Source organism: Mus musculus, chromosome 1, assembly GCF_000001635.26.
Source record: "Mus musculus strain C57BL/6J chromosome 1, GRCm38.p6 C57BL/6J".
NCBI classification, from domain to species: Eukaryota; Metazoa; Chordata; class Mammalia; order Rodentia; family Muridae; genus Mus; species Mus musculus.
Window position 1 is genome coordinate 95,964,529 of NC_000067.6, and position 72,089 is coordinate 96,036,617.

At 36.0% G+C, this 72,089-nt stretch overlaps 1 long non-coding RNA gene across 1 annotated transcript; it reads right to left on the minus strand.

Annotated features, from left to right (window-relative positions):
* Nucleotides 1-26,130: 26,130 nt before the first annotated feature.
* 1700063A18Rik (RIKEN cDNA 1700063A18 gene) lies at nucleotides 26,131-57,230 on the minus strand. Its single transcript, NR_040467.1, has 3 exons — nucleotides 57,199-57,230; nucleotides 30,886-30,964; nucleotides 26,131-26,375 (listed from the first exon to the last, which is right to left on the minus strand). It is a non-coding gene; the product is annotated as an RIKEN cDNA 1700063A18 gene (long non-coding RNA).
* Between the last annotated feature and the right edge of the window lie 14,859 nt (nucleotides 57,231-72,089).

Sequence of the window (72,089 nt, forward strand, 5' to 3'; positions counted from 1 at the left end):
GAAGCTTTGGACTTCCTTTCGGCCCCAGAAACACCAATTTTTACCACTTTTACCACGTGTAAACAAATGTTCTTAATTAGAAAGCTTTAGCAAATTAAGACACTGCTTGTCATCAGGAGAACTTGAAATGGCTCAGACTGAAGCTGTTATCATTTTGGGACACTCATCCATTATCTCATTCAATTGCCATTCCTCTTTAATATTTTTATCTTTCTTTTGTGTACCAGCATTTGAATCATTGGCTCAGACATAACATAGAAGCATTTTATCACTGATCAACATTCCTATCTCCTGACCTTTAAAGGTTGCCTCATCATCATCCTGCCTCCACCTGGCATAAATCTTTTGAAAATTATTATTTAATAATTACTCTTATTAGTAGTGAATTAATAAATATTAATATGGTAACTTTATTAGTAAATTAGATAATTTACTAACTAGTTAATTTGATAAATAGTCAAATTAAAAATGTAAATTATTAAATTAAATCATTAATAGAATAGTAAATTAAATAATTAAGTAATATCACTAAATATTATTTAATTAATACTATTTTCTTCTTTATTGAATGTAGATTAATTTCTCATACAATACATACCAATGACAGTTTCCCTCCCTTCCAGTGGTCCTAGATCCCCCCTATCTCCACTCTTCTCAAAATACACTCCCTTTCCTTCCTTGTTTCTTCTTCCAAAAATAGCAGGCATCCAACACACAAAAGACAACAGTAGAGATGACAGGCTGAGGGTCAGGCATCTCAGAAAAGCCACCTTGCACCTAAAGACAGAATAAATTGCATGTACATTATTCTAACTATTCAAAAGAATATTTGAGTAACAGCTTTTTCTATCACTCAAAGCATTAATGAGGCCTGGTACAATTTAGAAAACTAGTATTCTTCAAAATCAAAGGAGAATTGAACAGCTTGTAACATGTCAAGAGAAACTATAACTATGACAAAAGACACCAGAGTGATTAAAGTTTATATTCTTTAAAATATTTTCTTGTAATTTGGTTTAAAACTAGAAGTTCAAAGGAGATCCATCCGTGGAGCAAGTTGCAGGATTCCTCTGATTACTGAGCCAGGGCGGTTATCGAAACAGCTTTAGAAAGAAAAGAAGCCTGTCAGTAGTCGTGGCTGTGTGTTTAAATATGCAGAGGAAAGATGAAAGAAGAAAGAATTAATAAAACAACATGTGGGAAAAAGAACAAATGAATTGGAACTGACCAGTCCAAAATAAAATAAAAAAAAAATCAAACTGTTATTACAAAGATCATATGCCCCAGTACAGGGGAATGCCAGGGCCAGGAAGCGGGAGTGGGTAGGTTGGGAAGCAGGGTTGGGGGAGGTTATAGGTATATATGAATGCTCAGAAATCCCAGGAAAAGAAGATATGAGTAAAGTGAAAATATTAACTAAAATATAAGAATCATACTTTAAATGACTTGAGGAGGGAAATTCTTCTTCTATTTCTTTCTTTTATCTTACTTTACTTTATTGCTCTTCTTCCTGTTTGTTTTTGTCTTGTTTTATTTTTATTCTGTATCTTTATTTTCTAATGTGGTGCAAAAAGGGTATGGATTTGGTTAAGAGGCAAGGTGAGGAGGATCATGAAGGAGTTGGTGGAAGACAAATGGTAATCAGAATATAATTAAGAAATCTATTTCCAATAAAAGAAAAATAGAAAGTCATAAATTTATGTTTAAATTTTATTTTTCTATATGTGTGTATTTGTGCATGCATTCATATTCACACAGGGAGTTATGGAGGCAAAAAGAACGTGTCAGGTCCTGTGAAGCTAGTATAGTGAACAGGCCAATGTTGGTGAGGGAAGCCAACCTCTGCTCCTCTAAAAGAGATTTAACTGCCCTTAACCACTGAGCTGTCTCTCCAGTGCTAGGAAAACACATTTAAAAACTGGAATCAAATAAAACTTTTGTGAATGAAAACTTTATTAAATTATTATAAGCTTAATATATTGTTAAGAGAGTTTAAATAGTTTATTGATCAAGAAAACTAGATCAATTTTCAATTAGATATGATATGGATATTTGATATTATCTAGTCACAAGAGCTGAAAGAAAGAAATATATGAAGAAATTGAAAAAAAATATAGTGGGAGACTCTCAAATAGAACACTGTAATTGTAGATGAAGATAGAGCCCTGTGAATAATAATGAACATTCTCAAATATGCATAAAGAAATGGCAGATTCAATAAGGCAAAAAGACAGGTCGAAGATGCTGAAGAATACTACAGTAATGACAGGTAAATTTTAAAACTCAAAAAAATGGAGATTGTAACTGCAACAAGTAACTCTGTACAGGGAGCTAATAAGACTATTAGTTGATTTGTTAGAAGAACCCTTAATGTTCAGGAGGGAATAAAATGGTTACCCTTCCTTGGAAAGAAAAATGAATAAATATACTTCCAAATTGCTTTTGAGGTAAAACTATCACTAAATAAAAACAGAATGGTGTGTTGCTAGCTAAGAGCATTTAAAATCTGAGCTGGAACCAAAAGAAAATGGATAGCAGGTCAAAGCATATTACCTTTCAAAGCTCATTAGTAAAGGAAATGTGTAGATAAATGAAAATAGTTTAGTAATATAGCAGTAGTTAGTCACAGCTATGTAGAGGATGTTAAAATATAAAATCCACCAACAGTTATAAGTGTGAGGGTCCCTGAAAGGTCACAACCTGCAGAGAAATAATCCACATGAGGTAAGGAAGGGTACCTGGGTCACCACCACTTTAGCAGGTGCTTGATCAAAAATTTCCAGAGTCTGCTACAGTCCTTCGTTTCGCTCTACCAACTGAGCTATGCTTTGGTCCTTCTTAGAAAGGGGAACAAACTATTCACAGGAGGAAATATGGAGACAAAGTGTGGAACAGAGACTGAAGGAAAGGCCATTCAGACACTGCCCCATCTGGGGATGCATCCCTTAAACAGTCACCAAACCCAGGCACTATTGTGAATACCAAGAAGTGCTTGCTGACAGGAGCCTACCAGAGTCTGACAAATACAGAGGCTGATGCTCTCAGCCAACCATTGAACTGATCATGGGGTCCCCAATGGAGGAGTTAGAGAAAGAACTGAAGGAGTTGAAGAGGTTTGCAACCCATAGGAAGAACAACATCAACCAACCAGAAAACCCAGAGCTACAGGGACTAAACCACCAACCAAAGAGTACACATGGAAGGACCCATGGCTCCATATAACAGAGGGTGGCCTTGTCGGGCATCACTGGGAGAAGCCCTTGATCCTGTGAAGGCTTGATGCCCCAATGTAGGGGAATAATGCCAGGATGGGGAGGCAGGAGTAGGTGAATGGGTGGCAGAGCACCCTCACAGAAGCAGGGGGTTGGGTGGGATAGGAGGTTTCAGGGGTGGGAAACCAGAAAAGGGGATAACATTGGAAATGTAAATAAAGAAAATATCCAATAAAAAAAAGGAAAGAAAAAAATTTCCAAAGTCTGACCTTACCTTTTATTATTCTTAAATACTTGAATGCAGCAAAATGTTGGGGGACAGTCTTCACAGATAATTGTCACAACAAAGCAATGGAGATAAATGCAATGAAACTCCTTTGCAAAAGTACAAAAGTATCTCTATGTAGTGAAACATCTGTGACCCTTACAATATGAATGAATTTTATTGACAGATAAACATGGCTCAGGGTAAGGATCTAGGGAAAATGCATTTGTTTTTGTTTGTTTATTTTATTTTTTATTTTTGGATATTTTATTTATTTACATTTCTATTGTTATCCCCTTTCCAGATTTCTGCCCCCAGAAACCCTCTATCCCATCCCTTCTCCTCCTGCTTCTATGAGTGTGTGCCCCCCACCCACCCACCAACTCCTGCCTCCCTGACCTTGCATTCCCCTACATTGGGGCATCTAGCCTTCGTGGTACCAAGGGTCTCTTCTCCTATTGATGCTCTACAAGGCCATCCTCTGCTACATATATGGCTGGAGTCATGGGTCCAAATATGTGTACTCCTTGGTTGGTGGTTTAGACCCTGGGAGCACTGGTTGGTTGATATTATTTATCTTCCTACAGGGTTGCAAATGCCTTCAGCTCTTTCAGTCCTTTCTCTAACTCTTCCATGGGGGGCCCCTTGATAAGTTCAATGGTTGGCTGCAAGCATCCACCTCTGTATATGTCAGATTCTGGCAAAGCCTCTCATTAGACAGCTATATCAGGCTCCTGTCATCATGCACTTCTTGGCATTCACAAAAGTATCTGTGTTTGATGACAGTATATAGGATGGATATCCAGGTGGGGGCAGTCTCTTTATGGTCTTTCCTTCAGTTTCTGATCCAGATGTTGTCTCTATATTTGCTCCCTTGATTATTTTGTTCCTCCTCATAAGAAGGACCAAAGAACCCACACTTTGGTCTTCTTTCTTCTTGAGCTTCATGTGGTCTGGGAATTGTATCTTGGGTATTCCAAGCATTTGGGCTAATATCCACTTCTCAGTGAGTACATACCATGTGTGTTCTTTTGTGTCTGCGCTACCTCAGTCAGGATGATATCCTCCAGATCCACCCATTTACCTAAGAATTTCATGAAGTCACCGTTTGTAATAGCTGAATAGTACTCCATTGTGTAAATGTGCCCACATTTTCTGTATCCATTCCTCTGTTAAGGAACATCTGGGTTCTTTATAGCGTCTGGCTATTATAAGTAAGGTTGCTATGAACATAGTATTTTTAATGAACAGAAGGATGGATTGTCTTGATGGAGTACATGAAGTGAGATCTCTTTCATAAGGATGGATTCTATTGATTGGGAAACAAAAACCTGGCTCAGGAATTAAACAATGCTCAGAATTGTGGGGGATTCAGAAAGTTTGGCTCCACAGTGTCGCAGGTCCTTTGAGTAGGAGAGACATGAACGACATGGACACCAAGGCGGGTTCACGAAACAACTTCTTTACTTGTGGCTTTTTCCTTTACAGCTCTCTTCCCCAGCAACTTCTACTACCTCTTGCAGCAAGGGCTAAAAACTCCTATTGCAAAAGCTTCTCTTACTACTACTTCTACTCACGGCAAGGGCTAAAACAACTTCTATTACAACAGCTTCTTCTTCTACTACTAAGGGCTAAAACAAAACTCCTCTACTTGAGCAGACTGACTTCATCTAGCTCCACCCCACCTCATCCAATCAGAATTCACACACACTCCAGGCACAAGCTCAGGTTGGTCACCAATAGGCTGACAGGTCCGGATCACGAGGAACAGTCCAGCCTGGCAGGCAGCCCACGCATGCAGTCTCACTGCCCATGCTGGGGCAAGGCAGTAAACAAGTGGCTTTCACAGGCCTGCGGCCGAACCTGCTTCCCACACCACAGAACAACAAAAATTCACCAGATTGCTAGACAGCTTCTACTCCAGTTCCAAGTACCTGGATTCACTTAGGTATCAATTAATGTCTTCCCTTGAAGTAAAAAAGCCTGAGAGTAACAATTCTGGTTCTTCTAATGCTTTTTGTAAGCTGTGGCTTCCACATGTACATATAAAATGATATTATTTCAATAAGGATAACTATAAAATAGTTACACAATACAGTGAGATGATTTATTATTCTCCAAACAAACTATGCAGAGGTAGAAACAAAGATAGTTTGTTTATAATTGAAGGTCATTCACTATCAACTTGAAATAGACTCTTGCAACATGCCCTTTATAACTCTCTTGGTAAGTACAAAGGAAATAATTATAAGAGATAAATCTAACAATATGAAAAGAGAACAAATTATGTCACTATAAAACATTAAACAATGAAAGTGGAAAGGGGGAAGATAGAAAGGGCAACAGAAAACCTAACAAAACAGCAAGAATATATCTGCTTCTAGGTATTATGCTACATTTGTTTGTTTTTCCTATGCTCAGCCTTGATGAACCTATTTCTAAGCATTTAACATTTTTAATCTATTCACACTGTTAGTATAAAACACTACAGAAGGCTCATAAGTCTTTTTATCCAAGTCAGAGTACATTCTATATTTTCATATTTATTTAACTCTTTTTGCTTCATCTTGCTTTCAGCATTTTTTACTTGCTTATAGGTCTTTGTGTTGGGTTGAGTCCTCATGGCCTTTACCTCATCCATTAGAGTTTGTTTATCAGTATTGTCCTTATTCAGCTCATATTTAAGCAATATTAGTGAGATTTTGCATGTGTAGCTTCTGACATCCCTAGGGTGTACAGTAAGCTTCCTCTTCCACTGGCTTTTACAATCTGTCTATTCCTCTTTTCTTGATAATCCCTAACCCTCATGTTCAGTAATTATGTTGTAGATCTGTCAGTTGGTATTGTGAGAAAATTTTCCATGATGAGGTGTAGGGTTAGATATTTCAAAAACCTACATCAATGAGGGTTCTCAAAATCTTCAGCCCCTCTTTCTAGCCCAACATCAAAAGATAGGGGAAAAAAGTTAATGAATACTGTGAGGGGATATGAACTTTTTTAGAAGTAGTTCTTTGGGGTGATTCCAATCTCCATTTGTTAGAATATCAGCAGTCTAGTTCAGTAGTGCCAGGATACCAACAATCCAGTTCAAAAGTGTCACCAAACACAAATCAGCAGTGCCAACACAAGAGTACAACCCAGCAAAAACAGTCAGGCTTCTGCCAAATTGGCACAAGTCAGAGAGGGTGACCAGAATGAGCTGGAAAGCTAGGAGTTTTCTGCTATGCCTCTCTCAACAAAGTGAAGATCACCAAAGACAGGAGACCAAAGAAGTGTTGCACAGCATGCAATTCAAGCACCCATCACTGTCTCTTGGGTACTACTTATACTCTCTAAATTAATCACACAACCTCTCATGGGTATGGCCTCAGCAAAATACTACATGAGTCTGCTTCAGCAAAATATCACATGATACAACCAGAAAATTCCACTTCAATAACAGGTGAGGAATACATTTATGTGTAGGTTTAAGGACAAACATTTTGTATATAGTAGAGTCTCTTCCAGTATCTACAACTTACCTAGCCTTGGATAATTGTCTAGGACTCAGTATCAGGCATGCTTTGCAAGATGTTGAGAGGCTTAAACCCAACTAGGGAGCTGTTGGTTACCTTCAAAGCATATGTATCACTACTGCATTTATATTAGCAGTTACTGACTTAATAATAAAAATTTCACCAAAAGTATATTATATTAATGCATCATTGTTCTGACATTGAAAACAAGAAGAAATTACAGAAAAATACAGTAACATTAGTATGTGTATAATTTGAGAAATTAGGAATCCTGGTATATCAAAATATCCATACTTTAGAAGAGAGATCATGAAAATACTAGTAATAGATCAAAAGTGGTTAATTAGAAAGTTTGATGACAATATTTTAATTTTTGTTACGTATTCATGTAAGGTAGAAATATGATTAAGTGAGAAAAAATTAAATGTACACTAGTAAATAATTCCTTTATCTTCTCAATGAGTGTAAAAATTCCCAGGAGAAACTAAACATAATTGAAATAACAGCATAAATTTGAAATAAACTGGGTTTCATGAAGCAGACTTTTTAATTTTTTACTAAATGAAGCAAGAATCCTACCTTTGAAGGTAAAGCCTTTGTTTTAGCTAAATTATACTCACCAAAATTCGTATCCTGAGGTTCAATCACTTTACTTAAGAACACACATTCCTAAATGGATAAAGTTTTTGAAGGAGTGAATAGGATAAAATGAGACATGTAGAACAAACTCTTGTCCAAGTGACTGGTGTTCTTGGGAAACTAAAACCAGAGGTATCAAAAGGGCAGTACACTTGAAAACCCCTAGAGGGACATAGTGGTCCCAGAGGAAGCAAAATCTGTCAATATCATGACTTTAGACTTCTAAGCCTCTGGAAGTGCAAGAGTTAATTTCTTTTGTTTATGCCACTGTCAAGATTTATACTTAAACAAAATATGAAATCAGAGCTTTTTCAATTACACAAGGAAGAACATAATTATTATGTTGCTAATAGTCTCTTGTGCCTTAAAATCCGTTTTTGTTCTTGAAATGGACATCTTAAAAGGTTCTTGTTCACTAGGTGACCTCAATCTTAGGTTTAAATTGGACATAGAATTTAACTCTGCACCAGCACAGTATTTGTTGTTGTAACAGTTATATTAAAAAAAATGGAACAATTATAAAGGAAATGGTAATTCGTTGACTAGTTTGTATTTTCAAATATTATGATACATTGATGTTTTTGTTATCTTTATACTTACATGCTATTATCCAAATTTGTTTTATTTCCTATGTGTTACTGGATTTGCAAAGTGAATCTCTTGCTGAAAGTGAGTATCTGCCAAATAATCAACATTGAAGGGAAGAAGGCTCCTTAATCTCCCTACATGCAGTTACACACCAAATAAACAGTCATTGCAGCCCAATATTTTCCATAGAGATTCAGAAAATTCAGATACCTATTTCCAGTTGCATCACCATGCAACTTACAATTTACATGCAATGATATATTAGAAAATGCTGAGGTGTGCTTGGGCATTGGCCTTGTCTAAGCACTATGTGTAGAGTCAGGAAGTAATTTCACCTTGAACCATTCTGGACTGCCTCAAAAGAGCTAAGAGGCTGAGGGTTAGCATCTGATGAGAACCTACTTCCTGCATCACTCCATAACAGAAGAGAGAATGGTAAAGGAGAATAAAAAAGAGAGAAAAGGGGGAGAAAGCTTCATGAGAAAACTGCTTCCATAACAAGTCCTCTCAGGTGAAAAGAACACCAATCTTTTCACAGCAAGAGAAATCAAATCATCCTTCAAATCTCACACCTAGCTCCTAATTCTTCAGATCTGGGAGAAGAATCCACGAGTCTTTCTACACCACAGAAATAAGAGTGATTTCTATATAGATGTGCCGCTAAGTCTTCTCAGAGACTCCATTCTGCAAAAGCATGAGCAGAAGTAGTGAGATTGGAGCTGTTCCTTCCCATGGGAGTTTATATTTTACTCTGACAATCCTATCTGCTACAAATTCAGAGACTCATCCTAATCATACTGGCCCTGTTTTTCTAAATGACGAGTTTTTCTATAGCAAAAATAAATATCACTAACAGCAACAACTACAACAAAATAGTTTTAAATTTGTGTGAAAGGACTTCCAGGTGTCTCATAATTTTACAAAGAAGTGGTTAACATGAACAGTTCCCATTTACTCTCAAAAGAGGCTCCTGTGCAAGGGTACCCAATGGCTATTCTCTAATGATCTTGTGTTTTACGGTGGATAGTACAGACAGACAGTCATTATCTAGTGAAGCTTTTCCTCTGGATTGCTCCAACGATGACTCCAGATCTACTATTGTTCCTGAATGGGGTTAGTTATACATACAATGCCACAACATATGAAGGTCAAACCATGGAACAGGCTGTGTCTTCAACAAACTACCTTTAGAAGCTAATAGGGGTTTGGGTTTGGTTTGGATTGGTTTAGTTTATTATTGTTGTTGTTATGTGATTGGTATAAACAAAAGAAAACTGAAAAAAAATAGAATATAATCTCCTTCACACCACCCTCTCCTCAATGAAAATGCACTCCTCAGAAGCAAGCAAAGAACATATCAAAATTTCTCCTCTTCTGAAAGAGAGGGAGAGAGAGAGAGAAGAAGAAGAAGAAGAAGAAGAAGAAGAAGAAGAAGAAGAAGAAGAGGAGGAGGAGGAGGAGGAGGAGGAGGAGGAGGAGGAGGAGGAGGAGGAGGAGGAGGAGGAGGAGGAGGAAGAAGAGGAAGAAGAAGAAGAGGAAGAAGAAGAAGAAGAAGAAGAAGAAGAAGAAGAAGAAGAAGAAGAAGAAGAAGAAGAAGAAGAAGAGGAGGAGGAGGAGGAGGAGGAAGAAGAAGAGGAAGAAGAAGAAGAAGAAGAAGAAGAAGAAGAAGAAGAAGAAGAAGAAGAAGAAAAAGAAGAAGAAGAAGAAGAAGAAGAAGAAGAAGAAGAAGAAGAAGAAGAAGAAGAAGAAGAAGAAGAAGAAGAAGAAGAAGAAGAAGAAGAAGAAGAGGAGGAGGAGGAGGAAGAAGAAGAGGAAGAAGAAGAAGAAGAAGAAGAAGAAGAAGAAGAAGAAGAAGAAGAAGAAGAAGAAGAAGAAGAAGAAGAAGAAGAAAAAGAAGAAGAAGAAGAAGAAGAAGAAGAGGAGGAGGAGGAGGAAGAAGAAGAGGAAGAAGAAGAAGAAGAAGAAGAAGAAGAAGAAGAAGAAGAAGAAGAAGAAGAAGAAGAAGAAGAAGAAGAAGAAGAAAAAGAAGAAGAAGAAGAAGAAGAAGAAGAGGAGGAGGAGGAGGAAGAAGAAGAGGAAGAAGAAGAAGAAGAAGAAGAAGAAGAAGAAGAAGAAGAAGAAGAAGAAGAAGAAGAAGAAGAAGAAGAAGAAGAAGAAGAAGAAGAAGAAGAAAGGAGCAACTGGAATTCATATCAGACATTCTCAGCTTTTCCGCTGCAAAAGACTGAACTCTCTATGACTAGCCACAAATTACTGTGAGATTCATCTACTACAAAAAGTCAATTTAATACAGCTGAATGATGAAGATATCCTATATATTCATAGAAAACTAATATAGGAAAATGGTTAAATGGAAAATACATATTCATATAGAAAAACCAGGTGAGTTTCTAGAAGACCTCATTTATGTTCAGTAGAGAAATTCGGATATCTACATAAAGATATTCACTGAGATCAGGACAACAAACTGCTAACAAACTAGAATGTAGAAAGGAGGAAAAGTGTAACATTTTGGGACACAAAATTATAGGCATTTTTCCAATAAGATGTTTGAGATAAAGAAGTTTGAGTCTTGCCCATGGATAAATAATGTGAAGACACAGGAACAAGCATAATATTTAAAAAACATTTCCCCATTTACTATGAGGTTTTCAAAGTACATAGAGTATGCTAGTTTAATTAATCTAACCCGTATTAATATGCCATTATTTAGCTTCTGTCTTACGTTTAAATATCTTAGTCTAAAAGCTCCTAGATGACCTTATTGAATAATAGTATGCTTACAGATGTAGTTCAGTTAGGATAATCTCTAATTTAAAAGACAGATTTCCATAAGAAAAGTTGGAGCTACACAGAAGAACAGAAAGACCAAGGCAATGTGAAGAAGGTAGAGATGAGAAAGACACATCTAATAATTGTTGAGAAGCAGCAGCAACTAGAAAGGGGAGAAGGCATTATTCGCCACAGCCTTCAGAGGGATTTTATGGCTGCATATACATTACATTCATTGTTTTCCCCAGAAATATAAAACTAAGTATTTTTAATTGCCTTAAAGCAAGCAGTTAGAGGTATGTCTTAACAGTAATACTGAGAAATTAATGGTGACTCTTAAGTCTTTTGCCAATAAACTTGTAACTTTAAAACTCTTCCAGTCTACTGACTTTCATGTTTTTTTAAAGGTTACAAACAAAATTTTAACATTCACAACCACTATCAGAAAAACAAACAATAAATACAAAACCAGCCCCATTGGTCAGTTTACTGAACTCCTTGTGACATCCAAGAGGTCCTAGGACTTCTTTGTGCACAGCTGTGGATACTAATTCCTTTTAATGTGCTCGTTTTATTGTTGTGGAGAATGAATTGTACAGGACTTTCTTTTCTCCTCTCTTGTGTAAATCCCTTGAATAGATGGTGGTACAACCCTCCCACTCTAGCAAACAAACATTATAGCTTTATTACTTTATGAATTTTCTTACCGTAATGGTATTTAATTTATTGCCTCTAAAAGATTCATGCACTAACTTACCATATTTGTAAAAATATACATTGTATTTAGTGAAATTTTATTAAGCCAAAACATTAACATGTAAAATAAAGATCCATAATTAACACTCAATATAATAATCCTAAACACATAACCACTTAATTATCATATTAAACCCTATGATCTCTGTTTCTGAGTAAGAAAGCTAATCCCCTGGTAAAACAATAGAACCAAGACAATTGCTCAGACTTAATAGTATGTGTCTTCTTTTATCTCTCATGAGCCACAGTACTTTGATAACTCTCTTCCTTAGTTCTTCTCAATATAAAGTGTACTCACATCCTGCAGCCACCCATCTTTTTATTCTTTATTCTTAGCAACTCATGCATTTCCACTCTCCGGAAATGTCCATGCCTCTCCCTTTAAGTCTATTGAAAGGATATACTTATTGAAAGGAGATATTTTAGTAGTCCTTCTCATAAAATCTAAGAGACATTCTCAAAGGAAAAAAAAAAGATACTGAATATGGAAATAAATTAGGCTGATACATTTTATTTAGCCCTGTCACTAAGACAGTTACATACAAATTAGTAATAATCAAACTATAATGAGAAATATTATTGTGTCTTCATTGTGTTCCCTTTAAAAGTTTGTTCAATTAACCCTTTTATATTATGTTTTCTTCTTTCAATATTCAGAAATACCACACATTTCTATACTTTGTATAAAGAAATTGAGCAGAAAAAAAAATTTATGTACTTGTTCAAAATGTGACCAAACTATTTAAATCAATAAATATCATATACAATATTGTTAAAATGTTAAGCCTTTCAAAAGTTGGTAGATGAACTTTTGGTTGTAATTATGGATGTCAATAAATCACAGGTGTACCATTCTCATATTTTCAATAAAAAATTGAACATCCTAACATTCAAGACTAGTTTGAATAAAGTTTAGTTAAAAGAGCAAATGGTTGCCCTAAAATTCAATCCAACAATAACTAACCATGAGGAGAAAAGGAATTCCTGCTGAGAGGAAGGAGTGGTGGTCCTTGGCTCAGTTGAAGTAGAGGTAATGAGAGTTGGCAAAGGAAATTCATCATAAAAGATCTTGAGAGTGTTAATGGACACATTTTGATTGTTCAAATATTGAAAATTGATAATAGCACAGTAACAATATATCTCACCCAACCCAATTGATAAATTGCATCAACTTGCATTTCTTCCTTACATGAGTAGAAAAGGAAAGTTATCAACATCTTCAGGTATAAGAAAATACATATTAGGTTCAATTTATTTTCCTACACATAGTGAAGCTTTACTGAAAACTAGAGGAAATACTTTATGAGACAGATATTGAATAGTGGTAGGTAATATATTGAAAGATAACACACATGGCTGTGATAACAATTAAGGCAAAAGAGGCCATCAATTTGGAAGAGAGCAATTAGATTTATATGGGTAGTTTTAGAAGAAGAACAGGAGAGAGAGAGTAATGAAGAAATTATAATTTCAAAATCAAGAAAAATAAAAATTAAAAAGAAGCCTGAAAGTGAATTAGACATCTCTTGAATACAGGCAAGTTGAAATGCTGAGTTGATTGTAGGCAAATTCCAAATTAAAGATCAAAGTCGGTATTAGTGATTATGTTTGGTAGATGATTCAATCACTTCCTTTGAAGCTATAGATAACTTAAAAAGTAAAGTTATTAACAATCACCCACAGGATTATTACTACCATTTTGGAATCATCCTGTTCTATTTTTTACCAATTATATCAATAGCATTACAATTTAATCTCAGACAGGTGATGTTGCTTCCATTACCTCTCTGAACTGAATTCTGGGATGGCATTTCTGTACTTCAGAATAATCCTTTTCTCTGACCTACTGCCAAACTGTTGAATACTCCTATTCTGCCAGGTTCTTTTAAGTTGCTTCTAACAGTAGGGAGATTTTTTTTTTTTAATAATCCTTTACTTCATTTGAGCAAGTTTTCTGGGAAACTTTATTGATTTCATTTCTTTTGATGAGAAATACAAGGTTCTGTATCCAAGTCAGTATCATGCTGCCTGTTTCACACCAGAGCAAAATATTTATTTCTGAGATAAATGCAGTATTATATACTGTTTATTAGTGTTGGTTTATAACAAATCTTAGACACGTTTTATGGTTTCTAATTGTATCAAGCTAAGGGATAAAAGAACCGAGGTGACTGCATTATATTTTTGCCTTATTACTGGTTTACTATGAACAATTAGTTAGAAATTTCTTCCCGAAAGCCTGTGAAAAACATGTAGTATGTGCATGTCTTTAATTATTCTGCTTGTGGTGTTTGATACATACATACTATATTAGAAGTGTCTAATACTGACAAGGTTAGGATGTAATTTCAACTCAAAATGTTAAAGGAGAAATAGACCCAAATGAAGTTGGGAATGAAAAACCATAGCAAATGACTTATAAAAGTAATTGAAAAGAACTATTAATTGGGAGTATCATTTATTTGATATTTCAGTTTTGAGGATCAGACTCAGAGCCTGGGCATTTTAAGCATTCCCCTCTGTGGCTTATTAATATTCACAATAACATACATTTATAATACTTTTTTTTTCTTGTCTTTAACCTACCTTCTGACATCACCAATTGCACCGGAAGGGAATAAAGAATGATTAAGTAGTGGTTTCAGGAAACACTACTAAATTTTCCTGTAACAAAGTGCATGTCTCATGTATGTACTCACATCAAAGATGAATTAGAATAAGAATCATATTTCTTAAGATCACCATTATCTCCATGACCTCAAATAATATTACTGAATCAGATGCTTGCTAAGGCTCTGTACATATCTGCATACATCATTCAATTATTTCACATACTCTTGGCTATTTTATTTGTTTTGTTAAATTTTAATATGAAGCGATGTGAATATCCTTGATAGACTGAACTGCAAATATAATGAAGTCATTATTTCCAACAAATTGTGCTACTAAAATTTCAAGTACTAAACCAATGAATATATCTAAAATTATGTGAAATATCAAAACTTCACAATTAATGATGTGAAATACAAAGCTACTATAAAATTGTTTTAACTTGATTTTAATCAACTGTGAGTTTATCACTGTTAGGGTTCAAGACACAGTGGTATGAACCCATCATAGAAACAGAAACTAAACAGAGACACAGTGAAACTAACAGAAGTTATGAAACAAATGGATTTAACAGATATCTATAGAACATTTTATCCTAAAACAAAAAGATATACCTTCTTCTCAGCACCTCATGGTACCTTCTACAAAATTGACCATATAATTGGTCACAAAACAGGCCTCAACAGATACAAAAATATTGAAATTGTCCCATACATCCTATCAGACCACCATGAACTAAGGCTGATCTTCAATAACAACATAAATATTAGAAAGCCCACATATATGTGGAAGCTGAACAGCACTCTACTCAATGAAAACTTGGTCAAGGAAGAAATAAAGAAAGAAATTATAGACTTTTTAGAGTTTAATGAAAATGAAGTCACAACATATCCAAATTTATGGGACAAAATGAAAGCAGTCCTAAGAGGAAAACTCATAGCTCTGAGTGTCTCTAAAAAGGAACTGGAGAGAGCATACACTAGCACCTTGATAGCACACCTAAAAGCTTTAGAACAAAAGGAAGCAAATTCACTCAAGTGGAGTAGATGGCAGGCAGGAAATAATCAAATCAGGGCTGAAATCAATCAAGAGGAAACGAAAAGAATTATACAAAGAATCAACAAAACCAGGAGCTGGTTCTTTGAGAAAATCAACAAAATAGATAAACCCTTAGCCAGACTAACTAGAGGGCACAGAGACAGGATACTAATTTACAAAATCAGAAATGAAAAGGAAGATATAACAACAGAATCTGAGGAAATCCAAAGAAAATATCAGGTCCTACTACAAAATCCTATACTCAACAAAACTGGAAAACCTCGATGAAATGGACAATTTTCTAGACAGATACCAGGTACCAAAGTTAAATCAGGATCAGATTAACAATCTAACCAGTCCCATATCCCCTAAAGAAATAGAAACAGTCATTAATAGTCTCCCAACCAAAAAAAAAAAAAAAAAAAAAAAAAAAAAAAAAAAAAAAAAAAAGAAAAGAAAAGAAAAGAAAAGAAAAAAGCCCATGACCAGATGGGTTTAGTGCAGAGTTCTATCAGGCCTTCAAAGAAGATCAAATGTCATTACATAAATAAATACATAGTGATATGAATGAATATTCATTATATGTTATAGTGTTTTGAATGAGATGTCCTTTAATAAGTCCTGAGCATTTGCATACTTCGTCCCTAATTGTTGGATTTTTGGGGGGAGAACTAGAAGATATGTCCTTGCTAAAGGAAATATGTCCATGAGAGCCATCTTTGTATTTCAAAAGACTCATGCCATAGAGAGTAGTACTTGACTTCCTGTTTGTGCCTCAAAATATGAACTCTCAGCCGCTGCTTCAACTGCCATGTCTGCCTGACACATTGCCTACATTCAGTCACCATGGACTTTAAATCTCTGGAAACATGAATCCAAAACAAATCTTTTACATGATGCCTTGGTCCTGGTGATTTACCGGAACAACAAAAAATGATTAATGCATGTTTTGAGTGTGAAAAAATTATCCTTCAAATCTATAATCAATTGTATCTTTCCACACAACAAGGCTGGCATGGCATTAGAATATGTACTCCAATGTTGGAAAACTAGAAAGATGCACAAAATTTATGCAAGAGCAGTGTTTAGATAATGAACCATAGGCAGCAAATAACCGTGATATCTGAGAGAAATGTTAACTAGAAAATTTGTAGAAAAACCTTTACGAAGTCTACTATCTAAGTTGCCACATCTTCATTTCTAGTGTTGAAAATTAATTTATTTGCTGTTGGGGTCCCATGTTTTAGTAGATAGTCCTATGCCCAAGTGCATAGGAAGACTTTTATGGGGAAAATAGCATAAATATGATTATATTTTATTGTTCACATGTATATGACGCAGTGGAACAATATTGCTAGTATAAATGTTTTATCATATTTGAATATATTATAAAAATTAAACTCATATCAAACATATAATACATGCAACTGATAGCACAAAGAGCAGTTCTTATAAGTAAAAGGTAATACTTTGCAATATTTGTTCCTGTGCTGTGTACCACTATCACAGACACACAAAGCTCAATTTGATACTTTCTTTTAATTGGTTACATTTATATTGATAGAAGGAGGTCCAGGGACAGGCCTAAAGTGGGATCCAGCTCAAGGGGAGTTACCAAGGCCTGACACTATTACTGAGGCTGTGGAACACTCACAAGAAGGGATCTATCATGACTGCCCTCCAAAAAACCCAATAAGCAGCTGAAAGACTCAAATGCAGATATTTGCACCCAACCAATGGACAGACGCAGATGACTCCTGTTGTTGAATTAGGGAAGGCTGAAAGAAGCTGAGGAGAAAGGTGATTCTGTAAAAGGACCAACAGTCTTAGTTAATCTGGACCCCCGAGATCTTTCAAACACTGGACCATCAAACAGGCTGCATACACTAGATGATATGAGGCCCCCAACACACATATAGTAGAAGATTTCTGGGTCTGTGTTCATTCAGAGATGATGCACCTAGCCCTCAAGAGACTGGAGGCCCCAGGAAGTTTAAAGGTCAGGTGGGATGGGAGATGAGGTCATCCACAAGGAGACTGGGTGGGGTGGGGAGGAGGTATGTGATGTGGAGCAGTTGGAGGGTGTATGGGGAGGGGCGGGGAATGGAATATGGAGTGAACAATATCAATTAAAAATAAAATTAAATTTAAAAAAAGGAATCATAGGCCTGGGGTCATGGGATGATGATTCATAAGATAATCAAAAGAAAACCAGGAGTAAATGACTGGATTGATATGTAAAACAAAGGACTGGACTTCCATTTTATAGGAGATGAGCTATCCAGAGAAGCTTGTTAGGACAGAAAAAGAATAGACAAACATAAACATAAAGCTGGACATCCTCCCCAAGCTGACTAAATCCGAACAAAGGTCACCAACGGACTGTTCCAGTTGTACCTCCTCCCCAGGCTGACACCAAACTGCTAGGAGACATGTGGTACCACATCCTGAATTCAATTGTTCAGCCCAAGGATATCCACTAGAGTCCCACTGCACCAGGATCATTGAGGTTAGAACCTCCCAATACTTACTAGAACAGAGATATCCAAGGACAGCTAGATGCCTAAATGGATTTTAAATGAATACAATCAACAGAAGCCAGGGCAATATGATGCCTTTAGAGTACAGCTTCCCTACTAAAGCAAGCTCTAGATATCCTAACACAACCAAAGCACAAGAAAATGACCATAAGTCTGATCATATAAAGATGTTAGAGGTCTTTAAAGAGGAAACAAATAAATCCATTAAATAAATACAAGAAAATACAATTAAATAGGGGAAAGAAACAAAACTGTTCAAGATTTGAAAATGGAAATAGAAGCTATAAAGAAAACACAAAGTGAGAGAATCCTGGAGGTGAAAAACCTAGGCAGGAGAACTGGACAACTCAGGCAAGATTCCCAACAAAACACAAGAGATGAAAGAGAAAAATCTCAGGCATAGAGTACATGATAGAATAAATTAATAAATCAGTCAAAGAAAATGTTAAATCTAAAAATTTTTGAGACAAAACATCCCTGAAAACTGGGATATCATGAAAAGACCTAACCTATTAATATAATAGGATTGGAAGAAAGTGAAGGGTCCCAGCTCTAAGGACCAGAAAATATCTTCAACAAAATCATAGAAGAAAAATTTCCCAACCTAATGAAGGAGATGCTTATAAACATACAAGAAGCTTACAGAACACCAATTAGATTGGAGCATAAAAGAAAATCTTCCTACCATATAACAACTAAAACACTAAATCTATAGAACAGAAAAGAGAGAAAAGGCCAGGAAAACCATAAAGGCAGAGCTATCATAATTACACTGGAATTTTCAAGAGAGTCTCTAAAACCTAGAAGGGCATAGTCTTATAGATCCCATGAGACCAAAGACACCATCCTAAACTAATATTGCCAGAAAAACTCTCAATAATCATCCATGGAAAAAATAGATATTTCAGAATAAAACCATATTTAAAGAATATCCTTCTATAAATTCAGCCTTACCAAAAATATTAGAAGGAAAACTCCAAACCAAGGAGGATAACTACACCCAAGAAAATCCAGAAAATAAATAAATCAATACAAACAAAGACAAAATAAGTGTATAATAAAATACACACACACACACACACACACACACACACACACACACACACACACACTACTAACAATAAACTCCAGGAATTAACAAATACTGGTCACTAGTACTTGTCAACACCAGTGGACTCAATTCTTCAATTACAAAACACAGGCAAACAAAATGGATGCAAAACAGTATTTATTATTCATTTGCATAGTAAGAGTCATACCACTGCAATAGAGATAGACATTACCTCAGAGAAAAAGGCTAGAATGTTTTTCCAAAAAAAAAAAAAGACCCAAGAAGGAACCTGAAGTATCCATGCTTTTATTTAATAAAATAGACTTTGAAACAAAATTAATCAAAAGATAATCTACACACTGATATTTTAATTCTGAACAATTATGCCCCAAACATAAAGGAATTCACATTTGTAAAAGAAAAATTGCTAAAGCTTAAATTGCTCATTGAACCCCAGATATTAAGAGTAAGAGACTTCAATATTCCATTCTTACCAACTGATAGGCCATTCAAACAAAAACTAAACAGAGAAGTAATGATACTAACAGACATTGTGAATCAAATGATCCTAACAGACATCTGTAGAATATTTTCCCAAAACACAAAAGAGTATACCTTCTTCTCAGCACATCATAGATCCTTTTCCATAATTGACCACATAATTGGTTACAAAGCAAGCCTCTACATTTTCACGAAAATTGAAAAAGCTCTGTGTATCTTATCAGATCACCAAGTATTAAAGCTGGACTATAACAACAGAAGCAACAGAAAGACTATTCACTCATGTAAAGTAAACAACTCTCGACTCAACCATCTCTGGTTCAGGGGGAAAAAATAAAGAAATTAAAGACTTTCTAGAATTCAATATAAATGATGGCATAGTATATCCAAAATTATAGGACACAATGAAAGCAGTGTTAAGAGGAAAGTTCATAGTGCTAAGTGCTTTCATGAAGAAATTAGAAGTGGCATATGTAGCAAAGGATGGCCTACTTGGCCATCAATGGGAGGAGAGACCATTGTTCTTGTGAAAATCATATGCCCCAGTACAGGGGAATGCCAGGGCTAGGAAGTAGGAGTGGGTGGGTTGGGGAGCAGGGTGGGGAGGTATAGGGGACTTTGGGGATAGCATTTAAAATGTAAAGGAAGAAAACAATAATAAGAAAAAGAAAAAAAGAAATTAGAAAGTTCTCCTAAATAAACAATTTAAAAGTGTATATGAAATCTCTAGAAAAAAAAAAAAAAGAAGAAGAAGAAAGCCCACCAAAGAGGAGTAGAAGGCAGGAAATAATTAAAATCAGGGTTAAAATCAATCAATTAGAAACAAGGAAAAATAAACAGAATCAAGAAAACCAAGAGCTGTTTCTTTGAGAAAATTAACAAGATAGATAAACTTGTAGCCAAACAAACTAAAAGTCAGAGAGACAGAATCCAAATAAGCAAATCACAAATGAAAAGAGAGTCATAACAACAGACAATGAGGAAATTCAAAGAATTATTATTAAGTGTTACTACACAAGCCTGTGTTCCACAAAATAAGAAAATCTTAATGAAATCGATGATTTTCTAGAAATATACTACTTACCAAAGTTAAATAAAGATCAGGTAAATTATTTCAACAGTTCAATAACCTTTGAGGAAATAGAAGCAGTCATCAAAAGTCTTCCCACCAGGAAAGCCCACTATCAGATGTTTTCAGCACAAAATTCTACCAGACTTTCTAATACCAAACAAAACTCCTCAAACTATTCCACAAAATAAAAACAGAAGGAACACTACCAAACTCATTCTATGAGACCACAATAACCCTAATACATAATCCACTCAGAGACTCAACAAAGAAAGAGAATTTCAGACTGATATCTCTTATCAACATTGACTCAAAAATGCTCAATAAAATACTTTCAAGATGAATCCAAACACTGAAAAAATATCATCCACCATGGTCTCAAAGATGAAGGTATAATTCAATATATAAAAATCCATCATAATTATCCACCATGTAAACAAACTTTAAAAATAAATCCTGATCATCTCATTAGATGGTGAAAAAGGCTTAGACAAAATCCAACAAAACTTTATGTTAAAAGTCTTAAAGCCATCAGGGATACAAGGCACATACCTAAGTATAATAAAAACAACATACAGCAAGCTAACAGCCAGCATCAAATTAAATGGATCCAAACTTACAGCAATTCCACTAAAACCTGGGGTAATAAAAGGCTGCCCACTCTTTCCCTAAGTATTCAATATAGTAGTTGAAGTCCTCGATAGAGAAATCAATATCCTAGCTAAGACAACTAAAGGGGATCAAGGGGATCTCCCTGGAAATTGGAAAGGAGGAAGTTGTGAATGATATGATAGTATATATAAGTGATCAAAAATCACTCATACGGCTAAAAGAAACACCTTCAGCAAACTGGCTGGATTCAAATTAGCTCAAAAATTCAGTAGCAATCTTTTATACAAATGATAAATGGGCCAAGAGAGAAATTAGGGAAACAACACCCTTTATGATAGTCACAAATAATATAAAATAAATTGGTGTAGCTGTAACTAAACAAATGAAGGATGTCTATGACAAAAACTTCAAATCACTGAAGAAAGGAGTTCAGGATTATATGGGAAGATAAAATGTTCTCCCATGCACAAGGATGAGTAGGATTAACATAGTGAAAATGCCACTTTACCGAAAGGAATCTATAGCTTCAATGCAATTTCCATCAAAATTTCCAAACAATATATTACAGACCTTGAAAGAGCAATGCTCAACTTCATATGCAAAAACAAAAGGCCCAGAATAACTAAAACAATACTAAACAATAAAGGAACTTCTGGAGGTATCACCATCCCTGACCTCAATACAGATTGCAGAGCAATAGTAATAAAAACTATATGATACTGGTATAGGACTAGACAGGTTGATCAATGTTTTCAAATAGAAGTCCCTAAGACAGACCCTCACCATATCTGACAGATAACTAGTATCTAAAATTTTTTTTGTTTTGTTTTTTTTTGTTGTTGTTGTTTTCTTTTTTTTTAATTTTTTATTAGGTATTTAGCTCATTTACATTTCCAATGCTATACCAAAAGTCCCCCATACCCACCCACCCCCACTCCCCTACCCACCCACTCCCCCTATTTGGCCCTGTCATTCCCCTGTACTGGGGCATATAAAGTTTGCGTGTCCAATGGGCCTCTCTTTCCAGTGATGGCCGACTAGGCCATCTTTTGATACATATGCAGCTAGAGTCAAGAGCTCCGGGGTACTGGCTAGTTCATAATGTTGTTCCACCTATAGGGTTGCAGATCCCTTTAGCTCCTTGGGTACTTTCTCTAGCTCCTCCATTGGGAGCCCTGTGATCCATCCCTTAGCTGACTGTGAGCATCCACTTCTGTGTTTGCTAGGCCCCGGCATAGTCTCACAAGAGACAGCTACATCTGGGTCCTTTCGAGAAAATCTTGCTAGTGTATGCAATGGTGTCAGCGTTTGGATGCTGATTATGGGGTGGATCCCTGGATATGGCAGTCTCTAGATGGTCCATCCTTTCATCTCAGCTCCAAACTTTGTCTCTGTAACTCCTTCCAAGGGTGTTTTGTTCCCACTTCTAAGGAGGGGCATAGTGTCCACACTTCAGTCTTCATTTTTTCTTGAGTTTCATGTGTTTAGGAAATTGTATCTTATATCTTGGGTATCCTAGGTTTTGGGCTAATGTCCACTTATCAGTGAGTACATATTGTGTGAGTTCCTTTGTGAATGTGTTACCTCACTCAGGATGATGCCCTCCAGGTCCATCCGTTTGGCTAGGAATTTCATAAATTCATTCTTTTTAATAGCTGAGTAGTACTCCATTGTGTAGATGTACCACATTTTCTGTATCCATTCCTCTGTTTAGGGGCATCTGGGTTCTTTCCAGCTTCTGGCTATTATAAATAAGGCTGCTATGAACATAGTGGAGCATGTGTCCTTCTTACCAGTTGGGGCATCTTCTGGATATATTCCCAGGAGAGGTATTGCTGGATCCTCCGGTAATACTATGTCCAATTTTCTGAGGAACTGCCAGACTGATTTCCAGAGTGATTGTACAAGCCTGCAATCCCACCAACAATGGAGGACTGTTCCTCTTTCTCCACATCCATGCCAGCATCTGCTGTCACCTGAATTTTTGATCTTAGCCATTCTGACTGGTGTGAGGTGGAATCTCAGGGTTCAAAATTAGACACTAACCACCCAAAATATCCCATCAAAAGTGGAATACAAGGGGCTTGAGAGATGGTTCAGTGGTAGGAGCACTGACTGCTCTTCCAGAGGTCCTGAGATCAATTCCCAGCAACCACACAGTGGCTCATGACCATCTTTAATGGGATCCAATTCCCTATTTTCGTATGTCTGAAGAGAACAACTGTGTACTCACATACATTAAACAAATGAACAAACAAACAAACAAACATATCTTTAAAAACCAAACACTAGGGTACAGAGATAAACAGGAGTCTCAGTAGAAGAATCTTCAACAGCTGAGAAACACCAAAAGAATGTTCTACATCCTTAGTCGTCAGGGAAATGCAAATCAAAATGACTGAGATTCCATCTTAGAGCAATCAGAAAGGCTAAGATCAAAAACTCAAGTGATATCACATGCTGGCAAGCATGTGCAGGACGGGGTTCAACCTTCCATTGCATAGTGGGAGTGCATTTGAAAGTACAACTACTTTCAAATCAATTTGGCAGCTTCTCAGACAACTAAGAATAGTACTACCTCAAGATCCAGCTAAGCCACTCAAGAGCATATACCCAAAAGATGCCCCATTATACCACAGAGACATTGCTCAACTATGTTCACAGAAGTTTTACTAGCCATGAACTTGAAACAACCTCAGTGTTCTTCAACAGGACAATAGATACAGAAAATGGATAAAGATAATTCCATCTACACAATGGAATACTATTCATCCAATGAAAAACAAATGCATCATGATTTCTGGAGGCAAAGGGATGGAAATTGAGAATATCATTGTGAGTGAGATAATCCAGACCCAAAAGGATACTCTTGGTATGTACTCACTTATAAGAGGATATTAGCCATAAAGTACAGGATAACCTCGCTACAGTCCACAGACAAAAATAATGTAAAGAGGAAAGAGTCTTGATACAAAAAGGAATTAGTCATGAGAAATGACATATTAAAATCACAAGGAAGATTATAAACAAGGAGAATTTTAATTTCCATTGATTTATTAACTTTCATTCTTGTAAACTCCAAATCTATTGAGCAGTTTCAAATATATCTTAGTTTGGTATATGACAAATATTTGATATTTTATTAATCTAGCTAAATAATGACAGTGTTAGGGTTATTATTGCTGCGAAGGAACACCATGGCTACAGTAACTCTTATAATGTTAAACATTTAATTGGGGTTGACTTACAGGTCAGAGGTTTATCATGGTGGGAAGCATGGTGGAACTTAGGCAGCCAAGTTTCTGGAGAAATCTTAGAGGAGACAGACTTACAACGAGCCTACACCTTCTATGAGCCTCTGGGGCCATTTTCATTCAAAACACTACAATAACTAGATTCAAATCTATCAAATGCATGTGGGTTTAGAATCCAGGATGCCAGATGTAAATTCAAATTATTAAGTCTCAAAGAGAAGAGACATTTTATATAAACTATAAGAATACAATGGAGAAACGGCTTTATAGTCAGAGTATAATATGCATTTTGGAATAGGCTGAAGGTGTTCAATATGTATGATGCACATCCAACCTTCTCTATGAGAGGATAGACATCAAAACTATAGGGGAGAGTTGATGAGAAAATTAGCCATATGTGTGTGTATATATATGAAAATTTATGTGTTATATATATATAACACATAACTAGATGATAACTCAATGAAAACCACAGACCACAAAGATGCAGAAGAATATGAGCAGAGATGACAGTAATACTCAGGGAAATAAATAGCAAACATCTTCCATGAAGAATACTCAAGAGTTTGTAAGCCACTCATAAACATGTATTTAAATTAATGTATATACAATATATACATAATTTATATACCTATAATAATATAATCACATAATTTTATTTATGTACATTTGCAAAAAGTGAGCATTTTCAATTTTTCATTTTGATGCTGTTTGATCATGTTTCATGTTCGATGGTGAAATAGGCTCTAACCAGGTTGTCTCATATAATATTGCCCACAATGGTGACAGATATTTATGTCACAAATGACAGCTGGAAAAATGCTATAATTGAAGGTATTTTTAAGGTAATGCTAATAATTCTGCAATATTATATCTGATTGGATAAAAGTTTGAGTGAAATTCTTGATGGACCACCTGACCAGTATATATATTCTGAGAAAATAGTCTTTGTTACGACAAAGTGTTATACTGTTTTAGGGTTGACATGATGAAAAAAGATTCTGAGAAAGGTTCTATGTGGGGTGCCCAAAGTTCTGCTGTTAGCCCAACTTCTAAGTAGTATGCAATCACAAGCAGTAAGTCACTATTAATACTAGACAGAGGCTTATACCTTATATAAGGTATGAAGTGAAAATCGTTTCTCAAAAGGAGCATAATGGAACAGTGTGTTGTCAAGGTAAAAACCCCATGGCAGTAAGAAATAGAAAAGACCTAATTAGAATGTGCTCTTGAACTCTTTACTAACTTAAGATGCACTTCCCAGGGAGGGGACTTAATCCCTAATTTTAGTCAAAGGGCAAATGTACAATTAAGCTAACATAAATGTCTCAACCAATCAGTTAGGAGAATTCTATTAGGCCTGGACTCCCTAACCTGCCAGAGTTTAATAAGAAGTTCCAACTGCACCAAATTGCTGTTTGTCAGGCTGAAAAGAGCACAGGCAACTGCACTGCTCCGTACCAAAGGATACTTCGGTCTTAACATAATGTGAGTATAAAATAAAGTGCAGCAATGCCTGGGTGCTGGATTGAAAACAAATTGGCTTTGCACATATAAAATACCTCATTTATTTCTAGTTCTAAAGTATTCTTGCCAAGCACTGCTGGAATACACACATGTAGAGAGGTTGACCACAAAAGTACTCAGAAGTAAAAAATGTAAAACAAAAGAAGAAAGAAGAAGGAAAACGAAGTGATTTTGTTGTTTTGGTTTGATTTCCTGAACTTTACTGGAAAAGGCTGATTATCTAAGGAGATTCAGAGTTACGGTTACAAGAGTGCTTGCAGCAGTATCCCAACTCTGTGTTGAGAGAGGCAGGCATGTTTCCAGTCAGCAGCACTGGGGCTGTCTTGAGGACTGTGGGATCCAATTGTTCGATTCCCTGAATGAATTTTCTTCCTTCCTGAAGAGGAGATTTATGTCTTGTCTGCGAGGGTACATTAGTAGCATCCCCTTGGAAAACAGCAAAGAAAAAGGAAATAATGAGGGAGCTTTGGAAATTAACTTGGTCTGACAAAATTAGCCTTTAACTAATACAGTGTTCTGCTCAGGCTCAAGCACTTTCACTTTATTTCAAAGGTATGTACTCAGTTACATTTATCCAAAAATTCTCAAAATTCCAAAGGCAAAGAATGATGCCACCAATATTTCAGGCTTTCAAGGTTTTATTGGTTTTTATTCCTTACCAATTAAAAAATATTATAGCTAAAAGCTACCTGCCTTGATTTTGGCCAAACAAAATAAAATAATTGAAAAAATCCTAGCTTATTCTCTTTATTTTATACACATTAAAAATCTCAATTTAAAATAATAAATATCTTGAAATTATAGAATTGAAAATGTGGTCCTGTGTAACCTGAATCACATTTTACTTCCTATTGAAGCACATTTAATTTAGAACAAAGAAATGTCTTAATGCTATAGAAACAGTTTTCGTTTGAATAATTAAAGCAATAAACTTAAGGTGCTTGTAGACTTTCCATAAAAGATGGTGGCTTAAAGTTCAATGATGGATGGTACCTTTGATGACCATTGGGCTCAGGCTGCAGAGTCTGAGTAATTTATTGGTTGTAAATACTTTATTCTGAAAACTGGAATCTATGGACTTGGGGGGTGACTCGTGATTAAAACATGTTCTGCCCTTATAGAGGACCTTTGTATTGTTCCCTGTAAACATATCTACCAAGCTTGCAGCTCCAGTTTTATACTGGAACCCAGCTGCAGGGTATCTTATGTTCTTTTCTAGAATTTACCAACTTGCATACATAGGGCATTCACTGACTGAGAAAAATAAAGATGCAAATAAATAAATGATTTAGAAATAAATTTAAAAAATCAGAAATCCAGAACACTCTATAATAAAATCACTATCTTCTTCTACTTTTTAAAAATAGATACATGTATATAAGGACATTGACAAATAAAGCCATTGACAAGTAGGATTAGGAAACTGGTACCAAAATGAATGACATCACATAAAATACAATTCCTTATTAGATTTCTCTTCTTCTAATCAATATGGTACAGGCCAGGGCATCAGGGAACAGGTACTTTAGTCAATAATAATAATAATAATAATAATAATAATAATAATAATGACATCAAATGGACCTAAAGGAAAGTTGTAGGCATTTTCTTGATTAATGACTGAAGTGGGACAGTTCAGCCCACTATGAGTGGTACTACCCCTGTGCAGGTATTCTGTATTGATATTGTTGGTTGTTCTCAGATTTCTGACAGTGCTGAAAGATTACTTATAGTCTCATAGTCAACCCAGGCTATTTAGCACTAAGAGAACATGTTTGAGAAGATAGTTTTCAGATAGTAAACAAGCTAAACCAAGTTATAACATGTGAATTTATAGTCTTTTAAGTTAGGATAGACGACAGAATGTTCTATTTAATTGACAAAAAATGATGGACTGGGTGTTAGGTCTATCTTGTACTTTTTAAATTACAAAATGGTAATAGCTGTGCTCAATTTATATCTGAGATAAGAGTCTTTTAATTGGATAGAAAGGGAGAAGTGTTGTGGATAGCCCTAGTGTTGTTTGTATTTTGATGCTAATTCAGCTTCCCCAAGAGGGGCTGTATGGGACAAGGAGTGAATCACATACTCAGGATTTCCTGTGCCTCTTTTTTTTTTTCTTTTTTAATATTTTTAGTAGGTATTTTCCTCATTTACATTTCCAATGCTATCCCAAAAGTCCCCCATACCCTCCCCCCAACTCCCCTACCCACCCACTCCCACTTTTTGGCCCTGGCATTCCCCTGTACTGGGGCATATAAAGTTTGCATGACCAATGGGCCTCTCTTTCCAGTGATGGCCGACTAGGTCATCTTTTGATACATATGCAGCTAGAGTCAAGAGCTCCAGGGTACTGGTTAGTTCCACCTATAGGGCTGCAGATCCCCTTAGCTCCTTACTTTCTCTAGCTCCTCCATTGGGGGCCCTGTGATCCATCCATTAGCTGACTGTGAGCATCCATTTCTGTATTTGCTAGGCCCCGGCATAGTCTCATAAGAGACAGCTACATCTGGGTCCTTTCAATAAAATCTTGCTAGTGTATGCAATGGTGTCAACGTTTGGAGGCTGATTATGGGATGGATCCCTGGATATGCAGTCGCTAGATGGACCATCTAGAGACTGCCATATCCTGTGCCTCTTGTAATGAATAAAAAAACCGAATCACTGAGGGAGTAGGCAGGACTTCGAGGTATGACAGAGCAGCAGCAGAAGAGGAGAGGGGGATGGGCTGGAGGATCAGAACATGGAGGCAGAAATGTAGGTAGGGAAGACCCCGTTTCAGGTGGTAGATCGGTTTGGATCCACTACAGAAGAATTTAACTTAGAATGTTCTATAATTTAGGATGTTAGTTGTTGCACCCAGCGATTAAGTTACCATTGATTGTGAAAGGAAGGAAGGAAGGAAGGAAAGAAGGAAGGAAGGAAGGAAGGAAGGAAGGAAGGAAGGAAGGAAGGAAGGAAGGAAGGAAGGAGCTTGAGCAAGCTGTGATAAAGAAGCCAGTAGGCAGGGTTGCTTGGCTTCAGTTTCTGCCTTCAGGATCTTTCTACTTTGACTTCATTTCAGGATGAACCACAACTGTGAAACAAAGTAAACCCCTTTTTTCCCAAATTGCTTTGGACATACTCTTTATCACAGCCATAAAAACTCAATTAAGGCAGAAATGGATACCAGGATGATGGATTACTGTTCTCGCAGATCTGACCATGTTGCTTTGAGGAGGACTGCGGAAGGTATTTTGGTTAAGAGAGCCGTGAGTATTCAGAGATTAATGGACTGTTGTGGGAGCTTGAAAGAACAGAATGCTGAAAGGACTGCAGACATTGGAGGCCCGAATTGTCAAGTTGAGGAAGGCAATGATTCTATTGGGGCATTTGTGTCATAGTTTATGTTAAGCATGCGTAGTATCTGATCAGCTGAAGAAAAGGCTATAATTAACAGGACGCCAGAACCACTGAATTAAAATCTTTGCTTTACTGGGACAATTGTTATTAGTTAGCTGTAACTAAGCAACTTTCAGTGATGAAGAGTTGAACATCATTTAGGTGAAATCTTTTGGGAACATTTCCTCAGGATCAGCCTACAGAAACTGTGATACAAAGACCTTAAGTTGCATCTTATTCTGGCAGCTAGACATGGTAATGTGTAAGAGTCACCTAGGTGGTACTGGTTTGATAGCATGAAGGAGTAAGTGATGAGTTTCAGTTGAGATTCTATTCTGTGAGAGGCCAGGAAAGGTTAGTGGTAAGGATGAAACCTCAGTTTAGTAGAAACACCACAATTGAGAGGATCATAAAGAGAAGTTGAAGGTTGGCATGATCTGACAAAGTCAGAATCTCTGATGGTGAGGCCATTTGTCAGAGTGCAGCCTTTCGAGACCTTAGGATATTGGAGATTCCAGGAATGTGGAAGGACAACCAAAGGTACCAGTAGGTGTGGAGTGAGCAACCCTCAGCCTATCCATCAGGATGCATATGCTATGAAGGGCAGAGCCAGAGATATGGAGCTATGCAAACCTTTTGGAATCTTTAGGTTTGTGAGTTACAGACATCTGACATTGAATTTTCAGGGTTGGACTTTATTTTTATTTAATCTGAATATAACTGTGCTATGATACCTCCCTTTTGGAATAAGAAAGTAACATTTTTAATTTTATTTATTTTGTACTATATAGAAATTCACAAGTATGGTAACTTGGTTATTTTAGAAAGACTGTTAACTCTTAAAGAATCATTTTAAGGAAATTAATCCTTTAAAGTATTCAATTGTTTAAAGACAGATTTTAAAGACTATAATGTTTATATTGTGATGGTGACGTTCATATGACATATTGGGGATAAGTAAGTGATGAAAAATTATTGTTTAACAGTGTTATATTGGTGTGACAAATTGGAAAGGGCCAGTTGTCCAATTAGATTTTTTTTTTTTGTGGTCTCTGGTTCAGTTCCTGCCTTAATTTTCTTTATGATAGACTATAACTATAAACTAAAATAAAACCTTCATTCCTCAAGTTGCTTTTGATCATGGTCTTTATCATTGCCATTGAATCCTAACAAAGGCAGCAGATATATTTCACCTTTAGAACATATCAGTTTGGTTTTTTTTTTTTACATATATCAAATTACCAGGATCTACATGATGAGTATATGATATTTGTTCTCTACATATAACTGCTATGATTTATGCTGTCCTCAGCATTTTATAACAGCTAAGAAATTATCAACAATAAAAGAAGGCTGAAGGCATGATAAAATACGTACTCAGGAAACAACTTTCATTCTTTAAACATAAAAGGTAAAAAGCACTGAAATTCTATATGGAGCATGTAATATATTTGAAGCTTCTTTATTAAGGTGCATAATTTCCACAATTAAAGGTTAAAATTTCTCATTTAAAATGTAGAAAAGTTTAATTAATTTCAGCTTTTCATAGTCATACCTAGAGAGGAATATATGAGTTAAACATTTTCTTCTTTCAGTTGATTAAACAGCATACACCCAATGACACAAGAGAAGTTCTAAATTGAACAAGAGATCAAAAGTTAATAAAATTGCAAATTATCAAATACTTAAGAGAAATTTCCAGTGTTGATAAAATTAAAGTTTAGTATGTTTTTAAGTTTTTTTCTAATCTTAAATATCCTAGTTAGAATCATTTGGTATCATATGGAACACTTAATTTTACTTACTTTCTAATTGTTCGATTTATTCGAAGTAAAAAAATAAAATAAAATAAAATAAAATAAAATAAAATAAAAATAATGAAGCCGGGTAGTGGTGGTGCATGCCTTTAATCCCAGAACTTGGGAGGCAGAGGCAGGCAGATTTCTGAGTTCAAAGCCAGCCTGGTCTACAAAGTGAGTTACAGGACAGCCAGGACTACACAGAGAAATAATCCTCATTCCATGTACATATAAAAGTAACATACTTACAGAGCATATTTTATGTGTCCTAGTTAAAATACATTTTCTCATGTTCTAGAGGGTATCTATCGCACTGCTCTATGTAGATTAGCAAATCAATAATTTTAGTGTTAATACTGAATAGCAATAGTTTTTTTTTACCTCAATTGTATAGCAGAAAATAATAAAAATAAATGTTGTTCCAAGCAATTTACCAATATTTAATATATTTGAGTAGGGCAAGCAGAAAATAGGCTTAAAAATGTAAAGTTTACTGGTCAAGAGATTGGGGAAAAAGTGAGCTTCCAAAGTTCGAAGGAGAAATCAAGGTGAGTACCCCAATAAGCAATTCACTTTTAACAGTTCAGTTCAATGATGTTCAGGAGGAATTAGAAAGAAAAGGACTTCAAAGGTCTCATAAGCATAGAGAAGTCTGAGAAGGTCACTCTTCAAACAGCTGCTGCAGGGATCGGAGAGATAAAAGTTAAGCTCTGTAATTGCTGTTAGACAATTAAAGGAAGGAAAGTGACCAACGTCAAAATGGAAATGCAAAATGGCACAGGATTCCAAAATTGCAGTGATAAAATTTGTCTAGACCTAAGTTCTCAGAACTCCTATAAGAAGATGATTGATGAAAATAATAGAAAAGGTCTTAATTCATTTATCAGCACACAGAACCAAGTAACTGCCCAGAAATAAGCAAATGATAGGAAACCAGAATGATGCCTTTCTGCTGCATCACAGAGACTCTGAAAATGTAAAGACAGTCAAAGTTTATCTCGAAATTAGGACCTACAATAGGAATGAAGTCCTGGATTTTGAGCAGTAAGTCTAAATTCAAGAGACTTTGGCCTAACAACCTACTGATCATGTAGATTGTAGAAAAAAGAAATCATGGCATTTCTTTATACATTAATACCATTGTATTATAAATCAAAATTATGATACTTAAATCATTAATTACTTTTCTAGATTTGCAGTAAGGTCTATCAGAAAATATGTATGTCCACCAGCAATCCTTCATGCTAATGAGATGTCTTGTGGCTCTGTGTAGGCGTCCAGAAAGAGAGGCTGGATATTTAGTCTCCTTGGTATAGTGCTTACCTAGGATGCACAAAGCCCTGGGTTTTATCTTTACCAACACGTGCCTCTTGGGCATCATGACACATGCCTATAATGCAAGGAAATACCAGATAGGAGTGGCTGGATTAGACCTTCATCTCGACACAGTGCTCATGGAAAGGCTAAGCAGTTAAAAGCACTGCCAATATGGGTTGGATTCCCAGCATCCATAAGGTGACTTACAAATGTCTACTACCTCAGTCCCATGGAATGTGACACCCTTTTCTACCTTATGTGGGTATCAAACCTGCACATTTTGGGCAAACTCAAATGCAGGCAGAGTACTCATACACATAAACTAAAATTAAGTTAAAAAATAAAGTTAGAAGTAAACATTAAAAATATCTAATAGTTTATTTTGTTATTTCAACTTGTTCTGCAGGCTGGCTGTGAACACTGGGGATCAAGCATTCTTACTGCCTCAGCCTCTTAAGTATTCCATATTACAGGTACAAATCCATTCTAGACTATAATATTTTAAATTAGCACATTTTTATTATTTTTATCTAAAAATCTAAGACTGACTTTATATTACTTGTGTATAATAAATGGTATATAAATTTCGTTATCTCTCCTTAACATAAAATTTGACTCTTTTTAACTATTTAGGATAGCAAGATTATTTTGTTAAAACTTCAATCAAAGCAAACTTGGAAATTCTCTTTTTGTCTAATACCAACAAGAAATGATCATGTACACATTTTCCCACACTGAGGGGAATTCTTAGCATCATTGTAGAAAGTGTTAGTCCAGTATTTACAAGATTTTCAATCAAGTTAAAATTGTATAAGCTAAAGCAAAGAGGCTTCACAATTTATAAATATTTTACTACTCTTGAGGAGAAAGCTCAACTTTCTATCAGAGTAGGGTATTTATTAATACTGCTTATAATTCGAATGCTTTATCAACATTATGTTTGTTATGGACACAATTTCTGGTTTCTAATATGCCATATAAATTATAATGAAAGGCTCATATCAATACTATCTGTAAAATTGAGAGTTAATTGATCAAATCAGATAAATTTTCCAACAAACGTTTTGAAGCTCAGAGCCAGTTACTTAAACTTGCCTTTTATTTCTTTCATCTAAAGATCCACCATTCTAACATTGTTATAGCAGCCTTTAACATGGTTCTGTGGAGGTGAACTAAGGAAATCTATTTCTCTAGCCTCCATTGATATCTAGAATCCCTAGCTACCGAAAACGTTAAAAGTTAATTCAGCTGGATAGGTCCATTGCCATCCTTCAGCCGTGCAAGAGAGAAAGTATGAATAGATAGCACTTTAATGAAATGATGTACTTTTTCTTGTGAGAATCGCTATTCTGTACTTCAGTCCATTACTGACTGCAAACCTGAAGCTTAAGTCAGTCCCTTTTCTGGATTACTCCCTGAAATGTTCACTTTTTCTTTTATTCCATCTCTTTTTAACCTTGTTTTCTTGGACACTTTGAACTTTACCCTTTCTCTATCATAACTGTCTAGCATAACTCTCCTAACCAAGTGTGGCTGACCCCACAATGGCTTACTTCAAAGAGCTTTTTTTGATTTTTCTTTCGGCATTTTCCTCTTCCAGGAAGCTGCCAAGGTTTATAACTTATGAGCCAAATATTTCTCTTTACCTAGTAATATTGTCCTATAACTTCCTCTTGAGTCTGTTCTTAACGTATTTTAATTAGTAAGACTTAGAATCCCAAAAGGAGATTCTAATTTGCCTGACCACATTAGATGTAAGCATTGGTGAATTTCCTTTATGTGTGAATGAGTGCATTCTTATTGCCTTAGTTGTTTTTACTTGGGTTTGATCCTTCTTGTCTCTATTTGCCATTGGCTACACCCCAACATGGCCTTCTCAATTGATTTTTTTTTAATACCTAAAACTATGACAGGCTGTGCACCAGTTAAATCTTCTGTACTAATTCATCTAAGGGATTTGCTGCTGCTGCTCTTGTTGTTGTTGTTGTTTTAACATTTCCATGATCTATGTCCTCTCTTACTTAATTTCTCTCTCCTTCTACACACAGGAAACAACAACAAAACCAGAATTATCAGTTAAATTTAAATATCAGAATGTTCTATGTATGTCCCCTAACTAAAATATTGCTTGGCACATACTTACTTATAACAAAATATATTTAGTACATCAGAAATTTATACTTAATGGCATATTTCAATATATAATCAGAGACATAATTTAAAGAATGCAACATATATCACAGTATTTTGGGGAATAATATTTGGGAAATACATTCAAATTTCTTCGTTACATGTTTAATGAATGAAATGATTTTTTTTTAATGTGGAACTCTAGTGTATGTATACCTCCCAAGAAGGATACAACTTGTATTTGAAAATTTTTGTTTTCTTTACCTGCAGAGATGCTGAATTCTATATATGTGATATTCAATTAAATTGCTTGATTTCTTAGTCCAGGTTTAATATCTGAAAGTTATATATTTATCTATAAGTATGTGGATTCAGTGATAACTAAAGTTAACATTTTATTTAAATCACTTTTCTGTATATCTACCAAGATAATACTTGTTAATACTACATGCTTTTGCCACTATTATACCTATTTTATTATTGTAACTGTTTTAAATCCAGAAAAAGCTTCCAGACACTCACAAAAATCTTAGACATTTATTATGTAAGAAATACTTTTAAGGATAGGGGTGGTAGTACATTCCTTTTCTCACAGTGCTTTGGAGATAGAAGTAGGTATCTCTTTGAGTTTAAAACCAGCCAGAGTTACATAGTGACATCATGTCTTCAAAACATAACAATAATAAACAAGTAAAATTGAGGTTATGAAATTATTTACCTAAGAATAACCTCAGGCCCAGTACCTTTAAAGTCCAGTAATAGTTATATCTCCTGTTTTGTGGAGTTACATAAAAAAAGATTTTTTTCCCTGTCCTTATTTAGAAAGGCTAAAAGAAGATGAGCTAAAGAAATCAATGAAAGCATGGAGTGAACCTGTAAAAAACATTTTCAAATGTCATATCTCACTTTAAATATCAGTTCGTTACAGAGAGGAGGCTGTAAGTAGGGGAAAGTGCTCAGAAACAATCTCAAACCATTTCAAAACTAGCACTCCTCTTGTTTTCTGAAATAGAAAGAACTTGTAAAGGGCGAGCACATGAAGTGCACTTTAATGCATTAAGTGCTGTTTCCTCTTAAAGGACGACTCATCTAAGGACATAGAGTACTTGCGAGGGCAGGGTTGAATCCTCTAGGCAGCAGAGTTCCATGGCTTCTTCCCTGTGACAGGGGCTGCAAACCTTGCCATATATTGTCTGCCTCTAGCACCTCTGTCTGACCAGTTCATAGCAAAGCATAAGGTTGATGTAAGCTTAAGTAGGTGATGCAGATTTAAAAGACAGTCTTGAATTGATTATTAATAAATCAGAAAGCTTTGGGAGAACTCATAGAGTCAGTACCTAACATCTATATTGTAAATTTTGAAAACCTATTTTATATATTCTGGATAATGCCTAACATAGTTGAACCTAGATGAATATAAAATTTTGAGGTAATTGCTGCTGTTATGAATTTAAATAGTCTTTTAATGATCCTGATAGTAACATTTATTCTTAGTAGTAGTGATTATGGCACAAAGACTACCAATGTAAATAGGATTACTCTATGTGTCTAGGGGGCTGGTATGTGTTTATTAAGTTCATATATTTGAAATACATATGCATACCACTAAAAAACGGACACAATTTTGGGCAGGATCACACAAGGTGATGTATATGGGAGGAGTTGTTGGGACGAAATGAAAGGGAAAAATGTAATTAATTCTTAAATGAAAAGATAAAAGGTAGACCTGCATAGCAAAGAATGATCAGATTCTAAAAATACAAACTTTGGAATGAGACTGCTGCTGAGTTTCATGTACACATATAATCCTACAAAAGCTATTTACTTGCAAACCACAATTCATTTGTTTAAATAACTGGGAGACAATGGCATTCAAATGAGTCATTGGGTGAGGACACTTCTTGCCAAGCCTGGGGTTCTCAGTGTAGTCCACAGACCCACATGGTAAAAGGGGAGTGCCAACACCTGAAAGATATTCTCTATATCCTGTTATATCCTATGGCATTCTCTCTCTCTCTCTCTCTCTCTCTCTCTCTCTCTCTCTCTCACTCCACACACACACACACACACACACACACACAAATAAATTAATTAAAAGATAATTAAATAATGGGACACAATAATCTTGCTATATTCCAACAGTTGGATGAAGACATAGGGGCAGGTTTCCAGTCGGAAGCTTACCATTGGACATGTTATAAACCAAATGATACATAAATAATAATTATTCATATTATTTTATATCACTTCATGAAGAAAATTTTACTGATTATGAATTTGAAGAAGTCCTAATTATTATCTTCACAGTCAGTATTAAAATATCCACAATGTTTGAGCTGCATAATATTTTTACTTATACTAGAAATATACTTATTTCACACATACACACATTATGCCTTATTTAAAATTTTCAGTTAAAATGTTTAAAATTTTAAGTTAAAATGTTCATTGCATATTTCAAAAGAGCAAATTTGCAAATTTTAAATTTTTGTCAATGTTGCTTGCAAAATGGTAATTTTTTCTTTATAAAACAGACATCTTTGTATTTTGAATAACTTTACTGTGATTGAAAGAGCTTGTGATTTAAGTAACATATGTAAATGAAGCTAAGTGGTATTTGCATACTAAGATTCATTTAATTATAATATTCATAATCAAGTGAAAATCATTTTAGGTAGTTTTAATGAATGTTTTAAATAAGCTTTAATTTGCAAATGATTGCTTTTAAATAATGCGTTTTAAATTTGACTTAATAAATGTATGAACATTCTCATATAATTTTATATAAAATATTGAAACTCATTGACAAATGCCTTACAAATATTCTTTTAAGTCCTTAATGGAACAAAACCAACATACCCTATTAACCTATTACATAATAAATAAATGGTAGTAAATGGTGACAATTGAGTCTTTATGAATGAGTCAAATTATTGATTGACTAAACCTTTCAACATAATAAAATTCTAACTTATACTTATTAACACCTCATTTATAGAACCGCAGTTCTTCAGCCACCCCAAAATTATATAATCAGTTATCAGAGAAAATTGAATTTCTTGTAAAAACAGGTGACAATATATGGAGATTTATTTTATTTATATCACATTTTCAGAATAGAAATAAAATTAAATGCCACAGAATAGTCACTTCTTATTTTAGGTAAGGCAGAGGTTGAATAAATAATTTAATTTACTTTCTCAGCCAATTTGCTGTGTCTGGAAATACATTGTTTGTAAAAAAAAAATGGATCTCTTCATAATAGTGGATTCTCATGGAATCCAATACTCGCTCCTTACTTTGTAATTGTTTGCAGTTACTTTTCTTCACAAATTTGTCCACATAGCTTCAAAGCAACAATAATAACTGTGTCTTGTCTCTTCTCTACTAAATGATTTACTATGGTCTGTGGTGGTTGACTGGAACTATCCCTTTATGTACAGGAATTTGAACAATTGGTTCTCAGTTGGTGACACTGCATGGTCCTCACCTCACTTCCAGTTTGCTTTGTGTTTTGTGTTTGTGGTTAGAGTTCTAGTCTCTCAGCTTCCTGTTCTAGCTACCTGCTGCCATGTCTCCACACCATTATGGACTTTCTCAAAAGTATAAGCCAAAATCAATTCTTTCTTTTATACTTCACTGTGATCCTAGTCTTTTATCCTAGGAATAAAAAGTAAATTGGCAGATTTTTTGTTTGTTTGTTTGTTCTTTTACAGAATACTATAAATAAATTCAACTATTGTTATCATTACAATTATTTGCTCTAGAGGAAAGCATATCTTATAGCCTATATTCCTATTGAAAGTGAAACTTACAGGATATGGCAGCAATCCTTTAGCAACCAACAATTAATGGTAAAACAGGCCACAATGTAAAATAGAAATAGCAAGAAGGAATATGTGAGGGGGTTTGAAGAAATTGTGTAACTAAATGTATTATAATCTCAAAAAAATAGACATAGTTTTGAAAAAGTAAGAAGTGTCCGACTGTATCAATAAAAGAAGAACAGCTAACACTGTTCATAAAATCTGTAGTCCCCTTGAAAAGAAGTTGTTGAGGAATTGCCTGTTGTCACAGCTAGAATTACCTCATTTTGTGACTTCCTAATCACAAGACCAAAATAGTTTTCTCTGTTCCCAACTGAATCATAAGCACATGAAGTTTTTGACTAACGAGCGTGAGTAATAAAACTTGGCTCTCCATTCAACACTAGGCTTAACATTCTCACACTAAAACCTAATTTATATACATTACATACATTATACCCATAAAGATTTTGTTCTACCCCACTGGTAAGCTGCTTTAGCTAACTGTGCTTGTAAAGGCACAAGTGTGTTTTCTACATATTCAAAGTTAGTAGTGGCTTATTCTTTGATCCAGTAGCGTCAAATTTGTGTACTGTCAAAAATAATTTGTTCTGCAATATAAACCCATTTGAAAGTGATGTATAGTCCAAAAACTAGATTATGACTGTATTTTCCTATCCTATTTACAAAATATTTTAGAATAACAGTTTACATAACAGTACTATTAAATTTAGAACAAATTATTACTTTATAAATTTCTATGTAAACTTTCTTTTTATTTATTTATTTATTTATTTATTTATTTATTGCCTTTTAAAAATTAGATATTTTCTTTATTTACATTTAAAATACTATCCCGAAAGATCCCTCTACCATCCCCGTGCCCTGCTCCCCTCCCCTCCCACTCCCACTTCTTGGCCTGGCATTTCCCCACCAAACCCAGACACTATTGCATATGCCAGCAAGATTTTACTGAAAGGACCCTGATATAGCTGTCTCGTGTGAGGCTATGCCAGTGCCTGGCAAATACAGAAGTGGATGCTAACAGTCATCTATAGGATGGAACACAGGGCCCCTAATGGAGGAGCTAGAGAAAGTACCCAAGGAGCTGAAGAGGTCTGCAACCCTATAGGTAGAACAACAATATAAACTATGTCAAGTTTTTAAAAACTCCTTTTCTAAAAGTCTTGTCAAGAAAAGGTAAAACTAATTCTATGTTCTATTTTATAAATCAAGTTTTAATGAATAAAAAATATTAAGTTCTGAAAAGAATACAAACTCAAGAGCTCAATTTAAATATACATGGTGCAAATCTTACTAAAGTCATATTGAAGTGTGACCTTGCATATTAAGAGATGAAATCAAAGCTGTACAAGGTTATTTGGTCATTATGGCTCCTTCCTCATGAATTAATCTGTTCATGGATCAGTGCATTACAAGACTTAGTGTTTAATGGCTTATCTGTGTTATAGAAGCCAGTCTATTTCTGTCTCTTGTAATGACCTTTCTTCTCTCTAATAGTCTGGGCTGCCTATGTTCTTTGTAGTTTCCTTTAGGAAGAAGAGTATTACCAGGTTCAACTCTTCATCTTCAACTTCCAACACTCCAGAATAGAGGTATAACTACAAATTTATTCTTTATAAGTTACCCAGTCTCTGGTAGTCAGTTAAAGAAACAGAAACAAACTATAGCATACAAACACACACAACAAGAGGCTACAAATATATTCTAGACAGGTGACTAATAATCTCTGCCTATTGGTCGATTTCATTATAATCATGACCGGATTCAAGAAATTTCTGTAGAAAAGTTAACTACAAACCTGAATGACAAATTAAGATGTGTTCTGAGACTTTTAAAATGACTGAAGATCTTCAGAGTATTCCAGATTTTTCTAAAAACTTTAGTCACAAATATTCAGATAGCAGTAAGGCTGCACTTATTAGACAATGATGAGCATTCTTTTCTGGGTGAAAGATTATAGAGATACAGGAAATGAAAGTTTTTACTATTCAATTGAATGTAAAAAGGTGCAGTCAGGAAAAAAATTACACAATTAAACAGAGAGACAGAGACAGAGAGACAGACTAATTTTCTGAAAATTTTTTCCTTTTTTTTTTTTTTTTTTTGAGACATGGTCCTATTGTCAGGCTGGACTGAAGTTGCTATGTTTGCCCTGAACTCATCGTTTTCCTCTGGCTCCTGCCTCCTGAGAGCTTTTATAACAAGTGACAAGTCTGTACTATTTCTTGGTTTGCTTTCTCCAGTCTCTGAGCCAGGCTTGGCATAGGTAAAATAAATTATAAAATAAAAATATAATAATAATTTTGAATTTTATAAATTTAAGAATTTAACAGGGTTTTTACGTTTGGTGATTTAAATGGCATTGCTAATGTCAGGTCTTAAATTGTATTATATGAATAACAAAGAAGATTCATCATTTTAGAATTGTATGTATAGCATATGATATTGCAAGTAGAAATGTGGTGATCAGTTTCAGCTTCAGACTGCCCCCCTACCCCCGAACTTGGATGCTTTCTTGGAATCATAATCAAAAGACATTGGCTTTCTTTTTTGTCTCTCTCTCCCACTTCCTGGCAGCTGCCTGGGTTTTCAGCCTACCTTTCTGTTTATTTTCTCTCATCATCCAAATAAACACTCCTCTAGTATCCTCCTGGATTAATTAAATTCTATAAAAAAACCTAAAAATGTACAAAAGGAATCTGAGTCACTACCAACATTCTTAGCCATTATAACATTATTTATAGCAAAATGTATGACCTCTTAGCAGTTATCCAATTAACAAAATTAGCCCATTGCAACATTGACAAAAATATGCATATATATATAACAAATGGACCAAGACACAGAAATCATGGGACAATATCCTTTAAATTATTCTCGTAATTTCACACTTGATATTTGTCTAGCAAATAGAAGTATGAAAATGGTGGATGCTCTCAGCCAACCATTGGACTGGGCACAAAGTCCCCAATGGAGGTGCTTGAGAAAGGACCGAAGGAGCTGAAGAAGCTTGCAGTCCCATAGGACAAACAACAACAATATGAACCAACCAGTACCCCCAGAGTTCCCAGGAACTAAACCACCAACCAAAGAGTACACATGGAGTGACCCATGGCTCCAGCTCCATATGTAGCAGGGGATGGCCTAGTTGGTCATCAATGGGAGAAGAGGCCCTTGTTCCTGAGACGGCTCTATGCCCCATTGTTGGGGAATGCCAGGACAGGGAAGCTGAAGTAGGTGGGTTTGTGAGCAGGGGGAGAGGGGATGGGATAGGGGATTTTTGGAGGGAAATGGAAAGGGGATAACATTTGAAATGTAAATAAAGAAAGTATCTAATAAAAAAGAAAAAAAATATTCCAGGCGTGGTGGCGCATGCCTTTAATCCCAGCACTTGGGGGCAGAGGCAGGTGAATTTCTGAGTTCGAGGCCAGCCTGTCTACAGAGTGAGTTCCAGGACAGCCAGGGCTACACAGAGAAACCCTGTCTCAAAAACCAAAAAAAAAAAAAAAAGAAAAAAATTATTTCCTTCTGCATTTAAGCTTAGCATATTTTTAATATTTTTATTTTTTCATTTGTTTTTTATTTACATTTCAAATATTATCCCCTTTCCCAAGCTTAGCATATTTTAAACATTTAATGACTTATCTGCCATCTCTCTTGTTAGTCCACTTTCAGATGTTTGCCTCCTGTACCACAGTTTTCAGAAGTATCTTTTGAAAATACCAGATTCAAATCATTTCCAGGAAGTAAGCTTAAAATTAAAGTTTCAATTGGTTCATATGTAAAGCCCACTAAAACCAATTTCTTTTAAATTTGTTGTTGTCCTCTCCAATTCCACGTTACAAAATCTTTGCATTAACCTCTAGACTAATTCCTGCTATGTAACAAACATGGTCCCAAGTTTGTGACCTTTGACCTACATATCCACATGAAATACTTAGATACTAGATACAGGTGCCACAGATGAATTAATGCTTTAGAAGGAGTTTCATGAACAAAATATATTTTTAAAAGGACAAAAACATATTGAAATAAGCCATAACTATGTACATATATTTGTATGTTCATCTACTAATGGAGATACTGATACAATTTTAGTAGGCACTATGAAAAATCACACTGATTACATTCTGAATCTATAAGTTGACATCACTCTTTACCATTTTATTCCTTTAAAAATTACTATAGCAAATTCATTATGATGCTTAAAAAATAGTCCAATAGGTATGTAGACTGGGATTCTCTCTCTCTCTTCTCTCTCTCTCTCTCTCTCTCTCTCTCTCTCTCTCTCTATATATATATATATATATATATATATATATATATATATATATATATGTATATATTCTAAACTATAAGAAAGAAGAATCTAGACCAATGTGACACAAGCTACAAACATGTGAAAATAATTTTCTCAATTTCTCAATTGAGAAATGCCCCCACTCAGGTCAAGTGTGGTGGCACACATCTTTAATTTCAGCAATCTGTGAATGCTAAGCTACCATGCTGTACATAATGGACTTCAGGACAACTGGGGCTTATGTAGAGACGCCCTGTCTCAAAAAACATAATTGATCATAATAATGAAAATAATAATTGATAATAAGATTAATAGGCTACTAACAAACATGTAGGGCAATTTTTAAATTAATTATTAATGTGGAAGAAGCCCTCTCACAGTAGGTGGTATCATATCTGAGTTTTTTGAAAAAGTAGGCTGAACAAGCAATGATGAGCAAGCCAGTAAGCAGCACCCCTCCATGACCTGTGCATCAGCTCCATCCTTCAGGCTCCTTCCCTGCTTCAGTACCTGCCTGTTTGGTCCCCATTTTGGACCTGGTTTGGGCCTTGGGAACAAACCCAAGCCTGGCTTGAGTTTTGAGACCTGTCTCAGTCACTTCCATATTGGGGTGACTCAGCAAGACATCTTTGGCTCTGCCTCTGCCCTGGCATTACTGATGTAGAGCTTTGCCATTGGCCTGTCTTCACTCCATACCCTATGTCACCCTTCCGGGCCTCCTATGTCATCTTACCCCACCAAAAATCTCCCTCCCTGTGTTCCAAACTTATATAAGTGAGAGCCTGATGCCATAAAATTGAGTTCCTGTTTTGACAAGACTCCAGGCTTGGTGTGTTTCTTTTGGGCTGTCGACACTTGCCAGTCCACTCATCCCCGGAGATACCCCAGCAGGACCAGGACCTCTCTCCCCTCCTCTTGCCTGGACCTACTGGCAAGGGGCCAGCACCAGCCCTGATTTTCTTCAGTGATGAATTATAAGCGAAATATATCTGTTCCTCTCCTCAAAAATTAGATTTCAGAGTGCAGAATATAGAGACAAAAGACAAGAAAGATACCAGGATCTGACTTTGGCAGATAAAACTGTGATCTTTAGCATACACAGTGAGAGGCAGCCTCTCTCCACTGGTAAGGGAAAGGACTAAAAGAGGGAAGAGAACAATTGGAGTTTATATAGAAGCTTGAGAATGAGAAAGTTGGTGTAGCTACAAGAGTCTAAGGCTAAGCCTGCAGTATCTCCTTCCCAGAAATCTTTATTCACAAAAGATTACAGAGACAGGTTGTCTCAGCAAATATTACTATCTAAACTATGGGTGACTGATAATGGTTTAGCAAAGTCAGCTGTAACCTCACAGGAATTCCTGCTTTTATAACTCAGTCACTGGATCACAAACCTAAGAGCTCTTGGGGGTGTTGATAAAGATATGAACAATTGAGTACATGTAATTTAAAATCATCAATTGCCATATAGAATGTGATTTCTACCTTTGGGTCAGTTATTTTTGTTTTTCTATAATGTAATGTAGTTCATGAACCAAGACTTTCAATAAAGAACAGAGAAAGAGAATAAACCAATATGGAGAGAGATATGTTTAAATGGTCTCTTAAGAACCAATGTTAAAATAAAACCAACATTTCAAAAATTATGCTATGTGAAATAAATAATCCAGCCACAGGACAAAATAGTATCATCAAGAAGCAAACAAGGTTTGAATTATATTATGTGGAAAAAGAAAAAAGATTCTTCCCATTGAGTGATCTGGGGAAGTACTCTCATTCTTCCTTTGATCCTTTACTGAAGCTTTTCCACACCATCAAAATGCACAGAACTGTGTCTCCAGCTGCATATGTAGCAGAGGATAGCCTAATGGGCCATCAATGGGAGGAGAGGCCCTTGGTCTTGTGAAGATAATATGCCCCAGTACAGGGGAATGCCAGGGCCAGGAAGCAGGAGTGGGTGTGTTGGGTAGCAGGGCAGGGGGAGGATATAGGGTACTTTCAGGATAGCATTTGAAATGTAAATGAAGAAAATATCTAATGAAAAAAAAAAAGAAATGCATAGCTTGTTTCTTTTTCTACATTTCGCCAATATTTTAAATTATATATATTCAGACACATATATATACACATATATACACAGAAAAACACCACACACATACACACACACACACACACACACACACACACACACACACACACACACACACATATATATATATGTGTATATTACATGTTCATGATTGTGTGCAGAAGTATGAAAGAGTGACTTTGTGTACACATGTGTGTATGTGGAAACAAGAGGTTGATGTCATTTCCCTTCCACATTATTTTTTGAGAAAGGGTCCACCAAAAACCAGGAGCTCTCTGATTATCTAGATTTGCCAGTTAACAGCAGGAGTGATGATCCCATTTCTACTTCGCCAGTGATGAAATGATAGACACGCATCAATGCACTTAGCTTCGTGTGTGGGCCTTGAGATCAGAACTGAATTTAGGTCACTGTGCTTGCACAGCAAGTGCCTTCCTGACAAAGCCTTATCCCAGCCTTGTACCTTCATATTTTAGTTCAACAATCTTTAGCATGTAAAAAAAAAAAAAGAACATCACATTATGGTTTGCTTATGAAACTACTGTTTGCTAATCTGTAAGATCAATGAATTTGCAGAGAATATTGATATTAATAATTTTAAAAATTTCAATAAAGAGGAAATGACAGAAGACCAAGCAGCAGGACCAAATTTAAAGATTAAAACAAACAGACAAACAATGAACTAACAACAACAGCAAGAAAAGATTTCATTTAAAAATATGTTTCTGTCCCTCATAATCCTTCCTAAAACCATTGGTGCCTAGGACATTATTTTGCTTTTCATTGAAATTATCTTGCAAATTACAAATATATTTCTCTTATAAAATAAATTTCTCTTATGAGCTTTGCTTTTTATGGAGTTAACTTTCAGAAGGCATACATTACACAGTACTGAGAATGGTTTCTCATCAATGGAGAGGGGGCTTGAAACCATTCAGCTTGTTAGGTATTTTCTATTGAAAATTTATCTATCTCTGAAAACAAGATTCAGGGAAATAACACTTCTAATTTTCTCTAGCACTTAGTTTGTTCAAGGGACTATAGTCATTTCAAGAGGTGCTAAAATATGCATGCATAAGGCTTGATCATGCTAACAATGAAGAAAAAGTATAATGAGCATTGATTTGAATTGAAAAGTTTCAACAGGATGCAAATTAGTATCTTATCTAAAAGCATACAAAATGTCCCATCAAGTTAAAGAGCAATTTCCCAGATTCTAAGCTTAGGAGTGTTTTAAAAACAGCCCATATTTACCACAGTTGAGAGCAACTCATACCATCTCATTTCCCCAATGGGAGAGCACTTCAGAGATATCAAGGACTCTCTCAACTCATAACAAAGTCGGTAAGCGAGGGAGGGGTTGTTGTGAATAACTGTGAAATGTCACTGTGGAAAATAAAATGTAAATTCAACTGTCAATCATAAGAGCAAGGGACGTCGTTCATATCTGTCCTTGGGAGTTTTCCATTACTGTGTATCAGGTTGCTACAAATTCATTTTCTAAAACAATATGCTTTATTCTGATTCAGTTTTGTAAGTAAGAAGTCTAGACAGACATTGAAAGCTGCCTGCTTTTATTTTTCTAAGAGGAAAGTCAAGATACCAAGTCCGCTAGGCGAATATGGAAGCTCAGGGATAAGAGCCATTTTCAAGATCATTCCAGTTAGTTGGAAAATTCAGTTTCCTGCAGCTGTGGGACTGCAGAGAAACAGGATATCTCATGTGGGGAAAGTGCCATTTACTTGTTCTGTTTTTGTGTTTTTCTGTTATTTCTCCCCCATACTTCTACATGGACTTTCTAAGCCAGATATTCTTTTATGTTTTGTACAGAAGCAATTAACTGGACAGTATTTAAAAGTCTCTCTCTCTCTCTCTCTCTCTCTCTCTCTCTCTCTCTCTCTCTCTCTCTCTCCCTGACTCTGAATATAACCATCATCCTGTCTGTGTTTTTCCCAGAGCTGTGGTTGCAGTGCATGTGTCCATGCCTGAGATGTGTGTCAGTGCTGGGATCTAAACTCAGATCCCCATGCTGGTACAGTAAGTCCCATTACCTACCTAGCCACCACCAGACCCTCAAAAACTTGTGTTAGTGTGAAGGATTAGAAAAAAAAATCAAGTTTTATATGTTTTAGGTTTCTAAGTGGCTGATACTCCTATATTTGTACAACATAATTTCACCAAGTGGCAAATAATAAGTGACTGTCTACAATGCAGTGAAGATTTTAGATGGCTCTAAGAGTTGCGTAGGTTAGTAGATACCAGCCAGGAGACTTTGCTCTTTGCTCAGAGAAATCAGGGCAATGGGTATGAGGTAGATGGCCCTAGTGCACATGGAGTCAGAAAATAGAGAGCTATATCAATGTTGATACTCTACTTGGTTCTTCTAATACATCCCAGGGCTCAATCATCTAGAGTGTGCAGCCCATATTTGATGAGATGGATTTAATTATCCCAGTTAACCCAGTCTAAATATTCCCCTCACTGGCACACCCAGACATTTGTCTCCATGGTAATATTTTGATCCTGCAAAGTTCTGATAATATTAACCATTTAACCTTTTGTTATCGTGATATACAAACACGTCATTTCTAAACTACAACCTTCTACTTCTTCTCCCTGAGGTATTGGATTCTGGCATTTCTCTCAGGGTATCCAGACACCACCAATGTACCAGCTTGGAGATGAACTGCAGTGGTCCTCAGACTGCTTCTCCAAGGTGCACATGGGGTTGAAAGGATGTATTAGAGTCCTGAATGGGCAGGATCGAGGTCCGAGTGGGAGCAAATGCAGGGAAATGGGGGTGAGGGAGAGAGGCTTCCTCCAAGAATCTCTCATTATGAATCTTTTATGTGAAGGTCTTTTCCAAAGATCTTTAATAAAGCAGCTCTCTGAGATGATCTTAGCTTGTTCATATTTCATTATTGGGATGGGTTTAAATGCATATAATTTATTTAGGATGATCCAAGGGTTATATCATTTTGGGGCATGGTGTGAAAATATCCAGAAAAAGCAAAGGTCATTGGCTGAAGGCTGAGACTACTGAGATGCCTCATTAGCACGGGGAGGCTTTCCAGGGGCTGAATATGTGACTGACTACTTAGGACCACCTGGTTGGGGGCCACCTGACTATGAGCTCTGAAGCAGGCAGGGATACAGGGAGTTAGCTATACTCTGGCTGATCTCAAACTTTGAAATTTCTGGGATTTGTACATGCTCAACCTTACCAGCTATATGCCAATTCTTCTGGTGGCACACGTGCCACACACTCTCTATATGCTTACAAAAAATTTCATAGTTGAAAATATATTCACTCCATTGTCTTTAATAACACCAACACTGATGAAAACTGCAACCTACAGTCTCCTGAAACTCAAGACATTATACTAACTACAAAATCTTTCAGAAGGATAACAACATATTATTATTACAAATAGTTACAGAGTTTTAACAATACACTATTATTACAAACAATAGCTATAAAATAATAGTAGTTCTTTCAATGCTTCTAACACACAATGTTATGTATTAAGCATTAGCATGAAAAGGGGGAGGAATAGAGTGCTAGCAATGAGAGATAAAACCAAAACAAGGAGAGTCATCAAATTATGCAGCTCCCTGTTTGAGTGTTTGTGGTTTGTGGTACAATCATATGGTATTTCAAGTGCTTAGTTAGTCAGTTCTAAAGTTTTGGGCTTTTTTTTTAATTAAAAAAAAAGAAAGAGCAAGGATATGTTTGGTAGAGGGAGATATGATGAGGTGGAGGGGATGCCTTTGCTGGCCCATGCAGAGGCATTTCTTCCCTCTGAGGTACTAGCCACTCATATTATGGATATGATATGGAATAGTGTTTATTTAGGGCATAGGGAGGGGAGTTGAGGAGGTAGTGGAGACAGAGAAAGGCAGAGAGAGAGAAAGAGAGAAAGAGAGAGAGAGAGAGAGAGAGAGAGAGAGAGAGAGAGAGAGAGAGAGAGAGAGGAGAAAGGGAGAGGAGAAGGAGAGGAGACAGAAGTCAGAAACACATTAGAGAGTGGGGGAGGGTAATGAGGAGAGAAGGGACATAGAGTAAGAGAGTAAGAGAGAGAGTAAGAGAGAGAGGGGAGAGGGCAAGCAGCTCATTTTATAGTGAGGCATACCTGACTGTTGCCAGGTAACTGTGTGGTGGAGCCTAGAAGGAATGCTAATACTACGCCATTAGTTTCTGTAGTTATAAAGCGCAATGAAATAACTTTATGGTTGACACCACAGCATGAGAGATTGTGTTTGGGGGTCACAGCATTAGGAAGGTTGAGAACCTCTAGCTCAAAGGAACCATGACAATCATCTCTCTGTCTTTCCCACCCATGGGTTGTATGTCAGGATGGGAAACTGGTACTCCATACTAAGGCTCAAGTGTGTGCTTTTAAATTCTTTCCTGCCCTGTTGCACATTAGCAGAGTGGATGTGGAAGAAATATGTGTTCATTGGCCAATAGCAGCCCACAGGCTGGCATTTTTAAACTTGACATTAGCTACATGGGAGGCCAGTAACTGGCACAGAGTCCCAGTGTCTATAGGCAAGCTTGAGTAAAAGAGAGAGTGAAAGCACTGACTCCCTCGATGAACAAACTCTTACTTAAAGTTAATTGAGGTTATGTGGAGACTATCACTCACAGATAAACAATACCTTTTCCAGGCAAGAGGACTGTGGCCATTTGAGGCAGTTTTAATGGTGCTAAAAGGAGCAAATAGGCTGTTAAGTGTCCCCAGTGCAACTTGATGCTGTGAGTTTCACCATACCCTCAAAACTTTCTCATGCCACAAATGGTCGTTTGCCCAGTTCTAACTTTCCTTGACTTGTACCATTCTATTTTCCTTTTATCTCATAGTAGGGCTGTAGGGAAAAAGAAACAAGAACCTCAAATTTGGCCCTGGCACCAGCACCATGGCAGCTCTCTCAAAGAAAATTCCTCAGGCATATACCCATATGTCCTGTGCTAAAGAAAGTGATGCTGAAAATGTTTCTCTGGATATATCTTAGGCAAGATTGAGCAGGGTGTCCTGAATTCTGAATAGTGAGTTCTACTTCTGTTAGGATATTCTGAAGGTGAGCATGGTGCAATCTCACATTTACCCTAGAAAGTTCAGTAAATGTCTTCCCAAGTAGAGAAAAGGATACTGAGAAACAATTAAGAACTCAAACGGAAGAGTTTCAGTGGAGTTAAATACTTGTCTTTAGGGATTTCTTTATACTCCCACAATATCTATTAATCGAGATAATAACATTTCATGAAAATATATGCTGGTCGGTGGTGGCACACGCCTTTAAATCCCAGCACTTGGGAGGCAGAGGCAGGTGGATTTCTGAGTTCAAGGCCAGCTGGTCTATAAAGTGAGTTCCAGGACAGCCAGGGCTATACAAAGAAACCATGTCTTGAAAAACAAACAAACAAACCAAAAACCAAAAAACAAAATAACAAAAAAAAAAAAAGAAAATATATAAGGACTGTGTAAATGTCTTCTGTAGCAGAATTTTCCCTGTCCAATCACATTAACTATTAATACATCAAGAAACCTGTGATTGGTCAGGGAAAAGGGAGGCAGCAGGAAGAGCTTCAGAGATGTGACAGAGGAGACAGGTGGAAGGGAACAAACGAGGATAGAAGGAGAAGACAATCCATATTCCACATGACTTTAAATAGCCACAGGTAGATATGAATGTCATAAGAGGATAGAATAATTGGGATAACTTGTCTAATCTAGGTAGGCAGCTTATCAATTGGCTTTGAAATTATTATGTGGGCATCTTGTGAACTGAGAATTTGTTGATATATAAATCTGACTGATTAATAATAAGCTTCTAGAGCTTTGATTTTCTGGGTTACAGGAATTTGGGACTGCCAACCACAGGGGGTTTATGACTGAGAAGGTACAACAGCCCTGAGATGAGCAAACCAATTGGTTGCTGCTGGGGTTAGCCTAGAGGCAGAGGCTGTGAGACTGCTGCTGGGGCAGAGAGTAGCTTGGTGCAGCATGGGAACTTGCCATTTATTTTGTATTTCCAGTGACAATCTTCAGTATCTAGAAGTATATGTGCTTCCACTCTTCTAAGGTAGCTATCATTTTGAGGGTTGGCCCTTTTCTTTTGGGGGTATAGAAAGAATCTACCTATCAATATGTGACCTCTAGATTCTTACATATCCAATATAGCATATCCTACGCTTTCACAGTGCTGGTAGGACTGAACTTTGCAATATGATCCCTAAGGAGTATCATGGGGATACACTGATGGATGGGATAAACCATTACTGTCATCAAAGGTAACCCTATAGAGTTAATTTTAATTTTACCTTGATATGGTTAGAATTACCATGGAAACAAATCTCTGGGAATGCCTCTGAGACATTACCTAGGTTAAGTTAATTGAAATTGAAATAGGAAGACTCACTGTAAGAGTGGATGGTGCCATTACATTATATTGGCTCCCAGAAAGAATGAAAAAAGAGAAAGCAAACAGAGTACAAGCATTTATCACTCATTCTTTATGACTGTGCATAAACTATGACCAGCTAGCTGCCTCCTGATCCTGTAGTTACACCCTTACTTTCATGATAAATTGTCTTGCACAACTGTAATCTTCTCTTCCTTCAAGCAAGGGATTTTGTCTGAAATTTTGACCCAGCAACATGAAAAGTAACCAATGGTTATTATACCAAAGTATAGTTGCTTGGTCCCTGTAAAGTTTTGGATGTGAATGGTCTTTATAATCTCATATATTTGAATACTTCCTTTCCAGCTGGTAGAAATTTTTGGGAAGGATTTGGCAATGACTGCCAGGTAGCTGTCCATGTATTGTAGTTATGTTCAAGATATGAGCTCTCAACTACTGCTACAGTTCCATGCCTGCCTGCCTGGTTTCCAACCATGATGATCACTCATGATGAAAACTCAGACACTGTGAGCCTGCAATAATGATTTCCTCTATAAGTTACCTTGGTCATAATGTTCTACCACAACAATTGAAGACTAAATAAAACAGCAAAGTGTTCTTTCTACTCTGTTCCCATTGGTCTGCTTTCAGATCTTATTTGTTGAATACCAAGACTGTGGTACCTAATAGCTGAGTATGAGGAAATGAAGTCCCATTTATAGTTTCTAAATCTTTCTAAGGATGCTAGGTCTGATTGGGTAATAAATACTGATTTAAAAGTTTTTCTCATTTTGAGAATGAGAGATCTAAGATAGTAAATTCCCTGAAAACTTCAATTAGTCTGTTGAGAGCTAGAAGAAAAAGATTACAATCTGATTAAGGGAAAGGGCCTTCAAAATCATTTACCCTTTTGTCTAGTACCTAATTTAAACTCTATATAGGAAGAGCCATGAAACAATTTATTCCTCAATGAAAAGGACCTTTGTAAGTAGTCTTGAAAATCCAGTCGATGGAAACCAACAACTGGGTCCATACTCTCTAGATAAAACCAGTGACCTCATCTTAAAAGACCACATCTTAAAAAGACCCAAAGAGAAAAAAACAACTGTGAGAATGGAAGATCTAATAGTTCTCTCTGGAGTAAAACAAAAATCTTATCATCACAGAATCAGGTAATATAAAATATCCCCTGCTAAGGCTTCTCCTGTTTTCCAATTTATATTTATGACAATCACAATCCTCAAACCAATGTGTGTGTGTTCTCTTAGAAAAGTGATACCATTTCTCTTGCCTACAAAACCAAATAAACATAGATGCATGTATTTATTAATGTATCCTATTTCTATAGGAATGAGACATCTGCAGTCTACTGCTAAAACAAATTGCTTTACCTCATCAAGCCCTTTGGTTACTATCATAGTCAACAAATGCAACAGAAACAATTAAGCTATGTTATCTCCTAATTCATATGGTGGCATTTGCCCACATTAAGCCCTTTCAGGTTTTAAATATACTCTCTTATGAAACCATAAACATAGGAGGAAGAGGGTACATGAGACCAAATTGCTTAAGTCAACAATCTATTCCCTTGCTCCCTTGGCACATATCTTAGAGTTAAAAGGCCACATAAATTCATATGCAAAAGAATAAGTTTATTCTTTCTTCACCTTCTCCTCCTCCTCCTCCTCCTCCTCCTCCTCCTTCTTTTTCATGGACTTGGTCCATTCCCATGGATTCCAAATTTTCCCTGTGTAATTACAGTGTATAAAATGTATATTCAAGAGAAGAAGAACCACATTGGGAATCAAAAGATATTCTTCTAAAATAAATACTGTGGAAGTTTTAGAATTGCCTCTATAAGCTCATATGTTTTAGCTCAAATCAAGACCTCATACTAGGTCTCTATTTAATGGAACTATTTGGAAAGAATTAGAGGTGTGCCTTTAATAGAAGACGCGTCACTGGGGATTAGCTTTGATGATTCTAAAGACTACTATTGTTCTATGCCTCCAGCTTATTATTAAGATGTGTTTTCTCAGTCATTATGTCATGAGGCCTCTGCTCTACTAACATGAACACCAGCCCTCAGAAACCATATATGCTCATTTAAACTCTTTGTTCTAGAAGTTTCCTTGGCCATAGTGTTTTTAGCACAGAAATAAAATAACAATTAATACAAACACAATATTCTCATTTTCTTTGTGTTCAAAGACGAGAATACTTAACTACTCTCTCTGTAATGATTCTAAATTGCCTTACTAGCTAGCATATCAGAAGCAAGGATTTTTCATATTCTTGCTAAAATAATGGTCTTATTTACATTCAAGCATAGGAAAGTGTAGATGAACCATTCCTCACAATACAGTCCAGTCATCCATATCATAATGAATGAGACTGCCATTTTCCTCACAACAGTGACACCTCTCTTCTACTATGAATAGATTATTATTAACTTGGAAACTATTTGTCTTATGTTAGGTCTTGGGAAGCATGAGATTTTTGTATCTCACCACAGAACTTTTCCATACCTAATTTCAATTATATTTATGCCAGAAGCCAATTATCTGTGGTGATGAAATACACCAGTTATTTCTTTTTGTGTGTCTGAAATTAAGTTTGTTGCCTTGTTCCAAAGATGGTGATGTCTGTGTACTGTGTTGTATTTTTGACCCTTAACAGTCTACTACAGAAGAGATCTTCCCAACATTGGGCAGCTCTGAATCCTAACTCTTGAAATCTGTGCTGTTGGACTCTAAACAAAGGAATTAAGTTAAAAAAAAAACCCAGTTTCACATTTTCAGCAGCTGATGGAAGCAAATTTTCTGACACAGTCAGCCTAGCCAAGTACCCATCTAGGGCTTTATCTTTTGACCAAACCTTGCCACAGTTCTAGCTCCTGGAAAACACGTCATTACCCTGAACTAAGGTCTATAAAACCTCTTTGGGACTGATGAATCTGCCCCAGACAAGGGCCTAATAAACCTGTTTTTATCTTCTTTTAATCGGGTGTAATCTGGCCTATATTTATGTCATAGAGATGGAAAAAATAACTAGTAACTTAGACTACCAACAGCATAAATGATGTAATAAAATGATGGATTTCTGAAACCACAATATTCAGAGAAAATTTGAGATAGGAGGATATGGTAGAGGGGAAAAACCAGAGATGCCAGGAATAAGATATGAAATGAAATAATGCCATAGGGAGACTGTAAGTCTTCCAGACACCTGGGTATACACAACAATGTCTGCGCATAAATAATACATAATATGCAAATGAACCTTAAAAGTTCTCAGGGAACCCACCTTCTTTTGAAATTTAAGCCTAGACCTGTGTCTAGATTTGACTCATTTTAAAACTCTTATGTATCTCACTTAGTACATTATTTCCTTTTGTACCTGTTCAAGTATCTTATCCATACTATTGTTTGAAGGCAGGAAATCTGGGGATATCAGGCCATGTCCTCAAAACTCAATTATGTTTGTAATATAAAAACAAAGTTTCAAGTCCCTGTCAGATGTTATGATGTATAAAGGTATATCTGGATCAATCTTACTTATGTCAGGCTTTTCTTTCTGCTTACTAATAGTCAAATTATATTTCTCATTTTTTCCCTTTTCCTTCCAAGATTCCATATTGACCAAATCAATCATTCCTTTGGCAGAGAAGAAGAAATCCAAAGCCTTTCTTTTATACATGTTCTTAAAGTTTTAGACATCTTTGTCACTTAAGATCAAAAGGAATTTTGAAGAAGGGGATTTTCGAAATGTTAATTATAGCAGTACCTTCAAGCTCTTAATAAGAAAAAGGTTGATTAAATAAAGTCACAGTTTGGCATCACAGAATCCAGAGGCCATGCCTATAAATGTGACTGTTCTTGAAGAGAGAGCACAAAGAGCCAGCAGGAGAGTTTGAGGACTAATCTGCTTCCAGTGTGAGAGCACTTTCAACACTGTACAGCACACAAAAGACTAATTTACAGGGTCAGGAAATGTGACATTGGCAGACTGAGCAATAAAAGCAACCAAAGAACATTTCAAATGGCAAAGGGTTTCAGCCAAACAAAATATTTTAAAATAGATCATCTCAGAGAGAAATGGTGCTCACCCTTGATCTGGTTTCAGAAAATTTAACTGTTAATGATTAAGGACAAGGAACCTGGCCTTTCATAAAATATGCATTGAATAAAAATTTCACACTGTTGGCAAATTCATAAAAGAGTAAAAATAAAACTTACTTTACATGATTACAGCATGAAAGAATGATTAATGGTAGTTCTTTAATAATTATCTAGCATATGAAGGCTGTAAGGCAATATAATAAGAAAATACAGTGATCACTTATGCAGGTGCTGGGCAGCTGGGAAGATCATTTCCTAGTGCATACTTAGAAGTCTTAAATATATGTTAACGGTGAGATGGGAATTATATAAGTAGGGAATATGTATATATTTAACATTAGGAAAGTTAATACCAAGAAAAAAGAAAGCAATGTAATAGAAAATGCTGAAGTCTTATACAAATTATGGGTTTAAAATAGCATGTAGTCAATTTTAGATGAAAGGTAAACAGTGCTTTGCTCAAATTATTTTCTGTCTCACTTCAGCTGCATTGACTATTTCTTTACATTTTAATATTTTACTATTGGTCAGCTTATAGATGAGTTTTCAACCATAATTTTCTAGCAATTTTTCACTTGTTTATCAGCATCTACTATTTTTTTTTCTGGATGTGATACTTCATTCTGACCCTCCTAGTGTAGAGTCGCTGCAAGTGCCACTGCCAGTAGAGAACCTATACATACTAGATAAGGAGGAAACTTGGTTCAGTGTGACTTAGCCAGGCCACATCAAACTTCTGGAGTCTGACACCAGGGCAGTTTATTTTAGACATGTTTAAGTCCATCACAATTTTGGGAAAAGTCTCCTCTTAACAATTATCTGAATATCGTGGGCACACTAAGGCATAGCTAATTTGAAACTCTTATACAAAGTATATGTGACCTCAATAGCTTAAGGAACTAGGATCTGGTGTGGTCTCTGACTAAGATAACACAGAGTTGAGCAGGCTATTAAGTAAGTGTGATATCTCCCCTAAGGCTGGGTTCCACTGAGTGAGAATCAAAGCTAAAGATAAAGGTCTAGAGAAGGACAGTCTGGAATAAACATTCTGGAGGATTTGGGTGTGGCCTGGCCTTAAAGACAACAAAGGTCACCAGGTTTTTAACAGCATCCAATCCCAGCATGCTGGGTGTAAAACAGGTATAAATGTCTTCCCCTGAGGAGGCAACCCTGCATTATTAACATTCCTGGTTTCTCTAGGGCTTACCTGGGAATATTTGGGCCTTCTACACCACAGCAATTGGGTAGAGAATCTCCAATGAATACGGTAAGACAAGACATACAATATGTATTATAGAAGAAAAGCAGAAAATTACTTGATAATATGAGGCACTCTCAAGAATGAAAGTGCACTGCTATGTCAACCTAGATATTTAGATAGGCTCTATAGTATTTCTTCAATATTGGGAAAAGAGCTTCCTAGGGAAGGAGGGGGTATGTCCATTCTGGTAATTGGCAGACTCATCTGGATTAACTCCCCGGGTAAGGGATGATAATAAACATGTTTTGTTTGTTGGTTTTGTTTTGTTTTGTTTGTTTGTTTGTTTGTTTATCAGAAAGCTTCTAGCTATGTACAAATTTTACAGTCTTTCTAGAAGGTCAAAATGTCCTGTCTGCATCCAGGGATGAAGGAAGTATTTAGGTACCACTCTTCATAGGAGTAGTAGGTTCAGTTACTGGTTTCAAAGATGCAGATTAGGTACTGGGCTGGGGAGGTGTTCCATAATGATCTCAGTCATACTAAAATTTGAGTAGTTCTCTGAGAATTTGAATCATCCTATATGTAAATCAGCCATAGTACTGTTCAGGAAAGCCTATCTTATATCATATTGGTTTCGGAATTTGTGTGTCCTTATTCATTAATGAGTTATACAGTATACCTTTACTATGGTCTTCTCGCTGGCTGTGATATAAGAATACATATTCTAAATAGAATGTGAAGAACATAGAATGGAATAGTGAGATATTTCATCAGAACATTTGTGTGGCATTATATTGAGAATTCCTACTGCTAAGAGAGTAGCTATTTCCGAGTGTCTGTGATTTATTGAAACACTCTTCAGATACTTCACAAAAATCACCTAACTTAATGCCCACAAATAGCTACATTAGGAAGAAATTGTGCCTTCCATTTTATAGGTAAAAATTTTAGGAACAGAGTAATTTTCAAATAGTGTTACCAAATCTTTCTTTAAAAGTCATATTTGAAGCCAATTTGATATCTGTCTGTGAAGAAATGTATTACTACTGAAAAAAAAAGTGGCTTACAACATAATATTATTGTAAATGTTTTCTATTGAGACTTATCTAAGATAATGTTGATCACTGCTTTTAAAAGGACCAATAAGAATAAATCCAGGTTCTGTGTCCATTTAAATAAAATATGCCCAATTGCTTAACTAGTTATAATAAAATACAATATTAATATTTAAAGAAAATGAGAAGTTTTAGATTTACTGAAAAGTCAGAAAAATTGTAAGACTCCAGAATAATCCAAATGCAGTTGAATTGTTATCAGTAAATCATGTTAGCATGCCAAATTTACTATAGATGGTGAGTGACACTATAATATTTCCCTTACAATCTACTGAAATTTACTTTATTTTTTGATAACTTGATCTAAATTCCCTGAGTCATTATTACCCCTCCCCGATTTACTATAATGACCATGGCAGATTACAATTAGAAGTCAGGCCTCTTAGTTATGATAAAGAATAAAAATCTCAAAGTAATATAATTGATGTTATAAAGGATTTGTTAGTAGATTTGCTTAGGAGGTGTTAAATCACACAAAATAGAATATACAACGGAAGTACTGCCTCAACATGCCCTAAAGACAACCAGGACAGTTAACCAGGACTGTTAACCAGGACAGTTAACCAGGACTGTTAACCAGAGGTTAGCAACATTATAATACTAACTGTAACATTTGTTCACCAGGATTGGCCAGACATTAATCCCATCCCCAAAGAACATGTCTCTAACATGCAGCTCAGGGTTTAGTGTACGGTCACATTGTCCTAAGTGTAGTCTGCCATTAAGTCTCTTGTTCTTTGACCAGAATAAACATAATTCTGCCTTGTGGACAAGAGGATATTGGATAACAACTATTCAGAAAAGAACAACACAGATATAGTGAAAATAATTCTGGTGATTTTTAATATCTTGGCAAATAGATCTCCTAATTGTCTGAGTTGCCACTCTTGAAGCCTGGCTCTGTTTGAATGGTTCAAAGTATATGCTGAGTCTAGGACCTGAAAGAGATCAAAGGATGACACTGTGAAATGAATAAGCATAAAGTGTATTTAACTTAGGAAAATCTGTTAAAAAATCTGTTGTTTGGGCTTTAGTCACAGTTGGCCAGGCACTTCCACAAGGAACTGTTCTTCCATCTCTAAATGTGCAGAATGGAAACCATCTCTCTAACAGTGACCATTTCTTATTTCTTAATTTTGGACAATGTGAGCAGCTTCAAAGCATATTTTGTGTATGTTTTGTAGACTGTCCTTAAATGTCATCTTTTCAATGTCTTTGTATCTATTAAACTATAATTGGGGGCACTGAGGAAAAAGATGTCAAGGATAAAAGGCTGCTCTCACCACTTCAGATCAAGGGATGGCATTTCTATGCGATACATATTAACATTACTTGTTCTTTAATGGAATGATCCTTGTTTTATTCATTGACCTCTTCTCCTTTACTTTTTCGAGGCAATTCTCTGGTGGCTCCTTCTCCACATTAGACATGTGATGCTAAGTCCTTCTATTCCCTCCAAATGCTAGCTTAAGAAGCAGAAACATTTAAACAGAGCCACTGAAGTGCGGCGGTTGTCTCCCCTCCCAATGTAAAAATTTGTAAATCAACAGCTCCTTGCTTTTTTTTCCAGAATTAGAGGGATTTAAGTGACCAATCCTTTATTTCTCCTCTTTATTCCTTTTCTTCTATTTAAAAAACAAAAACAAAAACAAACAAACAAACAAAAACCGGTCAAACAGAAACGACTATGAAGTCAGGAACCAGGCAATGTGGAAAAATAAAACAAATCAACAGAAACAGACAACAACTGGAACAGCAAGTGGAAACTTCTAGTTTCTTTGGAAAGCTAGCTATGTCAAATGACATTTTGCCGGGGCACACGGGTGAAAGGATATTTTGATAAAGCAAACACGTGAAAGACTGGGTGAAGCAGACACAGGTGAAAGGATGTTTGGATACAATAAACACATGAAAGAATGCTTGATGAAGGAGTATAAGTATAACCTCACAGACAGGGGGAGACAAATATTGAGCTTTGGTTTAGTCTGTCCACCTCCCTATTCTTTGCTAATGATGTGCATGTATTGGCTCACCTTACATCATTTTATTGAGCTTACTTGTGGTAATATTGCCATTGAGAGTAACTCATCCAAGAACTGGTGAGGTTCCCGGGACACCTTGCCACTTCAGTAGTGGTTTCTTCACGATTCCTGGTGTCTGCTTTGCTGAAAGAACTGAATTAGACTGTAGCTGCTGGTTCCTGCCGGGCATCTGCCTGCATAGAGGATTGGTTTGTAGCTGCTAAGTCAGATTTGGTGTTTGCTGTGGGTCTGAACTACTGCCAAAGAAGGTCAAGCTTGCCCCCAAAGAACTATTGCTGTACAGGTCTTCTTCCCCCTTATCCTAATAACTTTTCTCTTCTACTACTTCTACTGGGTGGTAGGCTAGAGGAGAGGTTGAACATTTATTAAAAGTAGGTTGCAAAAATTTATTCCTACAAACAATAACAACCATCTCAAATCCAAGAGGGTCTTCTGTCCCTGGGGTGCTTGCTAAATGGGTTCATGTCTTGGTGTATACTTTCTGCAAAGAAAAGATTGACTTGCTATGCTATTTTCACTTCATTCCAATGCACAGTTTGACACCTAGGTAATTCTTTCTCCAACAATGGCAAGTTCATGAAGACATTTGTGATTGTAAATATTTCTTTTTGCATTTGGGCACCATGATTATTATCTTATCTTTATCTTCTTATTATATTTGTATTTTCATACTCAGTCTTTGAACAAGTCATTTTTCCCAGAGTTCAGAGTCCAGGTTTTCTTTTTCTTAATGATAACTACACACACACACACACACACACACATACACACACGAAGAAATATCTAAGTCTTAAGCATGAATATTGTTTCTTAGTTCTTCCAATTAAAAGAAAAAGGAAGGAGATGAATATACACATTTTGTCACATTTATATACATACACCTATAATGATGTGCCAATCAGCATTCACTTCAGCATGAGTCCATTTCACTTTTACAACTCTAATCAGTTCCCACATGAACAGTCTAATCTATTTCTCATTCATAACTTCTCCTTACATCACAAAGATAGTTAATTTTACTTTCTACCATGCATTTCATAATTGTTCAATTTTAATATAAATTATGCTGGTTTCAAAATTATTGACTTGTTCTCATAGGAAACAACTTCATAATTTACAGTATAATATTTATGTGTGATTTGTTTTAGCCTTTAGGCCTTATAAAGTATGCTTACTTCTAAGGTTACACACACTAATAATTTCACATCCACTAATTATATTGCTTTATGCATTTTATTTTTAACCTGCAACTTTTCATTCTGATAAGTTTTTATTGTTATTTATGTATGTACTAACTTTTTTCCTTGTATTGTAAAACTTTATGTCTTGAAAACTACATAATGTTATTTATTGACCAATGTCTCAAAGTTCCATCACCTTAAATATTTTGAATTTACAGTTAACCCTCATTTACCTCATAGACCCATACTATAATGAATACCTTTATCATCTTTGTTGTTTTTCTGTACAGAATGTGATATGAATAGATTTATAAAATATGTCACCTTTAAAAACTAGGTTGCTTAATTTACATGCATATGACTGCCTTAATCTTTGTGTACATTTATACATGCCTGCATTTCATATCTAATTATTATTTCTTTTTATTGATATACTTGTTAACATACTATTTAATTAAAGTTATTTGTGATTGTGAATAGAGCAAGCATGGGGCTGGGTGTCAGTAGAATTGAGCATACCCAACATATATGCAAGACACGTAGTTTCAATCCAACCTCTACATCCCATAATATGTAGCTACTATAAATACTCACAATAAGGAATGTGTAAGAATGTGAATTTTTTATTAAAAGAGTTTTATTTGCATTCTTATACTAGAAATACAGAATTTATGTACAGATTTATAATCTGCAAACACAAAAATTATGATTTCTGAGGCTCACAAACAACATGGTGACATGACAAGTTATGGTACCTCTTCATGGTTTGTTGCACACACTTGACAAATCTGGGTAACTTCAATAAGGATTATCACATCTCGGGGTGGAGGTTGGGACACTACTTAAGAATGAACCACTTTTAAGTAAAGCACATAAGAAAACACAGTAAGTAAGCAAGCTTTTATTGAGCAACAGGAGGTAGAAAGAAGTGCATGATCTGCCCTTTTTGCATGTATACCTAACACCCATGCCTTACGAAGATCTTTCCAGGAGCATGCTCAACACAAGGACAAGGCCTTCAGAACATGATGCTTAAGACTGGTAAACATGTAGAGAAGTGACTTTTGGTAAAATCATTATTTGTTTTCTGCAAAAGTGCTAAAGTATATTCTGAAGTGACTGTGTTGTACATCATTTATAACAGAACAGAATAAAAAGTTCTCACAAGTTATATTTTGGCAGACACTCATAGTCTGTCATACCCCATCCCATGGACTCAATTTAGTAATAAAATAAACAACAATATGAATGAGTGTCCAGGAAGTAATGCTGAATGACAAATCAAATTCTAAAAATTCCTTATTTTATTATTCGATTTATAACAGATTCTTAAAAATAAAATATCTGGGAACAAATGATAAGGTTCCTGGTTTCTGTATGTCAAGAGATGTGTGTGTGTGTGTGTTGCTTGAAAGGAAAAAATGAATACCTACTATTAATACAAACATTGTATCATTCTCTGTAGTTTATAAGATATGAACATTGAGGATAATTATGTAAAGAGGTTATTAGTTATCTTTATAATTCCTCAAACTTTGATATGACTCTATATCTCACAATAATTTAACTATTAATCATTTTAATAATAGGAGAGGAGTATCTTTAAAAAATCAGGGCCTGAAATGATAGAATATGAAGGAGGATAGACTGTGAGGTCCTTCAGTGAATTCTAGGCTTTGAGAAAGCATGAGTATGGACATTTTTCCCTCCACAGCTCTGTTTATGTCCAAGCTTGACTTTGTGCTTCACCTATAAAATTAAAAAGAATCTGTTTCTTTGTGGTTTTGTTCACTGTGCTGAACCTGAGGTCAAAGAGACCAAATCACTTGGCCTAAGCCACAGAATTACACCAGAGTGAAATGTGTAAACTGCAAGCCAAAGATTAAGAAGTGAATATAACGTCACCTTTTCTCATTTCAGAATTGGTGTCGAAATCCAGGATAATTCTGGAAGTCATTTTTTTTTTCTAGATGATTTGGCCTATAAAATCCACAACACAAAGACTGTGAGGAGCTCAAAGACTATTCCTCTCCTATAATTGTAACTTTTCATAACAAGGAAACTGTTTTCCTTATAGAGCAATCACCATATCTGTGATGTGTTTGTTACTGTGCATTTTCCTACTATAACAAATGCAATACACTGCTAACTATCTGTTTCCAAGGATCTGAAACAGCAGGATGGACAACATACAGCCCAAGGGAATGACAGTCAATTTCAAAAACAAAATTAAAAGTACAATAAAATCAAAACTAAAATATGAGCTTGTTTAGGACTGCTATTTAAAGGAAGAGTAGTATTCCTTGCCAGCCACATGTAATACGAATCTAGTCATTTATTTGATGCTGTAACTAGTTCCCTTAATTAACTCTCAAGTGTTTTTTGAGAAACTGCAGGTGAGAATGTCCTCAGTGGAAATAAGAAACAATGAATGGACTTTTATCTCAATGTACATGTTCTGCTCATATAATTCCTAGAAATACATAATAGGAAATTATACAAATATTTTTTTCTGATTAACATAAAACTATATACTTTAGTGTGATGTCAGAATGCATACATGAAGAATTAACTGTTAAAATAGCCTAAGTTCATTTTAATTTTGGGGAAATTACCACCTGTACATACCCATACCCATATATAAACATTATGACATTTTTTTCTTTTCTTCTTCTTTTTTCTTTCACTCTTTTTCTGCTTCTAGAAAATCAAAATAAATGTGTAAGGTTAACTAACTCTAGCAGATAAAACACAGAACTTAAAGGTAATGTAGAACTCTGAATTTCAGGCCTTCTAATGATTCAGATTCTGTCTGTTTCAGTCAGCTTGGACCATTATAATAGAACAATGAGCAAAGCATCACTCATACACAATAGAAATGCATTTCTAACAGTACTTGACGATGCTGAGTGGATTCTTGGGATACCATCATGTAGAGGAAGATAAATACAGCCTTCTCATGTCAGAAGGAATACAAAGAATCTCCATCCACATTTAAGACTTCAGATAATATCCCTCATCCTGTTGCTGAGTTTGGGACACTAATAACCTAATTATCTCTGCAGGGTAATACAATTATTTCATTTTTATTTATTGACATTTTATTCAGGTGGGATTTAACATATGAATACTAGAGATAAGAATGTTCTAATGGTAGCAGATACCAGAAACATCATTCTAATTTTAGATGACTAAGAACCCTGGATTAGAAAAGGGTTGTGTCCTTCTAGAATGAGACCCATCCCTAATAAAATATAGAATAGTATGTGACAAGTTTTATAAAATGGTAAAGAATACTGTAGTCAATTTCAATTAAGTTTAACTTCTCTTTCTAATGAAGTAAAAATGTGCTTTGTAACCATACGCTTTAGTCAGTTCTTTAGGTCACAAACATTTACAATCATACAGAAGGCAATGTTTATATTACAAATTAATTCTGATGATAGACAGTTTTAAACTGTGATTTTCATCTAAGCATGATGATACACATCCTTAATCTCAAGAATCAGGCATCAGAAGCAGGTGGTTATCTGAGTTAAGACTAGCCTGATCTGCATAGCAAGTTCCATACAAGCCGGGGAACCTATCTAAGGACAGAAGCAAAAAAATGTAATTTTAATTAGTCAAAAAATTAGGAATTTGTTTAGTTAAACATATAGCTTCAGTTAAATTGTTTCTTTGATAAGGGCATTTTCCCCACAATAATGAATACTATGCTGACATAAATAATAATTTTCATATGCTAGTCCATGCATTTAGACATTTGCTTTGATAACCAGCATTGTTTTATACCTTTATCATGTAGTATATAAATTCTTTTCTAACAATTTATACAACCATATTCAATCAAGTATTCTTTATTCATTCAAATGTCAATAATATTCTTTTTTATTGGTTATTTTGTTTATTTACATTTCAAATGTTGTCCCCCTTCCCAGTTAACCCTCTGTAAACCCCCATCCCTCTTCCCCTTTGCCTCGATAAGGGTGCTCCCCAATCACCAATCAATTCCTGCATTATTGCTCTAGCATCCCTTTATGCTAGGGTATCAAGTCTCCACAGGACCAAGGACCTCCCGTTCCAATCATTCCAGAGAAGTCAGTCCTCTACTGCATATGCAGCTGGAGCCATGGGTTCCTCCGTGTGTACTCTTTGGTTGGTGGTTTAGTTCCTGGGAGCTCTGAGTGGTTTGAATAGTTGATATTGTTGTTCTTGCTATGACATTGCAATCCCCTTCAGTTCCTTCAGTCCTTCCCCTAACTCTTCCATTGTGGTCCCCAGGCTCAGTCTGAGGGCTGGCTGAATATCTACATCTGTATTGGTCAAGTGATGGCGGAGTCACTTAGGGGACAGCTATACCAGGATCCTGTCAGCAAGTACTTCTTGGCATGAGCAATAGTTTCTGGGTTTTATTTCTGAAGATGGGATGGATCCCTAGGTGAGGCAGTCTCTGAATGGCCTTTCCTTCAATCTCTGCTCCATTTTTTTTTGTCCCTGCATTTCCTTTACATAGGAACAATACTGAGTTAAAAACTTTAAGATGGCTGGGTGGTCCCATTCCCCAACTGGGGGCCATGGCTATCTGGTGGATAGGGTCTCTACAGGTTGTATCATGCCTTTGTTGGGTATTTTGGTTAATGTCATTGCCTTTGTTGCCTAGGAACCTCTTGCTTCCCTGGCATCTGGGACTTTCTAGTGGCTACCATCAGCTCCCCACTTCCCACTGCTACAGAATTCTGTTCGATTTCCTGACCCTCTGTACCTCTCTCCTGTCTCATCCCATATCAAACTGTCCTTTTAGCCCTCTAGCTATCTTTGGATTTCCTGGCAGTGTGAGTAACCTTGAAAGTTAAAAACAAAAACAAAAATAAAAACAAAAACTAAAACAAAAAAGCAACTTGCCTTTCCTTACCCCCAGGACATCCATCATCTCTGCACGATAGAGCCTATGCTACGCCTTCCCACTGGCCACTGTGACAGACTGCATCAACTTTCATTTTAAGGCATCAATGCTGACATTAGAGTCATCATTTAAACCCAGGCTCAGCATTTAATTGTTTATTGACCTTGGGCTATAAAATTAGTAATAATTCTGTAGAATTCTGTAGAGTTTCTTTTTAAATTTGTTTTTATAAAGTACCAACTAATAAAGGGTTCTCTCAAGATAAGAATGTGGCTCAGTGGTATTTGATTTCATACATGGGAAAATTTAAGAAAGAATGAGTAGAAGAGTGCTTGTAATCTCTTAACTATTTAACAAATGTGACCAAGTCAATGAATGATTATGGTCTTCATCATGACTATGGCTTTGATTTTTACCTCAACTTTATATACAGTTACATATTATGTTACTTGGTTAGAGATATCTGGTACTTCCATAGATATTCATAGAGGCCAGGGTTAGCAGTATAACTGCTATATGTTGTTTTGTATCAGGAGAAGAGCTTCAATGCTGTTGATGATATAGTGAATAAAATTCAAGGTTAAGGTAACAATTGAAGAACAGAGTATATTGGAAGGCAGTACTACTGGATATAGACCTACTTCTTATTCTCTTCAATGTCCTCTTTTAACAAGCTCTGAACTTTTTAGAAACTATGAATTAATTTGTATTTCATGGATTAGTCACATTTTCATTTATATACTCATCATATGAGCACAGTTCCACATCATTCATATTTCTGCTACCCAAATACTAATTATAGCTCAGCTTTAGACCTAGATGCTATAGGAACTGAACAAGCCCTGAAATGTTATTAATATTTATGTGGGATTGGTGTTATATAAAATTTGTATTCTTAACCAGAAAGCTTCTGATGATACTCTAGTATAAATTAGAATGACCTTTAAATAAAAATGATAAGTCATAATCTCATTGCAGTGATTAGGGATTGGACTACTGACCCCAATCTCTGCATGATCCTCTTGAGCTGAAACCTATATCTTTTGAGAAAACTTATACATTCTAACTCTGCTGCTTCAAGTTCTCGGGATCATAGCAATAAATCTGTTCAGGGTGTTCTGAGTTGCAAAAAACACCATCCTTCAATGGAGAGAGAGAGAGAGACAGAGAGACAGAGAGACAGTGAGAGAGAAGGGTGGGGGAGAGAGAGAGGGAGGGAGAGAGAGAGAGAGAGAGAGAGAGAGAGAGAGAGAGAGAGAGAGAGAGAGAGAGAGAATAAGAAATAAATCAGACTAATAAATACCAAGGAATGTATGTTTAAGAATAAGTATTAATCAGGTATGGTAAAATTACTACTAGAGCATGAGAGGTGAATAAGACTGTAAGGGAAAGCTATGAGATGTTATCAAGAACTGAATCTATGTATCTAACAAGGACCAATGACTGCCCCATTCCCACCCTACTGCTTACCAGTTCCACTATAGTCACTGTCACTAAACAAGACAAATCTAAGACTGAACATTGTTATTTGGTTGAACCATGAGATTAATTTGATAGTGAATATTTGCAACAAACTACATGTTCAATTAAACCTACCGTTCCAATACTTCATATAGTCACTACTGTAACCACCTGTGTATCACATGCTTTGTTTTATACTCATTTTCCTACCACAAAATCCAAGTCATAAGGTGCTTATGTGACTTGTCCAACTGGATTTCTAAAGCTCTTCTTGCTGGCACATGGCTGCTTTCACATTCTCTCCTGCCAAATAGAGAAAGCAAACACAGCAAGAACGCTACATTGGATTGTGAGGCTATCTAGAACTAACAGGCTCTTGGAGGAACTGAAATCCTATGGTGTCATCTATGAATAATCAATCTGGCATCTTTCACCACACTTACTACAACTCTGAAGGGAATGAACACCTGACACAAGGCAAACACTGCCATATACTTTCTAAGCTGTACATGTAAACTTCCTCTTCTATGTAGAGTAACTGGATTTGTAATTTCAGTCAAGAACAAGAAGAAACACAGCTTTTGGAGAAGGTATGCTATGTGACATATACGTGTAGTAGTTTATATTGTCTCCTCAATGTACACAATTCAGAATTTTTCTCTAGCTAGAATTTCACAACGATTGGATTCTGAACAACATGCCAAGTCAAAGGGCTGCACAGGTGTGAAGTTAATTCTTTCTAGAGTGATGACATTATGTTCCATCACAGAAGGCTATGATTTACTTTTAAAAATATGGGGAACGCCAGGGCCAAGAAGCTGGAGTGGGTGGGTAGGGGAGCAGGGTGGGGGGAGGGTATAGGGAACTTTCAGGATAGCATTTAAAATGTATAAAAATAAATAAATAAATAAATAAAATGCCCAAGAAAAAAAAAAGGAAAAAAAGTGAAAAAAAAAGGGGAAATATGGGAAGATAAGGGTTACCCATTATGGAGTTTTCTTAAAGAATTAACTATTAAAAGGCTGGGCGGTGGTGGAGCACGCCTTTAATCCCAGCACTTGGGAGGCAGAGGCAGGTGGACTTCTGAGTTTGAGGCCAGCCTGGTCTACAGAGTGAGTTCCAGGACAGCCAGGGCTACACAGAGAAACCCTGTCTCAAAAACCAAGACAAAACAAAACAACAACAACAAACTATTTAAAGAATGTGATCAATGGGATACAGTACATATTGTCTTGCAAGGTATGAATTATATATATGAATACCATATAAATATATATTATTCATAAAATACTAACACTGATGATTTGAACTGTACTGACAAGAATGTAACCTATACTTGATAAATTTATAATTATAGCATATGTTGCTATAGTCTTTTCATCTTGGAATTCATAATAATCCCTAAAAATTATACTACTATGTATCAGATTTAGTGTAATGTTTTATTTTCTTTTGAAAGCAATTTTATAAGAAGATGATATTTCAGGGTCGAGAGGAAGATTAGGGAAAGAAAAATATGTAAACAGTAGTATATTATTATATATGTCTAAATAACATCTGCTTTTAAAACTACTTTTTCTGTTCATTAAATTTAACCTCACAATAACCCATAAGCTACCTGAAAGTCATTCGAATTTTGGAGATAAAGAACATGCTCAGAAAAGCCAACTTGATGAATTTTTTGTATAGTAAGTGGAAATTACATGGTTATTTTAGCAACTCCAGCATATTGAGACTAAAGGCAACATAGAAGACAAAAAGATAATTATTCATACCTGACATTCAGCAAATTCTATATTGGTTATTATGTTATCAATTTAAATAGCCATTAAACTGCTTTAATAAGGCAATCTTTGACCATAAAATAAAATTTGTTAATACTTTAGAAACCCTGGGTTATACTAAAACTCTTGGAAGTCATCACTACTCCTGTCACAAAACAAAAAATGAGAAGAATTAAAATATAACAATTTTTTATAGGTTCATCACATAACTGAGACCATGACCTTCTGACCTTTGCCACAAAAATTATAGACATGAGAATAAGAGGAATCAATTTTTATAGAAAATGGTTTCAAGGAGCAATTAAGTGGTAATTAATGTATTACTGGATGATTATTATTAATTAATTTTTAGGGTTAAGATCTCCCAAGGATTTTTTCATTAAATGTATCAAAGAAGTTCTGTTAAAATTAAATGTATTGTTATCATTTACTACTACTATTCCTATCATTACTGGTTTGCATGTGTTGTCTGTGTGTATAGGTGTGCATGTTTGTGTATGGTGGATGTATGTGTGTGTATGAATATGTATGTTTGTATGTGTGTGCATATATGTGTGTGTATTTATGTATGTGTCTTTGTATGTGTGCATGTGTGTATGTGTGTGTGTGTCTGTGTGTGTGTGTGCGTGTGTGCATGTGTGTGTGTGCGCGCGCGTGCATGTATGTCTTTATCTGTGCATGTGTGTGTGTGCACACGTGTGTGTGTCTTTGTGTGTGTGTGTGTGCATGTGTGTGTGCGTGTGTATGTGTCTGTGTGTGTGCATGTGTGTGTGCACTCACGAGCGTGTATGCTTGAGTGCAAGTACATGAGAAGCAGAGTGTAGGTCTGGAAGACAAAGGGCAGCACTCCTTTCAGGTTTTCCTTGTCTCCTTCCACTGTAAGCTGACTGCTTCCCAAATGCTTCTTCTGGCTCAACCCTGTCTCTGGGGACCCTGTTAAATTTTGATAGTGAAAAGTTGTTTCATATTCAGGCCAGTTGGGAGTAAAAGTGCTCAGTCTGAAATAAAACCATAAACATTTGTTTCCTCCTTTAAACATGCTTGTCATAAAATGTTTACAACTTCAATGGAATTTGTCTACTATGAGGGAGGGAATTTACAAAATTAGAATTCTCTTCAGTTGTCTTCTTTCTTATGAAGATAGAATAAAACAGATTAATAAACACCTCCGCAGTGATGGATATTGCAGGATTATAATCCCAGGGGCATTAGAAGACAGAGCATACTGATCTTCTGTTATTTAAATGTAATGGCGTTGTCATTTTGGGTTTCTAAACTGATTTTATATCTCCAGCTTCATCTCCCCATCTGACCCTCCTTTCCTCTGCTCCTATTCTTTAAATAGTTTAACAATTTTCCATACAGGTATCTGATCTATGTTTGTCTTTGCCTTGGATTTTAGAAACAAATTCATTGTCTTTGGGTTCATGCTTTGCAGATGTTGAATATGTTGTCCTTTGTGATAAAGCATATTATAATTCCCACTTCTAAGGGATTAGGTGATAAGTCTATGAAGCTAGAGCTACTCCTAGAATAGTAAAATTTTTTAAATGCAAGTAAAATCAAGATGAGATAAACATATTTTGTAAAGAAGAATCTGATTTGGGGAAGCCAGGCAGTCAAAGAATAGCTTTTTTTTTAATAGTTCAATTGTGTGCCTCCACTATATACATTACATTCCGATCTTGAATGTATGTTCCCATGATGCTTTAGCAACAGACTGCAACTGGATTAGAATAAATATATTAGATGAGGGCTGATCAAATATAACTTTTAGAACTTTTCCCCTTTATTGCGTCCCACTCGACCGGCAAGAAAGACGCAACAAACCGGAATCTTCTGCGGCTAAAGCTTTATTGCTTACATCTTCAGGAGCAAGAGAGAGAATGGCAAAACCCCGTCCCTTTTAAGGAGAATTATCCTTCGCCTAGGACGTGTCGCTCCCTGATTGGCTGCAGCCCATTGGCTGAGTTGTTGTCACGGGGAAGGCAGAGCACATGGAGTGGAGAACTACCCTTGGTACATGCGCAGATTATTTGTTTACCATTTAGAACACAGGATGACAGCGCCATCTTGTAACTGTGAATGTGAGGGCGGCTCCCCACCTCCCCACATCTCCCCCTTTTCTTTTATTTTGGAGCAATAGGCCACCCATTCTAATGAGAGTGGAGATAGAGGTCAAATCCCCAGTGTGCAGGTAAAGGAGCCTTACACAAAACCTCCTCCCAGGCTCATCACCCAGAGGGGTGCTGGTTTGGTCCCGTGTTCTTTTTCCTGGGGGAAGGACACTTGAACACTCAACCTTCTTGAAAGATGACATGTCTCCCTAGAATAGGCTCATACATGCCAAAGAGCCCTTCTACTGCAGTGCTTAGCCGTGCAACTCTCTGGGGCTGCTGAAGCGCACTCACTCTATCCCGTGTAATGAGACTAGCCTCGTGGGGTGCAAGAGCTGAATGGCCAGCAACCTATTGCTTAAGCATAGATAACCATATATCAGGGGAAGCACCATGTTCTAGTGCTGCAAGCGCCTGGGCAATAACCACCTTGTCTCTCCTAGTTTGGGCCTTAAGCTTACAGACCAACCAGAGAAGCAACACTAATCCACAGCAAAGTGTATCTCCAAATAATCCCACCCCCACCCATTCTTTAAAGAAGGAAAATGCTGAGGAGATCCAATTGGGTAATCCTTTGGTCAGGGACAGGTCCAATCGAGTGGAGTTGACCTGAATGATGGCAAGTCTCAATTCCCGAAGAGTCTGTTCAAATTCAGCCATCCAATTCTGTAACATATACTGAGAAAGACTTTTTGACAAATTAGCTGCCCTAGTAAATTTCTCATACTGAATGGAAGTAACGCACAATCCCGGAAACTTTTGTTCACATCCCAGCTGAGCTATTTGCCATAATACATCTAGTTGTTCCTGGACAAGATCTATGCATTGATTAACCAGCATGAGACTTCCCTGTATCTTGACATTAGCTGAGGCCTGTTTATCCATGGCTGTGGTCACCGAGGCTGACAATGTGTTAATGGTGTCAGTCGTCTGGACCTGTCCAGACAGAGCCAAGGCTGTCTGAATC